We start from the raw sequence: 72,089 nt of genomic DNA, 5'->3' as shown, positions 1-72,089 counted from the left end.
TTAGAACGCCAACTTTTGATGAATGTAGGCGAAATCTGCACACTCAAACAGACAAAGTGTAGTAAAATAAAGACCTAAATGTGTATTTTGGGCTTTTTTTCAGCACAAGTCTGAAAGAATACATGTTATTGAAGACAAATAACCCAAAATCTCAAAATTGACCATTGAAAAAAAAACGATGTTTTTGCCTGCCGTGTCTCGCCTTAAAAACATCATCCTTCATTAAAAAAGCCACACCTCTCCCAAGCCTCCCATCTCCATTATTGTATAAAATTCCTCCTTCCCATCTCTTTTTGTATTCATTCATCACATTTTCTCTCCAGTTTGTTTCTTGTAGCACAATAATGTCTTCTCTTTCACATTTTTCTTTTATATTTTCACATTTCTTCAAGTTCAAAAGTCCTCTCGCATTAAAAGTCACACAACTTAAAACCATTAAAATGAAAATAAATAAATATCTAAAACCCATCATTCTCAGTCTTTCTCCTCCAGTTCCTTTAACGCCTCAAACCTGTTTAAACATTTCACTTGTCCTTTTTTCAGCACTTTTTTTCTTGCAGTTTCTATATTTGGCTTTACCTTTAACGATCTTCTTCGTACTTGTCCCCTCTCCAATTTTTCCTTCTCGTCTGCCTCCATCCTTATTTCTCCTTCGCTGTCAGTTTCTTGGTCTTGTTCTTTTCCTTTTTCTCCATGACTTGAAGATATGTCCATTGGTGTCAATTGCGTGTCCTCTTCTCTTATCTGTTCATCATCCTTTTCATTTTCTCCTTCTCCATCCTGTCTATTGCTTGTTCCGTCCTCTGCTATCTTTGGTTGCGATTCGTCCTCTTCTTGTCTTTCTTCACAATGTCCTTCTTCCTCGTTGTTCCCTTCATGCACCTGTCTGTCCACCTGTTTTTCCCTTCCTCCTACCTCTCCCTCCATCCAGCATTCACATTTATTTAAAATTTCTTGGCAATCCGGGCACCTGACAGCGTTGCAGTCTCGTGCAAAATGTCCCCTTTCCTCACACTTATAGCACTTAAATTCTGGGCAATCTTTCAGCAGATGTCCTGGGCTCATGCACAGCCTACAGGTCTTCACCTGGTGGCTGTGCATCACCCTGAAGTATTGCGGCCCTTCCGCTGTTTCCAGCTTTGTGCTATAAGGGAGTGACGCCACTTCTTTAGGGAACCTCACCTTTACAAATTGTGTACCATTTTCAATGTCAGTGCCCGGATAACACCTTCTTTTGATTTTAGACCCCCAACCTTCCAATTTCTCCAAAATTTCATTATCATCCATGTAGACAGGCAGGTGCATGAAGGAAACAACGTAATCTTTATTTTGCAGTTTCTTTACTTCACAGTCCACTCCCTTTATTGTCAATCCCTCGATTAAAACGTCGCACATTTCTTCCTGTTCCAGTGTCAGTTCATATTCTTTGCCTTGTCGGGGTCTTACAGCCAACACCTTTCCACTTCCATTTTTTTCTGAAATAGCTTTGATTATATCCTCCGCTCTCACTCCACTCACGTTCTCTGTATTCACGATCACTGTTGCCTCCTTTAAGTATTTTCTTTCACCAAATCTTTTCCTTGCTCCTTGATCCTTTCCATTTCCAGCTCTTTGTCGATACTCCAGTCCAAAATCGTTTGCCGTGCATGTTCCTCCTGCCAGTCCAGTGTCGTTTGCCATTCGTGTCTCTCCAGCCGAGTCGATACCAGATAATCCGTCCATTTGAAAAAAAAAGAAAAAGATCAACCACCCTCCAGACAGCGATATGCTGCTGTTTTCAAAAAAGAAAAATGCCAAAAAAAACAAACAAAAAACACTAACAAACAAACAATTGAAAAAACACAAAATGGAGGAGAGCCTTCCTCTCCCAACTACTGCCACGTCACTTCCTGTGAGCTCTCTAACGCCCTCAAAGTGGTATGGCTGTAAGCCTCTTTTTTTTTAATTTTTTGCATTCCTTGAAAACTCAAAATTATACTCGGGGCCCTGGCGGAATGGCCCCTCTATACATTTAAACTGCGCTGCCAGTGTCACAGAATTGCCCGTGCCGTCGCTGGCGTCCAGTGCAGCTTGTCCTCCACCACCTTGAATTCCTCTTCCGGGAGCAGAGGAATGCTGCATCCCAACTCAAAAATGACCTTATTGAGAGCCCTCAGATTCGCTTTCTGGTTGCCCGGTAGAGCATGATCAAAGTTGATCATGGGGACATAAACTTTTGCCCCTGGAAAAGTCGCCTGGGCCGCTTCGATCAACTTCCCCAAAATCTTCCCCAGAGATGTTGTGTTACTGTTCCCCCGATCGTTCAAGCCGAACGCAAGGACTACGTGCTTGGTCACTCCCGTCGTCTTGGTCCTGTGCTTCAGGATTGTATAGCTATCAACTATTGTGGCCCCCGGAAAGCTATGCACCTCCAAATCCCACGCCTCCGTTCTGGGCAGCCGACTAAGGTTTGACGCTCCTACAAACAGGATCGGATTCACTGGGGCTAACGACCACTTCTTGGCATTTTTCCTGCCCTCGTGGTTGATGTGGATGCTCCGTGGAGCCTCTACCCGCTCTGATCCTGGGGGTCTCCCTTCCTTCCCCACCTCTGCCCTCCGAGGAGCTAACAACCCTTCCTGGTCTTCTGACCCTTCCTCCGAAAAGAGCCACTCCAAGGCCCCTTCCTCTATCTCTATCACCTGAGGGCTCCCCTCCGATCTTTGCCCCTGCGGCTGAAATGGAGTCAGGGCTGGCAGGGTCACCCCTGCCTTGCTCGTGCTCGGGCCCAACCCTTTCTTGGCTCTCTGCACCTTTGGACCGACCTCTGCTGCAGGTACTGTTGGGGATGCTGCCCTCGGAGGTTGGTCCACCTCCATGGGGACCGAGGCCACTTCTTCCTGTTCCTGCTGTCCCTGATCTTGCAGGGGCTCGGGCCTGGCCTCGGCTTCGAGGTCCCTACTTGTCCCCTCCCCTGCCTCTTCCTCAGGCCTTCTCCGGGACATGAGGGCTTTTACCACTCTCCAAGCCCGCTGCACTGTCTCTTCCTTCATTCTTCTATACCTCCTCCGAGTCCATTTAACCGCCACCTGCCAGGCCTCCTTCCAATCCACACCCGGGCTGCCAACTACCTCTCTACTTGCCCTTCGTAGGGCCCCCTGGTAGTGCTCCTCCAGGATCGTCAGGCCGTTTTGCAGCCACTCGTTTGTGTTATCCTGGAGCCTACACTCCGTCCTCGCCGATTGAAAGGCCGGCTGAACCTTTTTGGCCTGGGCTACCAACTTAGTCAGCCTACCGGGCAGGGGCCTCCCGGCCCTCCTCTACCTCCACGGTGTAGTGGAACAGTTTGAGGAACGAATGGAGCGCTCGGACCGAGCTCCTGAACTCCGGATCCCCTGTCACCCTCCTCCCTTCATTCCCGATCTCTTGCCTCCTTCCTTCATTCCTCCTTCCTCCCGCATAAAATAAATAATGGCTGAAATGGCATACAGTAATGCGGATAGGGGACATCCCTGTCTCACTGACCTCCCTATCTCAAACTTATCTGTTAACACTCCATTTATCTTTACACAGCTTGTTGCCCTCCCATATAGTTTACTCACCCATCCCACCATTTTCACCCCAAATCCAAACTTCTCTAATACTCTAAATAGGTATTCGTGTTCTACCCTATCAAATGCTTTATTCCAATCTATCCCTATTACTATTCCTCCTTTCCTATCTCGTTTCATATACTCTATCACATCTCTTACTGTCGCTATCGTGTCCGCTATATCTCTGCCTGGTACGCTATAACTCTGTGTTGGTTGCACTATACTCCCAATCACTCTTTTCACTCTGTTAGCTAAAACCTTAGTCAATATCTTCTAATCAACATTTAGCAAACTGATTGGTCTGTAATTCCCTATATCTAACCTATTCCCTTTTTTATAAACTAAGGCAATCACTCCCTCTACCATCCTATTTTGCACTATCCCTGTTCTTTCTATCCCTCTGAACACTTCTACTAATATTGGTGCTACCTCTTCCTTGTATACTTTATACCACTCTATACCTATCCCATCACTTCCTGGACTTTTTCCGCTCCTTAACCCCCCTATTGCCTCTATCACTTCTGCCTCTTCTATCTCCCTATCAAACCAGTCTCCATCTTCCTTACTTAGAACATTCTCTGCGCTTTCTAGCACGTCGTCTATCCTTTTCTCATCTACTCCTCCCCTTTTATATAACTCTTCATAAAATCCCTGCACTCTCTCCAAAATCTCTACATAATCTTTTGTTGCCTTACCCTCTTTTGTATTTATTTCGTTAATATATGTTTAACTTTGTCTCCTTTTCTCTAGACCTAAGAAATACTCTGTACATTTTTCACCTTCTAATGCATATTTTGCTTTGCTCCTTAAAATCGCTTCTCTACATTTCTCCCTCTCATATTTCTCTAGTGCTGTTTTAACTTCTATATATTTTTCCATACTGTATCCTTCTTCATCTTCTGCCTTCTCTAACTCTTCTCTCAATCTTTCTCTCAACACCCTTTCTTCATTTATCTTTTTCCTTCTTTTCTTTTCTTTTACATGCCAAATGGAAATAAAATAAAATTAGAATAAAACTCCAATGAGAAAAACTATTTATTCAGGTTTTTTTTCCTATCCTACGATAGGCTTACATGTATGTATATGTGTGCATACATGACATGTTACAGGTTTTTGGCTAGAAACACAAGTCTGTCGACATGATCTGGCTTTAAGGAGGACCGCAAACAAGTAACAACATTCCCCCCGGCACTAAAAGCTCTCTCTGAAGCAGAACTTGTGGCAGGTATGCACAAGTATTTCTTTGCCACTTTTGAAAGCCTTGGGTAGACCTTTTCATTTTCCTTCCACCATTTTAGTGGGTCCCCCTCACTATCCAGTTTGCATGACTGTAAATAAGTCTGCAGCTCACAAGCTACACTTAGTTCCTGGTTGTTAGGTGGCAAGGCTTGTTCAGCAGTTTTAAAGTAGCTTCCTAACGTCATCTTTTTCTTTGGAGCACATCCAGCTTCAGCATCCTCCTCAGTGTTTTCTTCTGGTGGTTCTGGGGAAGGCATCTACACACATAAAAAGAGACAATAAAAACAAATTTAGGAGTCTCAAATCACTATATAGATCACAGTGCAGCACACTTTTATTACCGTCACTGCCTCAGTCTTCATCTCGGATTTCAGTCTGGCCTGTATTGATGTTTTGTTGTCTTCAGCGGTGTAACTCATCTTAAAACGTGGATCTACAGTCGATGCCATATCCAACAGAGCCTGGATTTGTGGGTCACTGTATTTTTCATTTAGGTACTCCAAGATTCTAGACTTTATTGCTCTTGACAGGTCAGTATCATCATCCTTAACTTTCAAGACTGACGAGTTGAAAAGATGAAGAACTGGCTTTACAAAGGACACACTGACGTACTTCTCACCAGACAGTGCATCTGTAAACTCAACTAGAGGCTTCAGGGATTTGTTGATAGCCTCTAGCACGTCCATGTCCTGCCATGTTGGGATAAGATGCCGGGACTTCTTGTCAGAGGACAGGACATGAGCAATGGCCTTCTGCTGCTCAATGACTCTCTCTATCATGGCCTGACGTGAGCCCCACCTAGTGGGACACTCTGTTTTCAGTGAGTGCTCAGGTAGCTTTAGCTCCTTTTGTGCTGCTAAAAACTCCCTTTTACGCTTCCAGCTGTAGGAAAAGGTGCTCACCAGCTTTTTACAGAGGCCCACAGCCTGGTCAATTCTTGGATCCTTCACAGCATTCTCTGCAGAAAAACAATTGTAAGAAAAACATTGTCAAGGCAAGGCATATGGAGTCAAAAAGTAAAAATGGTAAAAGGCCCAAATGTGTTCATTTAAAATATTTTTGTTGTTTAACTATAAGTACATTGACATTTTTTTTGTTTGTTTATTGCAAAACTTTTAAACAGAAATAAATATTTGGTATTTTAACACAATTATATCTGTTAATATTAATGCATTAACATGACCAAAGAACGAAAATACTAAATTATGAACACTGATCCAGATTCATTACTTATCATTAGCTCATGATACCTAATACATTTTATTGCTAACAAATATAACTTTATTTTAATGTGACATTTTTTTTTAAATGTTTACAAATTATGTACACCTACATCGGACTATTTATCAGGAACACTGCCTTTTTCTAAATTCTGCTCGGCGCACATACATTCACATGTAATATTGTAGGATCAGCCAAATATCGCTCGCTTTATTTTAAACTTTTAAATCTCTGTAACGTTAATTGGACTATTTGCCAGAATATGCTGAATATACTGTGTGATGCTAGGTGTCACTGTAATATCGGAAAAAGTACAAAGTGCGTCTTTAAAATGGGCGAAATAGTTTATTTATACTATATTAAGGGAAAATGTTAAAACAACTTACCAATAGCTAAATGAAGTCTATGGCCAAAGCAATGTAGTCTCGTCCAGTTATTCAGAGATGCTGCCCGGATCATATTAGCTGCGTTGTCCGTTATGATGCAGATGAGTTTTTCCTCAAGCAAACCCCATGCAGAAATCGCTTCTTTGAGGCCCGTTGCAATATGTTCTGCTGTATGGTCTTGTGGGAAAAACGAAGTTTGCAAAAGCTTGCTTTTCATTTCAAACTCGCTGTCAATAAAATTAACTGTCAAGCTCAGATACGGCTCCGTAGTTCTACTTGACCACAGGTCGGTTGTGGCAGCAAAATATTCAACACTGCGGATTTCTATTTCTATTTCCAGTCGGCGTTTCGCATACAGCCCAGGCAAAGCAACTTTAGAAAAATAGTTGCGTGAGGGTATGCTGTATCTTTTGTCAAGTGTGGCAATCATTTTTTTAAACCCTTCATTGCTTACAGTGTTTACTGGACACATATCCTTAGCTAAATGAAACGTGATCGCCTCTGTTATTTCCGTGTGTCTTTGCGAGCCAGGTGTATATTTGGTATTGCGTTGAGCAATGTCCCCGTTATTGTTGTCTGTGTTGTGGAAGGCTGGGGATTTTTTGTGGTTGCAGCTTTTTGTGACTTCAACCTTTGAAATTCTTGATATTGTACTTTATGGTGGCTTTTGAGGTGGCTGATGAGGTTTGTTGTGTTACCTTGCGACGTCTGTACGGAACAGGAGCACAGTTTGCATAGGACTCGTACCTGATCAACAACATAGATTTCACTGAACCCGAAATACTTCCAAACAATGGAGTATGAACCCTTTTTGGGAACTAACGAATGCACTTCTTCACCTTCATCTTGTTGCTCTGCCATTATGTTTGTTTCAGCTGAATGACTGTAAGCTTATCGCGTGACAGACACCAACTTCTGAAAGCCATGAGAGGAGAGCGCGCAATCTAAACACCGTCACGTGAGACATGTGACGCAGTTGATCATCCGTTCACTCTCAACCCATAAGAAAAACGAACGATTTGAGCGCGTTCCTACAATGTTTGTTTTGTGCTTGGTAGGCTATTTACATATTGATATCGCGACGATTATGGTTAATTAATCGTGGGAGACAGATATCGTTATCACGATTAAAATACGATTAATCGTGCAGCCCTAATACCTAATTATTTCTTCCTTTGCTAACACTAAATCTATTCTACTCTGTTTCACTATCCCTTCCCTTAACTGTTTCCTAGTGAAGGAATATTTTCATATCTCCACACATCTATCAATCCCTTGTCTCTTATTATCTCCATCAACATTCCCCTCGACTTCTCCCATCTGAATTTTACCCCCTTGCCAACATCTAATCTACTGCATTTTATGTTGAAGTCTCCCACTATAATACATTTTCCAACAACTAATCCTTTTAACTCTTCTAGAAATTCCCTCCTGTCCAATTCTACATTTGGAACATATATATTTATTAATCTAAAATCTACATCTCTATACCTAAATTCGAATATCAAAATCCTTCCCCTCTGATCTTTATATACTTCTTTTATATTTTCTATGCAAACTTTTTTAATTAAAATTGCCACACCTCTTGCATTCTTAGCTCCGTTATTATAATATATGTCCCCCCTCCACTCTTCTCTCATCTCCTTCACCTTATCCTCTTCCCAATTTGTTTCTTGTATAACAATAATATCGCTTCTAAATGTAAATAGTAACTCTTTCATTTTCATTTTATCTCTTAACCCATTTATATTTATTGATGTTAGAGTGGCCATGAGAGCAAACCAAAAAACATATATCATGAAATAAAACATTTAAACAAATATCCCATACCCGACCGTGGTTCTTTTATCTGTTCAGTCTGTTCTCTGTCCATTTCAGTCCTTCTCTTTTTCCTTCATCTCTCTTTATTCCGCCACTACTTTCTCTGAATTCTGGTGCAGTCTCTTTCTTTTCCTCTTCTACACTTCTTTCCTCTTCATTGTTTTCTCCTTTCTCCTCCTCCTCGCTCTCTCCCGACTGCTCCATCTCTTCCTCACCGCCATCCTCTTCACTGGAACTTTCAGCTTTATCTTGCCATTCCATTTTGTTTCTTTCTCCACCTCCCACAGCTCCGTCCGTCTCTTGCCTTTCCACATAATCAGTTGTCTTTTCGGCTTGTTCCTCTGTCAGAATATTGTTTCTTCTTTCACCTTCATCTTGTCCATCCATCTGCGCTCCCTCTATTCCCATCCATTCTTCACAATCTCTTGCATAGTGTCCACTCTTGCCACACTTAAATTCAGGGCACTCTCTGAATATGTGCCCTGGCTTGATGCAAAGTCTGCAGACACGCACTTGCCTATCATGGATGACCCGAAAGTATTCTGTGCCCCTCAGAGTTTCAAACTTCGTGGAGTATGGAAGTGAACATACCTGCTCTGTGAAGAGAACTTTTAGGAACCGCGTTCCATCCACTGTATCCGTTCCAGGCCATACCCGACGTTTTATTGGTGAGAGTGGTCTTACTCCCCACTCTTCTAGCTTAGAGAGAATCTTCTCATCCTCTAAGTATACTGGCAAGTTAATAAAGGACACCACCATATCATTATTTATAATATCTCTTGCATGCACCATCGCTCCTTGTTGTTAGGCTTCAGGGTGGATGAAGTAGGAGATGAACACGAAGGAGATTAATTCCAAGGTTTTAATTCTCAATATTCACAGATACAAACAAAAAGGGAGCGTGTGCTCAGATTACAGATAACCTAACATAAAACATTGACCGACAAGTGAAAACTGAAACACACAGGGCTTAAATACACAGGAACTAACAAGATAATTAACAGGGCACAGGTGAGTGAAATTACTAATTAGACAGACTGGGGAAAACCGGACTAAACCAAAATCAACAGAAGACAGGGGAAAACGATCACAGAAACACTGAAAACACAGAAACAGAACTCAAAACTACAACATTACTCCCCCCTCCCAGTAGGCGCGTCCTCGCGCCGTAGAAAGACAAAAGGGGTGGGAGGGTGGGCGCCCTGGAGGCTGACGGGGGAGACAAGGCAGGAAGCCTCCAGGGCGGAGCAGACTGTGGACGTGGACACGGCAGAGCAGACTGGGTGTGGCCACGGCGAAGCAGGCTGTGGGCGTGGCCATGGCGGAGACGACCCCTCGGGCGGCCATGGCGGTGCGGACCCCTCGGGCGGCCATGGCGGTGCGGACCCTTCGGGTGGCCATGGGGGAGAAGACCCTTCTGGTGGCCATGGCGGAGAAGACCCTTCGGGTGGCCATGGCGGTGAAGACCCTTCGGGTGGCCGTGGCCCCTCAAGTGACCAGGACGGAGGCCTGTAGCCCCCCCCCCCAAAAAAATACTTGGGGAAGGGCGATGAGGGCTTTGTGCTGGGCAGATCCAGCGATGAGGACTTTGTGCTGGGCAGATCCAGTGATGAAGAAGTCTCTGTGCTGGACGGGACTAGCGGTGAAGAAGGTTCTGTGCTGGACGGGACCAGCGGCGAAGAGGGCTCTGAGTAGAGCCCTGCATTTCAGCCCGAGCCCGACGGGCCCCGACTTTTTTACGCCCCTAGGGCCGGGCTTCGGGACAATTTTCACGTCATAGTTCACATGCGGGCCGGGCCTCGGGCCTTTTTTGAGTTATCCTTCTTTTTATATTTTTAGACATTAATAAAAAAAAATATGAGAAGTTGAAGTCGACGATAGAAAAACAAACATAGAAAGACATTTAATAACCTCATAACTTTCATAATCTTATAATTACACTGACATATGATTGACATGACAGTCGCACGCACGCACACGCACACACACACACACACACAGAAGGTTTCCCGTCAGCGGAACCAACGATTCACCTGTGCAAATAATGGAGAATATTAAGAGAAAAATCGCAAGTGATAGAAGAGAGGACTGGGTTAAAATCTTCCACTGTGGATGCTATTCTTTTTCTCCACGATGCTCTGTAAAAGACTGTTCTAACTTTTCGTTTGATTGGACTTTATTTTCGTTTAACTGTTGGAAATACTGATGTTTTTCGTTCGATTGGACTTTATTTTCGTTTAACTGTTGGAAACTACTGGAAAAAAGAATGGCCATGTTCTGTGGTGCATTTTTGAGGTAAGATAACCTGCAAGTTTGTTTTTGATTTATTTAATTTAATTTGTTTAGATTGACTATTGCTCATTTCGTTTGCGAGCGCTGTTGCGAGCAGCCTGAGCCTGCCTCAGTATTTCAAAAAAAATTTACTCACTGTGGTTTAATAAATAAACATTAAACTAACTGTCTGTGTGATATGCTTGAAGTGTTTTATATCTATGGATTTTATTGTAGCTAAGTAAAGTATTAGCGTTGATTTGAGAGGCTAAATTGATCAAACATGTTTTACTCGCTGTTGGCTCGGCTTGCTTGGCCGTCTTTTTTTTTTTTAAATGCTTCAAACATTTGTCTAAATTAGCTTAATGAAGAAATGAAATGAAAAGAAAAGAAACATAACTAACAAAACAGACATATTTTAATGGCAGTCTGCCGCTGTGAAAAAAAAAAAAAAAATACGGGCTCGGGTCGGACTCGGGCTGATAATTCTGATGAGCTGTCGGACACGGGTCGGGCTAGGGCCTGAGCGTCTCGGGCCAGGGCCGGGCTCGGGCCTAGATTTGAGGCCCGTGCAGGGCTCTAGCTCTGAGTTGGGCGGAACCAGCGGCGAAGAGGGCTCTGAGCTGGGCGGAACCAGCGGCGAAGAGGGCTCTGAGCTGGGCGGAACCAGCGGCGAAGAGGGCTCTGAGCTGGGCGGAACCAGTGGCGAAGAGGGCTCTGAGCTGGATGGGACCAGGGACCAGCGGCGAGAAGGGCTCTAAGCTGGATGGTACCAGCTGTGAAGAGGGCTTTGAGCTGGACGGAACCAGCTGTGAAGAGGGCTTTGAGCTGGACGGAACCAGCGGCGAAGAGGGCTCTGAGCTGGGCGGAACCAGCGGCGAAGAGTGCTCTGAGCTGGGCGGAACCAGCGGCGAAGAGGGCTCTGAGCTGGGCGGAACCAGCGGCGAAGAGTGCTCTGAGCTGGATGGGACCAGCGGCGAAGGGAGCTTCAAGCTCGGCGGGATAAAAGAAAACAAAATCTCTGCGGGCATGACGCTGTCAGTCTCTAGCTCTGCGGGCTCGGCTCGTGAGGTGTAGGCTCGGCTGGACTGGCGTGAAGTGCAAGCTCAGCTGGACTGGCGTGTTCAAAGGCTTTTCTGACTGACATGAAGGCGGGGTCGAACATCTTCAAAGCCAGATCCGCACTATTCGACACCAGCTTACGAGCTCTGGGGCAGAAGAACCCCGCAATCAATCTCCCCATCCTCTTTCTTCTTTTTGGGTCGGTCAATCTGTTAGGCTTCAGGGTGGATGAAGTAGGAGATGAACACGAAGGAGATTAATTCCAAGGTTTTAATTCTCAATATTCACAGATACAAACAAAAAGGGAGCGTGTGCTCAGATTACAGATAACCTAACATAAAACATTGACCGACAAGTGAAAACTGAAACACACAGGGCTTAAATACACAGGAACTAACAAGATAATTAACAGGGCACAGGTGAGTGAAATTACTAATTAGACAGACTGGGGAAAACCGGACTAAACCAAAATCAACAGAAGACAGGGGAAAACGATCACAGAAACACTGAAAACACAGAAACAGAACTCAAAACTACAACACTTGTATTCTCACTCCATCCATTAGTTTTCCTTTTGCCTCTTCGTCCTTCATTGTGAGTTCATAAATCCTTTCACCTCTCACTCTGCAGCCGATCACCTCTCCACACTTCTTCTTTACTCCTTTCAGTAACCATCATGGAAATTTTCTCAGTTCCCTCCACTTCCACCTCGACAGTCAGCTCCTTGCTGTATTTCTCTCTTAATCCTACTTGTGGTCCTCTGCTGGTTTCTTCTCTCTCTTTCTGTATGTCTCTTGTGACTTTACTTATCTCGTGTTGTTTTTGCATCTTTGTTTGTTTGTCTGCTCCCTTCCTTTTCTCCTCCTCTTCGTTCTTCCCATCGATGCTTTTTCTCATTATTTCTTGCTCTCTTTTCTTTACTGCAGCCATGTTGTCCATCGGTAGCATGGAACAAACAAACCAAGTTCAGAGTCCCCCAAACAGCCTAAGCTGTTGGGGGAGGTTATCCAGGCTAAATCTAACTTTAAAAAAAACTTGTTTTTCAAAAACAAACTTAAAACTTTTGATTTGACTAATTTTGTCTTTGGATTTAAGCAAGCACTGTTTAGCTACTTCTTTGCCGCCTCACTCTCTGGACTGTACCACCATGCAAGTGGTATGGCCGTAAGCGAAATCTGCTGCCAAGACTGGGCTTTTTGAAGAAACTCAGAGACTATTTCAGGCTTTTTGAACAAACTTTTAGTTTTTTTTTTTACCAAAAAAGCTTACAGCACCTGGTATTCCCAGGCGGTCTCCCATCCAAGTACTAACCAGGCCCGACTCTGCTTAGCTTCCGAGATCAGACGAGATCGGGCGTTCTTTTTTTAAATTTTTTTATTGAAATTCTTTAAACTACGGAGCCCCTGAAGGGGACCTGTGCAAAAAAAAAAATAATACAGACTTTTACGTGCGCACGAGAAACTTTTGCGTGCTCACACGTTACAATTTCCGGTTTGCGTTATAGCGTCATTAATACAAATGTGGAAATATGGATGATGTATGTATCATTTATGTATGCATTACATTGGCAACATGGGGGAAACAAAATATTAACATAAAAAAGTACAAAATATTAAAGGGATAGTTAACAAGAAAGTGAAAATATTCACACTTGTTCCAAACCAGAGGACCTTCTTCTGAGGAACACAAAAGATGTTACGCAGAATATTCAAATATTAGGCATTGGCAGCCTCAGTATCCATTTACAACCATTGTATGAAAAATATGAAAGCAAATGATGACAAAGAAAGCTGATGACTGTTCAATGAACATTCTGCAAAACATTTTTGTGTTCACAGAAGAAAGTCTGAAAAAGACAGAATGTTTTAAATTTATATAAAATATAAAAATATAAATTTTAGATAAAGGTTTGAATTTTTTTATTCAAACTGCAATAAGTAGTGTAATTGAATCAGTGTGTCTTTCGTTCAGTATAGTTTTTTGATTTAATATTTAAAGTAGAAAATTAGAAAAGAGTTCCTTTTTCGTTTTATAAACAATATTTCTAAAACGTTTTTCGTTCTGAGGTAGAAAATTCAATAAACAGCTTGAATTTTTCGATTTCAAGTCAAGTCAAGGCGCCTTCGTTTATATAGCACTTTTAACAATATGGTTGCAAAGCAGCTTTTGCATATAATAGAAAATTACTGTAACAGATTGTTTATAGGCTTTACAACAGCTCTTGGATAAAGTTCTACACGTCCGCATCATGTTGTTTTCTTTCTTTTTCAAAGGCATGACATTTTGTAGTCATTTTGAATGTACACAAATAAAGATATATATATATTACTGTTTCGAATGACAGAGTATGAAAGAATAAAGTATTTATTTCCCCAACTGAGGAACAAATCCAAGTGATGGCGCCGGCGAATCGCGCTATTAACAACACTTCTGGCATTAACTTGACATCACAGCCGGTTCATTATTAAATGATTATTAATTCCTGTTCAGTATTAAACTTTGGACCGAACGAAAGATGCGCGAACCAAACTTTGCAGTATAGTTTCAGTTTCGATTCAAATAAATTCGTTTAGGCTTGGCGTTTAAAATAGGCTAAAGGTTGTTTGTAATAAAGGGCACAATGGGCTATTTTTATAGACTACTATGTTTGTTTGTTTTTTAAATGTATTATTATAAGTGGTTACTTATTTTTCATTTCTTGTTGTTTTCTGATACCATTCATTTAAGGATTTGGCTATGGGAAAGTAAAATACGCATAGCCTATATGTTATTAATAGTGTTTATAATGTTAATGTTGTATTTTATTTACAATTTAGACTAGCCTAATAATATAATGCGTGTTTCCCTCTCAACATGACTGAGTGCGCCACGCACAAGCGCGCGTTCCTTGAGATATAAATTATAGCCCGATACATTTTAATAAAAAAGGCCTACATCATAAAACTCAGAAGTGTATGTATTTTAATATCTCTGTTATTTTTGCTAAAATAGACACTTCAAAACATATCAAACAACAACATAAATGATATATACATCATCCATATTTCCACATTTGTATTAATGACGCTATAACGCAAACCGATAGTTTCTCGTGCGCACGCGAAAGTCCTATTTTTTATTTTTTTGCAAAGGTCCCCTCAGCGCCTCCGTATTAAACAAATACAGAACAAAGTGTACAAATACAGACAATCTTCATTAAAAACAACTTGATCTTATAAACATTTGTTACAGATTTTTCCAACCAGATCTTAAGTTATTTGCCCCCTTTATATGGCTAGTTCCATTTTATATTTCTTAAATATATTTCCCACTTCAGTTGTGTACATTTTAAAAAACACTTCTTCTTTTCCCTCTAATCTCCAATAGTTATAGAGTGTTAAAGGGATAGTTCGCCCATTTAAGACATGAAGTTGTATGCAATCCTTACCAGCACTACAGTGCATACACACTGACCCTGACCCACTCTGTGGTCACCTCCCTGGTCAGAGTTCTGGCCGCTGGAAGTTTTCAAGAAAGTAGTCCCGGTTAGTTTCCGGGGCCTTAAAACTGTGCGTTTTTACGTGAAAAAATTATATGCGTTTCAAAGCTTGATTAATTTAAAAACAAAAAACAAACAAAAAACAAAAAACACTCCAGACAAAATTCATACCTCAGTTTTAATCGGCACTATTTTCTTTCCATTTCTATCAATCCGCGGTGCTGTCAACGTCAACAGTGCGCACGATCAGCTGTTGATAGCGCGACTCGCTGACAACATGTCTGACTACGAAACTTCTGATGATGAAACCAATTTTAGCACAATGTCAGACGGAACAGATGATGATGAAAGTAATTTTAGCACAACGCCAAAGGGATACCTTTATGAACCGGAGGATACCGATGCCGAACTTCAGCAGATGGAGATAGAACGGGAAGAGAGAGAGCAGGAGGACAGAGATGAAGTTGTCCAAGTTGATGCTGGGCCCACAGCTATAGCAAGAGCCAGGATGAACGACAAATGGTGGTGCACTTGTTCAAATTGTCAAGTTATGCCAACAGAGGTTGAAAGCTATTGCTGCCACGAATGGGAACTCATCATGCCACAGATGCAAAACTAATAAATTAATAATTTTATTACTGAGTTGACACCAAATGTAACTAACCTACATCAACCATTGAAATACTGTCTTTATAACCAAATGTATCTGCCAATTCATTTCACAATTGGTGCTCAGGGTTTGATGGATACTAGAGTTATTGCAATTACCTATAGGCTATGCATTTCATTCTTACCTCCAGTGTTTCTCCAGACAAATCTTCAGCAGTCATTTTGTTGATTCTGTATAAAGCTCTCCATGCTGTCGTCCAGATTTGAAAAATAACTACAAAGACAAGTACTGTTTTCTAGTTTTCATAAAATATGTACCAGCTTATATTGTGTTGTTTGTTTGCTCTTCTAGACAGTACAGGCTTGTTGCCTATCGCATGGTGACAGAATGGGCCCTAAAAGGAGAGAAGCTCGGCAAAGGCCACAGACGTGTTCTTCCCTCATGTGTGGTGGACCTCATAAGAACAAAATATCCATCACCAAATGGACAATATCAAGGGTTCAAGGAGTCAGAGGAAGCAGAGCTTTTGTTTTAGATGTGTCAAAGAAAAATGTTTTATTGAACAGTGTAATTTTCAAATAATACATTTTCACATATGTACATGTTGTATGAAAACAGAAATAAACCCTGTGAATGTTTAATTCCTGTCATCCCTGTTGATTATAAGTTATTTTCGGAAGCGGGATGTATGTTGTGCCACCAAATTATCTTTGTTTGGCTTTGGAGTGGGTGCAATGTTGGCCGGCAGGTTGATTGGAGGATGTATCTGGAACACCTTGTCTCCTAGTGTGACATTTTTGTCAAGCCGCCGTAAAATTACCTGCTGCACCAAGTCTTTCCGGAAGTCTTGTTTTGTTGGCTCATACAGTTTCCTTACAACCCACTGATTGGATTGCCTTGAATGGAAGACGTTGTATTTATCTTTTCCTGTAAATTAGAACAAGAAATGGATCACTAAAACAGTATTCCCAAATAAAGAAATTGGCCAACAGAACGGCCAAAACAGTGTAATGTGTGAAAGACATGATTATCCACTATAATGTTTCCTAGAAATAATGCCCGGTGGTTGGAAAGAGTAAAGTAATTCATTGGTTTTCTCTTGTGAACTCAAAACCTCTAAAGGTCTAACCCAGTGATAGCATGGCATGACAGGGTGGTTTATACAGTATTCCAATATATATAGATGATCAGTGTTTTGAAACTAGCAATACATGTATTATGACTTCAATATAGTCCGTTTGTACATATAGTCATTTCATTCAAGAGCAGAATGTTGTTGAATAGTAACTATCTGTGTTAGTACAGTTGTAATAGATGTTGCTGAATAGTAATATTTGGAATATAAATCTCAAGTGACATACAGTGGTCTGTTGATAATATTTAAATATGTGTGCTGTTACAAGTTGAAAGGGAGAGGGGGCTATTTGTGCTGTGGTGACAGTTGATACAGGTTGTTTGGTCAGAACAGTGATGGCCAAGATTTTGCCAAGAACTATATTTACAACTATCAAGGGAGAACAACGAACACTACACTTGATAAAGATAAGATAAGGTAAGATAAACCTTTATTGTCCCACAATGGGGAAATTCTCGGTGTTGCAGCAGCACAGTGGATAGTTATAAAAAAAAGAGTAAAGAATTATAACAATATAATATATACAATATAAACAATGAATAAACAATCAAACAATATTAAATTGAGTCCTTGGTGTGTGTGTGTGTGGTCTACAAGGGTAAATAAAGTTGTTTCTCATAAAGACGTGCAAGGGACACCCATGACTGCAAAGCCGTGGTTGATGCCAAAATGCAATGAACAGCACAAGAAAGATAAATGGACATGGTCATGTCAATGTAATGGTAGAATCTCTGATGGAATCTTTGAGTCTTGAAACCTGAGGAGGTGTTGATAGGCCAATGGCCCTGATTTTGCTAAAACTATGGAAAGTTACCAGTTGTGATCAGTGGTAATGGCCATGATGTGCTGTATCTGCCATACTCACCCAACTCAGTGTTGTCATGCTGACGGCCAACATTGTGGTTGTGATCCAAGACACTCAGTTGGATCCTGGCCTGCATGGTGACATATGAGTAGTGCCGTCTCTTCTCTGCATACTTGAGCATAGAGCTATGAAAAACCTCAAGCTCCCCTAACGAAGAAAAAGATTTTATAAGACATTTTCTACTTCACATATCCAAGACATGACATTTTATGTCTGCAAAATTATTTCTAATGCTATGAAAAAAAATATATTTGCCTTATTGGAACACTTGCTAATGCACATTTATTTTAGCAAAGGACAGATGCAACATCATATACGTATTTTCCTTCAAGTGGGGCCCTGATTCCCTGTCAAAAGTCAAATAGCCGCAATACACAGGTATGTAATGTAGGGACACACATGATCAACTAAGGACTACTCATAGGAGTAGTCAAACGTACCCGTGTGTTTGAACAGTGTCAACTGATTGAGGTCTTTCAAGAGGTATTTGTCAAGTACAACAGCCTTGAGAGCGTTGTAGGCGCTACAATCATTTGCCAGCCATTTTTTTCTCCTTTGCTGCTCCTCAGAAAGGTCTTCATGGTAGCACTGGTACTCCTGGCCATCATCTTCCCAGCGGTGGATGCCACACACATAATGCAAGATAGAGGTCCACCGGCGTCTCAATTCCTATTGTTTTTGTTTGTTAAAAAGAGACACTGTTTAGCAAATTACACAAGGCAATGAAAATCCGTTCATCCAATGATGAACACCGGCTATTAGATTACTATCACAATTGTTGGCAAGCGGCAGTTGTGATTTAAAAATCTAGAACAGATGTTGAGGTGAAAAACATCTAACAATTGCATTAGAAAGTAAAATGAGTCTTTTTAGAGTTGAATAATTTACTTCTGAATGCCTATATGACATCAGGTTGTAGAATAAACTAAACTCCACCTTCTCATCTCCACCACAAGAGCTGCACGACCACCAGAAGTGATTTCCCAGAGACTTGACCCATGGCTGCAAGTCCCGCTTTTCTTTTTTCTTTGCTGCTGCACTTGCCGCCTTCTTCACGTCTACATTTTTTGTATAAAAAAAAAAGGGGGGAAAGACCCTGATGATTAGTTTATGAGAAATTGATGGGGAGTCTACAACAGCTTCCTTTACTTGTAATTCTATATGCACAAGTTACCCAACTGCTTCCTTCAATTTATATATGCAAATCTTACCCAATAGTGTAGCTAGCGAATAAAACACATATGCTGCAACAACTAATAATACCTTTTGTAACATGCCATGGATCAAACTCATGCCTGAGGTTAGGGTAGAACTCTCTCTTCCGTATTGAAGGATGTCGGTCAGTGGTAACAACATCAACACTAACTCCAGAGTCCAGCAGACGATCCAGTCCCCTCCGGAAACCAACAGCCTCCATCGCGGGTGAACTTGAAGCCTCTGATACCTTTGTTGAAAATAGAGGCAGAAGAGAAAGACGTGCAGAAAAGGCACACAAAATCATAAAACGATGACACTATAAAAGAGGCAAAATTACTTACTCCATTTTAAAATAGAATTTATTTTACCTGGATTAGATCAGACATGATTATCTTTTTTGTTGAGTCATCCATAAAGCTGTAGGTAGTGTACTTAGCACTGTAGCCTGGAGAATCAGATCTGGAATATTAAAAAAGGGAAGTGCCTTGTAAGATGCTTGAAAATGATGTAATTGTAATAACATAAGTGCACAATCTCAGTCATACGATACCCAAAACATAAAATGTACCTTGCATCGCCTCCAATGTCTGTGTGTCCACCTGCACATGCAGTGTCCTGAAGCTCTGACAAAATTGACTCTTGCATGTCAGTGTACGCCTGATGAACCACAGGTATCAGATAAGTAGATTGGAGTGAATAGTATGACGTCTTCTTTGGCAGTTGTAAATTGATGAGATCAGCCCACTCTTGAATTTCTGTCTGTGTTGTTCCGGTAAAAATAATGGCTGCTGAAGATACCAGGTTATTCTCTGGCATTCCACGGATCTCAGGACAAGATCGCCACACTCCCTTATGTTGATTCAGGCATGTCCATTCCACCTTGATCATGGATCCATTACTCACTGTGGTCTTCTCATCAATGGCTACACCGCAAGTGTGACAAGTTGTAAAAAGTTCCATAAGGGCTGACTCGTTCACAATCCACTTTCTCTCTGACCAGTTGCCTTGCTGGTCTGCTGTCACACTCACATCTGAGGAAGATGATGTAGAGCCACTCAGTGGAAGAAATGTGCTGTCATCAGCTGCTTCTATGGAACTCAAACTTGTATCCAGTGTCTCAGATGCAACCGCAGAGCTTGGGCACATTGACTTTGAATGAAGAAAAACATAGAGAAGTCAAATTGAAGTGTTTGTGTTGATTTACTGAATGTTGGTTACAAACATGGCTGATAGGTGCATGCACCGTGTTTATTTTAAAGGGGGGGTGAAATGCTCATTTTCACTCAATCTCCTGTTAATCTTGAGTACCTATAGAGTAGTATTGCATCCTTCATATCTCCAAAAAGTCTTTAGTTTTATTATATTTATAAAAGAAAGACAGGCTGTACCGAGTCTTTCCGGAAAAAACTGAGCGTCTGGAGGCGGGCCGTGTGGGCGAAGCTAAAGCTGTGCTAACGCGCCGAGCTAGTAACAACACACAGAGACATTTGAAGCAGTTTTACTCACCGCCTGCGACCGCGAACCTTTATCATTGTGACTGCTCCATCTTTAAGCATTAGACGATCTGCAAATCCGTCGATCTGGGCTTTGTTTATAAAACAATCATCGTCGAAATGCAGGGAACAAACAGTCTTACACAGCTCCGTTGATGATGCTCTGAAAAAACAAACTCCATCCACTGGTCCCTTAACGCTGGGTTCTTTGGGAATCTGTGCAGGGTTTACTTGCCCTGGCAACCAAAAACCCACTTCTTTGGTGACATTGACTTCCCAAATTAAGCCGAGCAGAGCGCTTTGATGAGGTACTGCTTTCGCTCTCTTCTCTCTCTGGTCTATGGATGCACGCCCGCGGGTTTCCGGGAGAAGTGCCCTTAGGACCCATATAAGGAAATTCCGCCCCAGCTGACGTCACACACGCCCATACTCGAAAAAAACTTTCCGAAACTTGTGACAAACCGGAAGGACAATTTTTGGCACAGAAATACTCCTTCAAACGTACAATTTAATTTTTGAAACTTTGTCCATGTTTAGCATGGGAATCCAACTCTTTAACAGTGTAAAAAACTCATTATGCATGAAATAGCATTTCACCCCCCCTTTAAATAATGTGTTCTTTGTGGATGTGTACTTTGTCAGGATTATGACAAAATGTGTCAAAAAGATGGAAATGTGTGCTTACCTGCGACTCTTTCCAAGTGGGGGGTAGGGCTGTATAAGTGCCAGAGGTTGATGGCCTTGTTCTTCGAATTGCTTCAGCAGGGCTTGTGATAATCAAGGTCAAGTTTTTTTTTTTCTCAGAACACTTCCGAAGTGTTGACTGTGGGAGTCCAGAAAACACTTCATATTCGGGGTCACCACTGCTAGCCTCTGTCGGTGCTGTTTTCAGCCGTAGTGGGTGCAGACATGCATACCTTGGTAAACACAAGATCAAATCAAATGTTATTGATTGCAACACAAAACCTCAATTGTGTGTGTGTTCAATCAAATAGTTTTCTCAGCAAATTGTACCTATATCCCTATATACTGTTTTTATATTAGACCTCTTTTCACGTGATTTCCACTGGAGTCTAAACATCAGCTTGTTTACCGTACAGTTTAGACATGGGATCATAAAGTTAGTAAATAGAGCTTAACCGTGGTACTGGTACAGCAAAACTCTTTAAAGTCTGTTTTTTTCTTTTTCCTCCTTGGTTGGGGATGTAATCGTCTTCGCTGAAGTGAGCACTGCACACACGAAAATCCTTGATTCTGGATATTTTAGCTCCCGCAGAGTAGCCGACGGTGTTGGAGAATTTCATACATGAGTCTATGTTGGAGAATTATATCTGTCTCATACATGAGTCCAAATGCATGATACAAACATTGAAGAAACTAGGCCTAGGATAAGGGAGGCCTACAACTAAGGGAGAAAGAGAAAACAAAGTATGATGGGAAACACAGGACATGTCAAAAGTGCATGTGAGGATAAGAGTCGTGTGAGGACAAGACAGAAAACTGGGTAAAAGGTAAAATAAGACTAAAGAGTGGAAAAGTACCCAAAAAACCATATGCAAAGTCATCATCAGAAAAGCGCATGCGCCAGTATGGCCACCAATAGAAATTGGGCATTAATGCAGGTGTTTCTAATCGTGGTGAAGTGATAAGGAGGAGCAAAGAGAAAAAGATAACTATATGAATGCTAATTGGATACCAAAGTGGACAATAAATGACGTAAAATGAGGTATAAGACCCAAATGCAGACCATTGTAAGATCAGATGCTTAGCTACCATCTCACTTTATTGAACTGCTCAATAAAGTTATTTCTCCTGAGACCTGAAACTTCGACTCTGAAAGATTTCTTCTGAGACCTGAACCTGATTTTGAAGACTTGAACCAAAGATCAAGGATTGGCCACAACAACGGCAACCAGCCAAAGCTGTCTCATAGCTATATCCGAAACAGGAAAACGATGGAATCTGAACGGTGATCCCGGCACATTCTTGTGGTCACAACCTGGGAATTTACAAGTTCGCACCATTGTTAATTTTCTACTTTTTACGTCGTTGTCATTCGATTGTGTAAACACTATGGAACAGCTGATCGTGCGCACTGTTGACGTTGACAGCAGCGCGGATTGATAGAAATGGAAAGAAAATAGTGCCGATCAAAACTGAGGTATGAATTTTGTCTGGAGTGTTTTTTGTGATGTAAATTAATCAAGCTTTGAAACGCATATAATTTTTTCACGTAAAAACGCACAGTTTTGAGGCCGCGGAAACTAAATGGGACTACTTTCTTGAAAAACTTCCAGCGGCCAGAACTCTGACCAGGGAGGTGACCACAGAGTGGGTCAGTGTGTATGCACTGTAGTGCTGGTAAGGATTGCATACAACTTCATGACTTAAATGGCCGAACTATCCCTTTAACATATAGTCCTTCACCATATTTTTATACAGAATCCACACATCTATCGAAACATCTCTTATTTTAACTATATTTCTTCTTTTCCAAATAGCCTTTCTTGCAAGCATAAATAACAGATTCATAACCTCTATGTTTTTACACTTCTCCCCCATTCCTAACATCAAAATTATTTGCCAATCTTCCTCTTCTGTTTGATCCCTTAGCTCATTCATCATATTCTTTAACATTTTTGAAAAATCTCTTAATTTCCCACACAGTAAAAACAAGTGCAGCAAACCTTCATCTTGTTTTTTACACACCTTACACAATGCATTTTGTTCTTTTTTCATTAAACACGGTCTCATTTCTTTATAAACAACATTATGCCTAATAAAATAATCCAAGCTTTCCAATTCCGTGCTAACTAAAATATTTTGATTAAATTACTTTCACATTAAATTACTTTCTAACTCAAACCATTAAAATTCCTCAACCACATATCATTTGAATTCGGCTTTTTAAAAACCTCTCCCATAAAAATATTATAAAACATTTTCACATTTCCCAATTTTAACTCCATTCTTTTATTTTGATTTATAAAAAAAAAACATTTCAATTCTCCCTTCTTTCTTCCCCCCCTACTCTGTATTTCATTCAGCCACTCATTTGGTATTGCATTTTTCATCTCTTAATATTGCTTCTTTACATTACTTATATCATACTCTTCCTTTGCCTCTTCTAACTCATCAATGATCACTTGCATCGGTAAAAAACCATCCCTTATTTCATACATTATATAACATTATAACATAACATTTCCTTCCCATTATTCACAATATTTTTATTAAAAAACAATGGTTGGTTTAAAATCTCTTCCCTCCCCTCTGGTTTAAAATCCACCTTAGAGAGGAAAAAACCCCAAGCTTTTAAAACTTCCTTATAAAAATCTGGTACTCTTTTAAACATCCACTCCTTCATTTTCATCCATAAAACACTGTCCCCTAATTTCACCTCCCCACATTTGTTCAAAAAGTATTTCATTGTTTCTTTCCATTCCCCTTTTTCCTCTTCATCTATATATTTTTTCACCACTTTAATCCTCATACTTTTCTTCTTTAATTCTACATCAGCTAATCCCATCCCTCCTTTATCTATCTGTCCAATCAAAGTATTATATGCAACTCTTGGGGTTTTTTTCTCCCAAAAAAATTCTAACACACATCTTTTCAATCTCATTTCCACCCATCTTGGTATTGCACTAACAGTTCAAATATACCACATTTTAGATAACATTAATGCATTTACCACTAAAATTTTCCCTTTCAGACCTAAAGTCCTTCCCCTCCAAAAAATTAATCTCCTCTCCATTTCTCCCACCATCATTTCAAACATTCTTTCTCTTACCCCTTTCTCATCTTTTCCTAAAGTCACACCCAATATTTTTGTTTCTTTTACTTCCTCAAAACTTACAACCCCAACCAAAATTGGTACCTTTCCAAACCTCATGTCCTGTCTTTTCTTCATTCACTCTTGCACCTGTTCCTTTACCATATCTCTCTACTTTTCTCATTACTTCCTTCACACTTTCTAAATGTTTTAAAATCAGCGTTGTGTCGTCTGCATATTGAAATATCTTTTTCTCTTCTTTACCTTCTTTTATTCTAATACCTTGTATACATGCATCTTTTTTAATCATTAATCCTATGGGTTCTGCTACTAAACTGTACAGCTGCGCTGAAAGTGGACATCCTTGTCTAATAGACCTGGTTATTCTAAAAGGTTCAGTTAAAAAGCCATTACATTTTACTCTTGTCATTACGTTGTTATATAAAATTTTTATCCAATCTTTAAAAATTTCCCCGAAACCAAAACGTTCTAAAATTGAAAATAAAAAATCATGTTCTACCCTATTGAATGCCTTTTCAAAATCTAAATTAACAACATATCCATCCTCCTGCGTTTCATTTAAATAACTTATTATATATCTTATACCACTTTTTATATCTGCAATATCTCTCCCTCTTACACCATACGCTTGGTTAGTCATTATAATTGTTGGTAAAACATTTTTAAGTCTGTTTGCAAGAACTTTAGCTAGTATTTTCAAATCTGTATTTAACATTGTTATTGGCCTAAAATTACTTAAATTATTTTTACTTCCTTTCAAATTACTTAAATTATTTTTACTTCCTTTCCTTTTATAAATCAATTTCATCAATCCCATACTCATCCTCTGGTCCATTTCCTTTTTCTTATAAATCTCCTGATATACTTCTTCTAAAATTCCACTTATTCTCTCTTTAAAAACTTTATAGAATTCATTTACTATCCCATCCGTCCCTGGGCTTTTCTTTCCTTTTAAACTATTTATAGCTTCCATAATTTTCTCTTTGCTAATTTCTTTATCACATTCTTCCTTATCCTCTTTACTTACTTTAGCTGTAACACACTCTAATAATAGATTTTTCTCTTTTTCATCTATTCCTTCTGTTCCAAAAAGTTCTCCATAATACTCTTTTACTTCTTTTAAAATCCCCTTTATATCTTTCACTATTCCTCCTTTTTTATTTTGTAATTCTTTTATTAGCTCTGCCTTTTCTGTTTTCTTCTAAACAAAAGAAAAAATTTGTACATTTTTCTCCTTCAATTGTGTTTTGCCTTACTTCTTAATATTGCTCCTTTACACTTTTCTTCCTCAAATTTCCTTAGCTCTTCCTCCCACAGTATTATCTGTTTGATCTGTGCATCACTTTTATTTGTCTCTTCTCTTAGATTTTTCCTTATTTCTACCTCTTTTGCTTTTTTAACTCTCTGTACCAGTTTACTATAATTCATAGAATATTTTTTTTTATTTCATATTTTACATTTTGCCACCACAATCGTTTATCTTCAAAGTACATTCCATCCTCTTTCTCTTCTTCCAATATTCCTTCAATTCCTAATCTGTAACTTTCATTTGCCAGTATTTCCGAATTTAAAATCCACACACAAAAACAGGCCCTTTTTTTTAACCTACTAAAATCAATTTTCCAAAAAAGCATCTTATGATCACTCAAGCTGATATCCTTATAACAAATGTCCTCCAGAAAACATTCCATGTCCCTTACACACAAAATAAAATCTATTCTTGTCTGACACATACAATTCCCTACTAATTGTGTTCTGGAAAAGTCCCTTTTCCTTTAATTTTTCCCTCTCCAGACATCAATCAAATTTCTCTCCTCCATTATTTCTTTTAACGCTTTCCTTCCCACATCTGTTTTAAAAACCATCCCATCCGCCATGTCAATCTTACTAAAAACTGTATTAAAATCCCCAACTAAAATTACATTTTTCCATTTCTTTGTTAAAGGTGCATTGCGCAAGTCTCTGAGTTTTTGCAGAACTATGCCCCCTCTGGCGACAAGCGAAACTCCAATCAGAGGTGTGCACGCTCATGGACCACACGCACGCTTGCACGGGCACGAGCTGTTCATAACCAAAGGAGCATCAGCCGCACAAATCTTTTGTTTACAGTCATAATGTCTTCAGAGGTAATAAAGTTATAAATCTGCAAGTCATTTTAAATATGTGAAAGGAAAGGCATTTGAGTAAATTACACACTTATGTGTGAGGGGAAAACGGGGGTAGTAGAAAACTTTGGTTTTTGTTTCCATCTATCTCCATGTTGAACTGTTTTATGTGTTTTCTACTGTATCCACTTATATTGTTCATGAACGTGTTTCCATAATAATACAATCATAAGTTATTACTTTGTTGACCAACTGTGTATGGTATGATTATTATTTTGAGCTTTTACAAAGTAATAACAAAGTACACTCAAATGTCTCAAGGTAATATTCATAGATTATTACATCATTTGTTGTCATAGATTTGCCGTATCAGACATTAGAGACTGGGCTATATCTTACCGTTTTATCAAGAAAAGAGCCAACTGAGGATCCCGTTTGAGCCCTAGAGCAGACCGGAGATTCCAACGAACAGTATTTATATCGTTTTTACCTTTTGTGCACAGCCACGTCCAAGTGATCTGAGGGCGCGGGCGCTTCCTAGTGTGTGCAGACCGGAGATCTCTCCTTTTGTTGAAAGCCTTCCCGATGTTGACTCTCGTCTTATTCTGACGCCTGTGGCACTAGACAAAAGTTTTCTTTTCTTTGTCTTACGTGGAGTATTTGTGTTGGGGTTTGGAATGAACTACAAGCCGGTCTCTTTGAATCCATCTTTTACTTTTGTCGAAAGTCGACTAAAGTTTTGTCGCTCGAGTTGTCTTCGCTGATACAGAGAATGGCGGCGTCGCGGCGAATACACAAACCTGCCAGACATTACCAGGTGAGCGTGAACGCGCATGACGTCACGCCCAGTCTCAAATTCCGTCCTCTTATTTATTTTACTGTACAGGATTACAGAGGCAATCACAGTGATCAGAGAAGGGCTCATTCAGCCCATCAGCCAATTGTTAAAGCATGTATGGGTTAGAAAAACGGGTATTTTTAACATGAAATGTTGCGCAATGCACCTTTAAGATCCTAATTCCCCTTGAACCCCTAAAACCCCTTGCATTTAAACTCACCAAACTTAAAACCATACCAATAAAAATTAAAAAATTAAAACCATTCATCGTCAGTCTCTCTCAAGTTCTTGTTCTCGTACCATTCCCAACTTCATTTTATCCATTTCAGTAACTTTTTTCTTTCTTGTAACGTTAAGATTTGGCTTTACCTTCATTGACATTCTTCTTGTTGTTATTCCACTTTTGTCTCTTTCTTTCCTTGCATTCTGCTGTTCCTTGTCCAGTTTCTCCATCTCGTTGCTCTCCTCATTATCACTTATTTCCTTTTCCTCCGTTAATTCCTGTCCCTCTCTCTCAGTTGTGTCCTCCTCGATTCTCTCCTCTTCTCCATCCTGCTGACTTTGGTGTTTCAGCTGCTGATATTTCACACTTTCTATTAACTCCTGCTGTACGTTTTCCATCTGTTTGACTGTCTCTGTGGTTTCTGTTGTCTCGTCACACACCTGCCCATCCATCTGTTGCCGCTCCTCTGTTTCCTCCTCGTCACCTTCCATCCAGCATTCACATTTGTTGAGAGGCTTACCGCATTCTGGACATTCAATTGCCGTACAGTCTCTTGCAAAATGTCCTTGTTCATCGCACTTGAAACATTTGAACTCAGGACAGTTCTTGAGGATGTGCTCTGGACTTATACACAGTCGGCAAGTCTTGACCTGCCTACTGTGTATTATCCTAAAGTACTGCAAGCCCTCCGCTGTCTCAAACTTAGAACTGTACGGCAGCGACGCCACCTCCTTTGGGAACTTGACTTTCAAAAATCTTGTTCCATCTTCTATCTCCGTCCCTGGGTAAAACCTCATTCTTATCTCCGTTGTGGGGGTAACTCCCCATCCTTCCAGCTTTGCGATTATGGCTTCATCTTCAAGATACACAGGCAGATGCATGAACAAGACTACATACACCCTGTCCTGTAGTTTTTTAACGTCACATGATTGTCCTTTAATTTGCAAACCATTTAGCAGCTCATCACAAACTTCCTCCGTTTCAAATGTCACTTCATATTGCTTATTAGTCTTTGGTCTTACCGCCAGGATTTTCTCCACTCCTATTTTTTCTTTGATTGCTCTTATTATGTCCTCTGCTCCTCCATTTTGTACTTTACTGATGTCAATCATTGCTGTTGCTTCTTTGGAATAAGTTCTTTGTTTCTTATGTTCTTTTGCCGTCATCTCATCTCGTCGTGTTAATCCTTTTCCGTTGTCTTTTGCCTTTACTTGTTCCACCTCCGTTGCCATTTCAGAGCCAGTTGGTCTGTCCATTACACTCATTCCAAAGCAAAATCAAAATAACAAACCACTCCCCAGGCAGCACAAAGCTGCTGGTTCGTGGTTTAAAACAAAATAAACGTGATTAAAAAAAGTATCCTTCACTTCAAACTTCAAACAAAACAAACTTTATAAAACAAACAAACACTGCAGAGAGAGAGCTTCAGTTCTCTCTGCCACTCCAATTGCTTCCTGGATCATACCACTACAATGAACAGACGTTCTCAAAGTGGTATGGCCGTAAGCGAAAAGGTTAAAAGGTTAGAACATTAGTGAAGAAACTAAAAAGCTTACAGCACCTGGTATTCCCAGGCGGTCTCCCATCCAAGTACTAACCAGGCCCGACTCTGCTTAGCTTCCGAGATCAGACGAGATCGGGCGTTCTCAAAGTGGTATGGCCGTAAGCGAAATCTGCTGCCAAAAACGGGCTTTTTGAAGAAATTCATAGATTTTTTGAGACTTGCTGAAGAAACTCTGCTGCCAAGACTGGGCTTTTTGAAGAAACTCAGAGACTATTTCAGGCTTTTTGAACAAACTTTTAGACTTTTTTTTTGTTTTTTTGAACCAAAAAAGCTTACAGCACTGGTATTCCCAGACGGTCTCCCATCCAAGTACTAACCAGGCCCGACTCTGCTTAGCTTCCGAGATCAGCCGAGATCGGGCGTTCTCAAAGTGGTATGGCCGTAAGCGAAATCTGCTGCCAAAAACGGGCTATTTAAAAGGTTAGAACATTAGTGAAGTAAACTAAAAAGCTTACAGCACCTGGTATTCCCAGGCGGTCTCCCATCCAAGTACTAACCAGGCCCGACTCTGCTTAGCTTCCGAGATCAGACGAGATCGGGCGTTCTTTTTTTCTTTTTTTTAATTAAAAAATAATTTAAAACTAACAGTAAAATACATTATTTACATTGATTCTTCATTTACACCATCACCATATTAACATTCTTTCCTACACAAACTTGAATGACAATTTACAATTTTACAGTTTCATTTGCAGTCCATTTTCAGTCCTCATTATGTACGGATTATTTTTAAGAAAAATCTTCTCAAAAATGGGATTCTTTCTTTCTTCACGGCAGTAAACTTCCAATGCCTTTATATACAGTGAGGAAAATAAGTATTTGAACACCCTGCTATTTTGCAAGTTCTCCCACTTGGAAATCATGGAGGGGTCTGAAATTGTCATCGTAGGTGCATGTCCACTGTGAGAGACATAATCTAAAAAAAAAATATCCAGAAATCACAATATATGATTTTTTAACTATTTATTTGTATGATACAGCTGCAAATAAGTATTTGAACACCTGTCTATCAGCTAGAATTCTGACCCTCAAAGACCTGTTAGTCTGCCTTTAAAATGTCCACCTCCACTCCATTTATTATCCTAAATTAGATGCACCTGTTTGAGGTCGTTAGCTGCATAAAGACACCTGTCCACCCCATACAATCAGTAAGAATCCAACTACTAACATGGCCAAGACCAAAGAGCTGTCCAAAGACACTAGAGACAAAATTGTACACCTCCACAAGGCTGGAAAGGGCTACGGGGAAATTGCCAAGCAGCTTGGTGAAAAAAGGTCCACTGTTGGAGCAATCATTAGAAAATGGAAGAAGCTAAACATGACTGTCAATCTCCCTCGGACTGGGGCTCCATGCAAGATCTCACCTCGTGGGGTCTCAATGATCCTAAGAAAGGTGAGAAATCAGCCCAGAACTACACGGGAGGAGCTGGTCAATGACCTGAAAAGAGCTGGGACCACCGTTTCCAAGGTTACTGTTGGTAAGACACTAAGACGTCATGGTTTGAAATCATGCATGGCACGGAAGGTTCCCCTGCTTAAACCAGCACATGTCAAGGCCGTCTTAAATTTGCCAATGACCATTTGGATGATCCAGAGGAGTCATGGGAGAAAGTCATGTGGTCAGATGAGACCAAAATAGAACTTTTTGGTCATAATTCCACTAAACGTGTTTGGAGGAAGAAGAATGATGAGTACCATCCCAAGAACACCATCCCTACTGTGAAGCATGGGGGTGGTAGCATCATGCTTTGGGGGTGTTTTTCTGCACATGGGACAGGGCGACTGCACTGTATTAAGGAGAGGATGACCGGGGCCATGTATTGCGAGATTTTGGGGAATAACCTCCTTCCCTCAGTTAGAGCATTGAAGATGGGTCGAGGCTGGGTCTTCCAACATGACAATGACCCGAAGCACACAGCCAGGATAACCAAGGAGTGGCTCTGTAAGAAGCATATCAAGGTTCTGGCGTGGCCTAGCCAGTCTCCAGACCTAAACCCAATAGAGAATCTTTGGAGGGAGCTCAAACTCCGTGTTTCTCAGCGACAGCCCAGAAACCTGACTGATCTAGTAAAGATCTGTGTGGAGGAGTGGGCCAAAATCCCTCCTGCAGTGTGTGCAAACCTGGTGAAAAACTACAGGAAACGTTTGACCTCTGTAATTGCAAACAAAGGCTACTGTACCAAATATTAACATTGATTTTCTCAGGTGTTCAAATACTTATTTGCAGCTGTATCATACAAATAAATAGTTCAAAAATCATACATTGTGATTTCTGGATTTTTTTTTTTAGATTATGTCTCTCACAGTGGACATGCACCTACGATGACAATTTCAGACCCCTCCATGATTTCTAAGTGGGAGAACTTGCGAAATAGCTGGGTGTTCAAATACTTATTTTCCTCACTGTACATATGCAGTCTTTTTGTGAAATAAGTCCATAATTCCACTTTTCCCTTTTTTTCTCCAGCCATGTTTCTCCTTACCCAAATAGCATATCTTGCAACAGTTAAAAACACATTAACAATATTTTGATTTTCACATTTTTCATTAATACCAAATAAAAACACACAATTACATTCTTGTTCATCATCTATTTCACCACTTTTATCTCCCATAAAACCTTGTATTACCTTTTTCAATTTTCCTTTAAAAGTTTGTATTTCCTCACATAATAAAAACATATGTACAATTCCTTCGTGTCTTACATTACATACTTTGCATAATGAATCTTCTGTTAATCCCATTTTGTGCAGTTTCACCCTTGTAAAAATTATATTATGTCTTATCTTAAAATCCAAATTTTCCATTTTCACATCCACATACCATTTACATAGGTTTTCACATAGCCTCTTTTCATCCAAATCAATAAAAACATTTTTCCAAAACTGAATAGCTGCTGGTTCTTTAAAAACCTTATTACTAAAATAAACATAAAAGTCTTTGACAGATTTGAAACTAAAATTTTCCATTTCTTTAGGTCCTTTTACAAAAACTTGCATTTTGTTACCTTATTTCTCTCTCTCATTCTTTTCTATTTTCTTTAACCATTCTGTTGGTATGGCTTCTTTCACCTGTTCATACTGTAGCTCTAAAGTTTTGACATTAAAATCCTCCATGATTCCTTCCAATCCATCAATAATTGCTTGTATTGGTAAAAATCCTTCTTTCACTTCATATAAGACATCTCCTACTATTTTAAAACCAGCCTCAATCCAATGTTTAAAGAATAAATCTTTCCCTTTGTATAAAATGTTTTCATTTAAAAACAGTGGTTGATTTAAAAAAAATCATCCTTCTTTACTGGTTTAAAACATACATTAGGTAAAAAATCTTTCCATGCCTCCAACACTTCTTTATAAAACTCTGGGATTCCCTTTAACATTTCTTGTTTCAATTTCATACACAATATATTATTCCCAATTCCCAAATTCCCACACTTGTTTAAATAAAATCTCATAGTTTTCTTCCATTCAGCCGTATTCTCTTCATTTAAAAACTTTTTCACTATTTTAATGCTAAAACTCTTTTTCTTTAGCTCAGGGTCTTGCAACCCTAATCCACCATCTCCCACTGCTCCTATTATTGTGTTGTAAGCTATTTTTGGTGGTTTAGAATCCCAAATAAAATTTAAACCTGCATTTTTAATCCTTCTAGCAATTGTCACGCCCGGCTTTGCCGTGCTGGGTGTGCTCACTTCACCATGAACAGAATATGTTTGGGCTGTCACTCTCCCCCCAGTCTGAAGGGGGAGCTGTCTGTTTTCGGTCCATCTGACAGTAGCTGATGGGCGGGACTATTTAAAAGCATCTCCTGCCAGTTGTTCTGGCTCTCTCTGCTCTGGGCTGCGCATCTCGGCTCTGCTCTGGCCTCCTGGCTGGCAGCAGCACCATCCTACTCCTTTTTGCCTTTTTTGCATTACACATAGTCAACACTTTACTGATCTGCACTACACTTTTGATTAGCTTTCTCTGGCTTCTCATTTACTGACTTGATACATTTATTGATTCAAATTATGATTTCATTGTATAATTTAATGCTTTAATAAATTATTTTTGATTTAACTTAACAAACGGTGTGGTCTCCCCTATGTCATTGCTACTGTGAGCCAGGTAGTCGTGACATATGGGGGATTTTGGATCCCGAATTGTAAGTAGACTACTATAATTCGCAATATGTGTAGGCTTAGTTGCGTGGGTAGTGCTACGTCATTGGTTCACATTTTGTGAATGAAACGTACTGGTGATCAGCTGATGGTAGTAATCTAATCAGCTGGCACGCGTTGTGTTTGTTTGTTGGGGAGTTCCGCATCGAGTGTTCAGTTAATGAATTGAATGTTACTTTAGTATTTTGATTGCTAAAATTAGTTTTTTGGTTGTGGAAAAAATTGGGAGTATTTGCGCAGATTAGAGCAATTTAACCAACCATATTTTGTTTGCTTAGTTTGAGTAACGAAGTGTGTTTGTAGGTCTACTTATGTTGCAGGATGGCATTTTACGGAGCCTGTTTTATCCCCAATTAGTGCGCTTCGGCGTTGTGGGTTTAGGTTGCTGGTCACTGAAGTCCGAACGAGGGCACCGCCGTGGAGCACCGGCTGAATTGACTTTTGTCGGGACAGTACGATTCCATCGGTATTGGTGAGTAAATTAGCCTTGTTCTTGGACTTAGTGTGAAGATAGATCAGAATAGTAGGGGGGTAAATGTTTAGGGGGAAACTCCGTTGTTGTCCTGTAACATGAGTTGCATTCCGCTTTGCCCGATTTAATTTGTGTGGTTGGAATTGTTTAATAACCCGAAAGACGTTGAGATATAGGCTTAGTTTTTGTTTGTTTGGCTAGATGTAGTGCTATTGGGTGTTTTTTTATAGATTATAGTTTGGTTTGATTGTTGATTGGTGACTTGTAATTTAAGTTGTAATAATGGGTACACTTGAGGCATTTTTGGCTGTTCTTTCAGTGGCCTTGCTTGCAGCGTTGAATGTTAAACAATTGCATAGTGTGGCCAAGCACTATAAAATTGATTTAACATTGCCGAGGGGAGCTAAGAAGCATGAGCTGCTTGACTTCATTCGTGCGTGTTTGGTTGATAAGAACGTGTTACCTGACGAGAAATTGCCGAAGCAATGTAGTCAGGGAGCGTCGGGTTCAGATAGTGAGCTCACTTCAGATAGTGAGCCCACTCCGAGTTTGATTGTAGGCCCACAGCTAAAATCCAGTGTATTAACATTTGAACAGCAAGTCGAATTGTTAAAACTGCAACATGATTTGCAAGTGAAACAAAAGACGTTGGAATTGGAACAAGAATTAGCAAGAAAAAAATTAGATGACGAATTAGCTCAAAGAAGGCTTGATAACGAATTGGATTGTAAAAGGTTAGAAGCTGTACAGAAAGATAAAGATTGTGAGTTGGAATGGGAAAGGCTTAAAAATTTAGAGCAGGAACGTGAGATTGAGCGTACTAGGCTGCAATTAGTAGCTGAAGGCAAACTTGGCAAATCGCAGCAGTCTGGCCTGGCCGGTATGATCAAGTTCCTGCCTAAGTTTAATGAGCATGATCCAGATGTGTTTTTTTCGTTATTTGAGAATATTGCTACTGAGCAAAATTGGAGTGATGAGGATAAAATTGTGTTGTTACAAACTTCGTTAATTGGCCGTGCACAGAAGGCATTTGTGGCTTTACCGTCTTCTGAAAAGAAGGTCTATCGATGTGTCAAGGCAGCTGTGTTAAAGTGTTATGAGTTAATCCCCGAGGCTTATAGACAGCGTTTTCGATCATGGAAAAAATCAGATAAGCAAACTTACTCTGAGTGGGCTAGGGAATTAACCAGCTTCTTTCAACAGTGGCTTACAGCTGAAGAGGTTGATTCTTTTGATGAGTTGTGTGATCTTATGATATTAGAACAACTTAAGAACACTTTGCCTGATTGAATAGCCACTTACATTAGCGAACATCATGTGAAAACAGCAGCAGATGCCGCTGTTCTTGCTGATAATTTTTCTCTCATACACAAGACTCCAGCTCGTGATTTTAGTCCGATTTTAGTCCAATTACAAAGAACGTAGCTATAGTCGTGTTAATACGCAAAGTGTTAATACGGACACATCTGTGTTTTCCAATTCAATTGTACGTGGTAAACCATCGGATTTCGATCTTAAAACAGACTGTAACTACTGTTTTGGGAAAAATCATTGGAAAAAAAATTGCCCGGTTTTATTTGAGCGTAATAGGGCGAAGGTTGATGGAGGAAAGGTTGGCCTCTGCGCCTCATCTGTTCCTGCTGTGCGCTCAGGGAGTAAAGCTAAGAAAATTCTAGTTTTTCCTGATCAGGTCTCACCACCTCCCGTGGTTAAGACTGGAGCTTCTTTATTGGGTGAGTCAGATAGGTGTCAAAAAGATTTTCCAGAGGTTTTTACGGCATGCGCTGTGACGCGCGCTATGGCGCATAAGCAGGATGCAAACTCGTCTGATGTATCCAAGCACACTTCTGCTCAGGTATTTATTCCACAGTTACCAGTACCTTTGTCTCGATTTGACATTACTGAGGCTCAAAAGAGTGATCAGAGCTTACAGAAATATTTTGACTTGACTGGAGATGACAATTTAGATCGCTGTTATTTTGTGAAGGATGGCTTGTTGCTAAGAAGGTGGTCACCTACTGCGGGAACTGATGTGAGAGATCAGATTTTGCAGGTGGTGATGCCTGAAAAGTTTCGTGAAATGGCACTAAAAACAGCTCATGGGGAGACAGCGGGTCATTTTGGGGTAAAGAAAACATACAATCAATTGTTAAAACATTGCTACTGGCCACGGATAAAGAGGGACGTTGCACGGTTTGTTCAAACTTGTCATGTCTGTCAGGTGGCAGGGAAGCAAAATGCTGTCGTTAAGCTCGCGCCTTTACAGCCCATTCCGTCTGTTGGTAAGCCTTTTGAGCATTTGGTCATTGATTGTGTGGGCCCCTTACCCCAGTCAAAATCAGGCTGCGTTTATTTGTTTACCATCATGTGCCAGGCGACCCGCTATCCTGCTGCGTATGCTTTGAGGACCATTACTACAAGGTCTGTGGTGAAATTATTGTCGCAGTTTATTTCAATATTTGGTCTTCCCAGAGTCATTCAAAGTGATCGGGGTTCAAATTTTACGTCAAAAACATTCGCAGCAGCTTTGAAACGGCTGCGTATCCAGCACAACTTGAGTAGCGCGTACCATGTGCAAAGTCAAGGGGTTTTGGAGCGGTTCCACGCCACTCTTAAGTCTCTATTGCGTGCATACTGCATAGAGATGAAGCGGGAGTGGGAGGATGGTCTACCATGGCTATTGTTGGCGGCTAGAGCGGTTGTGCAAGAAAGCACAGGTTTCAGTCCCAATGAGTTGGTATTTGGTCACAAGGTTCGTACCCCATTGTCTGTGTTGTCAAGTGATCTGGATTCATCTGAACCACCCAAGAGTTTGTCCAGTTATGTGTATGGTTTTCGCCGCAGGTTACTTTAAGCATGTAAAATGGCAACTGAAAATTTGACTGATGCCCAAAGAAAAATGAAGCGAAATTATGACCGTAAAGCAGAAGCTCGTGTCTTTAGCCCAGGGGATCAGGTGGTGGCATTGTTGCCTATACCTGGTTCTCCTTTTGGTGCAAAGTATTCAGAGCCTTACAGTGTGGTTCGTCAAGTGTCAGAGACCAATTATGTGGTTGCTACACCTGATTGTAGGTGGGCAACACAGTTATGTCATATCAATTTACTTAAGCCATATTATGCATCATCACAGTCGCCTAGTTGTAAGGGTGAATCGGCTGTCTTGGTTGTGGCAAGCACGTCTGTAGCTTCTCCAGAGTTAGAGGATGATGTGCAGGGCCCTGACGATTCCATGTTGCATGCTCGTCTCAATAATTCAGAGACGTTGGCCAAATTGGAGGGAGTTTTAGATCATTTGGATTTGCAACAGCAAGCAGAATTGAAAGCTTTAATCTTTGAATTTCCTTGTCTGTTTTCAGATACTCCAACTTGCACAACTTTAATCGAACATGACATAGAAGTCGGTGATGCAAAGCCAATCCGTCAGAGGTTTTACCGCACTGGTCCTGATAAGCGGAAAAGTCTGGAAGATAGTGTCCAATATCTTCTGGAAAATGGTCTTGCCGTACAGTTGTACTCTAGCTGGGCTTCGCCCTGTTTGTTAGTCAAAAAACCTGATCATACGTACAGATTTTGCACTGATTACAGAAAAGTAAATAGGGGGGGATTAGGTGAGCTGGGGGGTGAGTTTGGTCATTTCCAGTGGTGGCTGTTGTATTGAGGGTGTGGGTTAAGGGTGATGAGAGTTTGGCTTAGTCTAACATTAGTCTTTCAGGGTAACTGGTTAAAAAGGGTAATGGATTTAGTCATTTATTGTTTTTTTGGGTTTATAATTGGGTTTGTTTCTGTTCTTAGTATTGATTAGGGGGAATGGTGTAACAAGTAGAATGTAGTTTTACAGAGTCCCATATGGGTCTCTGTTTTGTGGGGGGAGTGATGTCACGCCCGGCTTTGCCGTGCTGGGTGTGCTCACTTCACCATGAACAGAATATGTTTGGGCCGTCACTCTCCCCCCAGTCTGAAGGGGGAGCTGTCTGTTTTCGGTCCATCTGACAGTAGCTGATGGGCGGGACTGTTTAAAAGCATCTCCTGCCAGTTGTTCTGGCTCTCTCTGCTCTGGGCTGCGCATCTCGGCTCTGCTCTGGCCTCCTGGCTGGCAGCAGCACCATCCTACTCCTTTACTGATCTGCACTACACTTTTGATCAGCTTTCTCTGGCTTCTCATTTACTGACTTGATGATTTCATTGTATAATTTAATGCTTTAATAAATTATTTTTGATTTAACTTAACAAACGGTGTGGTCTCCCCTATGTCATTGCTACTGTGAGCCAGGTAGTCATGACACAATCCATGTGGGCATTGGCACCACCCCTAAAACATACCACATCTTTGCCAGTACTAATGCATTAAAAGCCAATACCTTCCCTTTTAATGTTAGTGCTCTTAATTTCCAATAATTTAAAATCCTTTCCATTTTCCCAACCACCTCTTCCCACATCAAATCTCTCCCTACTTTTTCATTCTTCCCAATCCAAACCCCTTAAATTTTCAAATTGTCTTCTTTAAAAGAATAAAAACTTTGTACTTTCTCTCCTACCTCTCCTACACTCATAAAAATTAACTCATATTAACTTTAGCTCCAGATCCCTTACAATACCTTTCAATTATATTCATTGATTTTCTTACATCATCCACATCTCTTACTATTAAAGTCGTATCATCTTCATATTGATAAACTTTCTGTAATTCTTCCATTCCTTCTATTTCTATTCCCTTAATTCCCTTTTCCTCTTTTAAAGCCAACCCCAATGCTAAGCTATACAACAACGTGGATAGTAGACATCCTTGTCTTATCGATCGTGTTAATTTAAAAGTGTCCATCACAAATCCATTACATTTAATCTGACTTCTTACATCTTTGTATAAAATCTTTATCCATTTGATAAAATTTTCCCCAAATCCATACTGTTTCAAGACCCCAAATAAAAATTGATGCTCAACTCTATCAAACGCCTTCTCCAGATACAAGCTAATCACATACCCTCTTTTCTTTTCTGCTATCATAAAACTAACCACATCTCTTATACTACTAATAGTATCCGTTATATCTCTTCCCCTTATTGCATATGCTTGGTTTGTCTGAATTATGTTTGGTAAAATCAATTTTAATCTATTAGCTAAAAATTTTGCCAAAATTTTAAAATCACTATTCAACATAGTTATTGGCCTATAGTTTCTTAGATCTTTAATGTCTCCTCTTTTTTTATAAATTAATTTAATCAACCCTATCCCCATAAAATTACTCATTTCATCTCTTTTAAAAATGTCCTCATAAACTTCTTTTAAAATCGGTATCAATACTTTGCTAAAAACCTTATAAAATTCATTTGGTATCCCATCTCTTCCTGGACTCTTCCCATTACTCAATTGCGTAATTGCCTCTTCTATTTCCTCTTTTCCAATTTCTTTCTCAGCTAACTTTTTGTCATCATCATCAACTCTTGCTTTAATTCGTTCTTCAAAAAAATGTTTATGTTCTAGATCTAGTCGCTCACTTCTAAATAATTCTTCGTAAAAATCTTTTATTTCCTTTAATATATCTTGTGTTTCTGTCACTTTTTCTCCATCCTTACTACTTAACTCTTTTATCATCCCTGATCTTTGCCTATTTTTCTCCATGTTAAAAAATAATTTTGTACACTTTTCCCCTTCCACTATATACTTTGCTCTACTACTTACCATTGCTCCTTTACATTTCCTTTCCTCTATTTCTTTTATTTTTTTCCTCCAAATGTATAATTCTTTGTGAATCTTTTCCATCCTTACTTTGCTCTTCTTTTAGTTCCCTTCTTATTCTATATTCTTCCCCTTTTTAGGCTTTTTGTATCAACCTACTATGCTCCTTAGTGCATTTACTTATTTCATATTTCATATTATCCCACCATATCCTTTTATCTTTATTGTATAATTGATCTTCCATCTCTCTTTTCATCAATTCTTCTAATTTCATACAAAATCCTTCTGTTTTTAAAATCTCAGTATTTAGCATCCATAAACCCTGGTCCCCTTTTTATTCCACTCATATCAATTTCAGCCCATAAAATCTTATGGTCACTTAAAAAAGTTTCTTTATAATATATATCGTCTATAAATTCAACTAAATCCCTTTTACTTAAAATCAAATAAATTCTACTTCTACACATGAAATCCATCACCAGCTGTTGTCTTGAAAATTCTCTTATCCCTTCATTTCTTTCTCGCCATACTTCCACCAAATCATTATCTTCCATCATACCTTTTAAAGCAGGGCTCAGTAGTTTCGGGATTTCTTCGCTGTATTCTCGCTTTTTGCTCGCAGGTTTCTCTCTAGAGCTCCCCCACAGCTTCGGAATAGGTATTTGACAACACTGTTGTAAAACTCGGTGGCGATTCTCAGACACCAGAGGCTAGTAGATCAACGACATCAAAGCAGACGGGACATTCTTTAAAATGTTTTCTTCATTCGGGTTCGAACAGCGTGAGGGAGCGCAATAATGACAGCAATGACGGCTGTCAATGACGGTGAAAATGACGGCTCAAAGTTGCAAGTGCGGATTTTCCGCTCACGGGCACCAGGGGGGTGCGAAACGACCACCATTCAACCCGAAATAAGTAATATAACCATTCCAATGACTCCGAAGCTGTTCAGTTAAGGTAAAAAAACAACAATTCCTTTAATTTTCCTAAAAAATAAAACTTTTTCTTTTTCAATTACTGGTGCGTGTACATTAAATATAGTCAGACATTCCTCTCCTTCTATTTTCACCGCTATACATTTCCCCTCCTTATCATCATACACTACTTTTATTTTTTCTCCCACTCCTCTTTTGATTAAAATGCTACCCCTCTTCCTCTTCTCCCATCACCATTATTATAAAAAATATCTCCACTCCATTTCTTTTTTAAACTCTCCATTCTCTTCTCTCCAATTCGTTTCCTGTAATAATATTACATTTGCTTTTTTACATGTTTCCTTCAACCTTTCAAATTTTTCATTTTTCACTACACCTCTAACATTCAATACTGCTATTTTTAGCAGCATTAAATGCATTAAAGTCCATAATGTCCACTTCATTTATTTTCTTCTTCTTCCAAATCCACCAGAACCCCAAAGCTATTTTCATCACAATCTTTTCTTTTGGTCCCCTTTTCTTTACATTTTTCTCTTGTTATATGTCTTTTTTGTGCAAATTCTACACTTGGGGTTACCTTTAGTGGTCTTCTTCTGGTCGTCGTCACCTTTTCCCACTCTGTTCTCCCCATCTCCTCCTTTTCCATTTCTGTTTTGTCCACCTCCACCATCTCCTGTTGTCGTTGTATTCCAGCCTGTGAGTCCATTTGCCTCTGCGAATCCTCATTGTCCTGTTCATCTTCAGTTCTTATCTCTTCTCCCATTCCTTTCTTCTTTGCCTTCTGCTTCTTTTCCCTTTCACATGTATCTCCATCCTCCTCTATTTCACTGTTTCCTTTCCTGTTCTCCACTTCCATTTGCTCAGTTCTTTTATATGTTGATTCCTCTTCTGTTGTGCTGACTTCCATCCTTTCTGCTTCTTTCATCTTTTCTGGCCTCGTTTCCTCTCGTTGCTCTTCCCTTTGGGTTTCCACAGTCTCATCCTGCATCTGTCCCCCCACCTCTCGTTGCTCCTCTTCTTCCTCTCCTTCACCTCCCATCCAGCATTCGCATTTGTCTAGGATTTCTTGACAATCTGGGCACTTCACTACCTTGCAGTCTCTTGCAAAGTGCCCTTGTTCACATTTGTAGCACTGAAACTCAGGGCAGTCCCTCATTACATGTTCCGGATTCATACACAATCGACAGGTTTTAACCTGACGATTATGTATGATCCGAAAATGTTGAGTTCCCTCTGCAGTTTCAAACCTGGTGCTTCACCCGTACAAACCGTGTACCGTCTTCAATTTCCGTACCTGGATAGTATCTTCTTATTCTGGAAGTGGGGGTTACTCCCCAACCTTTCAGTTTGTCCAGAATATCTCCGTCCTCAAGGTAGGCTGGCAGATGCATAAATGAGACTGCGTACTCCCTCTCCTGTAGCTTTTTCACCTCACATTTCACTCCTTTAATTTCCAGTCCATCCACAAGTTCATCACAGGTTTCTTCATTTGTCAGAGTCACTTCATACAGTCCGTTTTGTTTAGCTCTTACCACTAACATCTTCCAAACTCCTACTTTCTCTGCTATCACTTTTATTAAATCCTCTGCCTTTCCATCGCTGACATCTCCCATGTCCACTGTTACGGTTGCCTCTTTTGCATAAATCCTCTTGTTCTCCATCTTGTTTTCTCCCATCTGTTCTCGTCGTCTTTGTCCTTTTCCTTGGTCGTTATTTTTTCCATTGTCCGCCGCCATTTCCATGTCTTTGCCAGTTAATCCATCCGTTTTACTCATTTTGTCGAAAACAATGAACACAAAACACTCCCCAGACAGCACAAGGCTGCTGGCAAGTGGTTTAAAACAAAAAAAAACAACACTATACGAATATAAACTTTTTAACAAACTTTTAAACAAACAAAAAGAAAAAACTCAGAGAGCCTTTCGGTTTGCAATACACACCACTTCCTGGTTAGCTCAACAGCGCCCTCAAAGTGGTATGGCCGTAAGCGAAATCTGCTGCCGAAAACGGGCTATTTAAAAGGTTAGAACATTAGTGAAGTAAACTAAAAAGCTTACAGCACCTGGTATTCCCAGGCGGTCTCCCATCCAAGTACTAACCAGGCCCGACTCTGCTTAGCTTCCGAGATCAGACGAGATTTGGCGTTCTTTTTTTTATTTATTTTTTTATTTTTTATTATCAAAAGTATCAAAAATATAATTTTACAACATAATCTCAATCAAATCAAAACAGACACAACATTGAATTACATCCACAAAAACAAAAAACAAAAAAAATTACACAATATACACAAAATATACCATAACCATACATTCCACCTTCAACATTTTTCTTTCCTTTTAGAATTTTACGCTTAACCCTTTTTTATCATCCACCCTTATCAGCCTACATCCATTAATAAACGCCTTTTCAAAAGCGTCTTTGCTCAGATATTTCCACATTAAATAAACATTCTTTCTCACCACAGATTTGAACATCACAGCAACATCCACTTTTTTCTTTTCAAAGTATGCCAAATTCCTCCTTGCCCATATTGCATACCTTGCATGACTTAAAATAAAGTTACACAGGTTAACTCCCACATCTTTACAGTTTGTACTTTCACCAAATAAAAACAATTTTTTCCACTCTTTCCCTGTTACATCTTTTCCCCAATTTCCCTTGATCAAATTTTTCAATTTTTCATGAAATACATCCAGCTCTTTGCATTCAAAAAATATGTGCATTAGTGTTTCAGGATCAGTCTTACAAACATCACATTCTCTGTTCACATTTCTATTAATTTGATGAATCACCACCTTTGTGTATATCCTATTATGTCTCAGTTTAAAATCTAAATTCTCACAATCCAGCCCATTATACTTCACACTTAGGTTCTTCCATATTGCCTTCACATTAAGATCTGGAAACACTTTTGGCCATACACTTTCTGATGCAGGCAATTTGATTTCCTTGTCCACCAACATCTTGTATATCTCTTTCATGGTTACCACAGCCAAATGTTTTCTCTCATCATTTTTCACAATATACATGTCTGGAATTCCCCAATTTCCAACTTTCATCACCTCTTTCTCTATCCTTTCTACCCAACTCCTGGGAAGACTTGCTTTGATGTTTTCACATACACAGTCAACTTTTGATTTTTCAATATCCTCATCCCATCCCACAACACAATCATAAATAGCCCTATTTGGTAGAAAACCCCTTACATATTCATATACTATATCCTTGACTTGTCTTATTCCCGCTTTCATATACAGTCTGTTATAAAACATTTTCCCTTTCATCCTTATCTTGGGATTCAAAAATATCGGCTGGTTGTGTATTTGATTAATATTTTCGCACTCATATCCTATATTAACCAAAAACTCAGCCCATGCACTAAAAACTTCTTGGTAAAATAGTGGTATCTTTTCAACCATTGGCTTCTTTAATGCTAAAAACACCCCTTCCTCTCCACATCCACCACTTTTGTCTAAAAAATCTCTCAAGAATCCCTTCCATCCACAATCTACTTTATCATACAAATACTTCTTTATCATTTTCACTCTTATTGATTTTCTTTTTACATCTATATCAATCAGCTTCAAACCTCCCGCCGTATAATCCGCTATTAATGTTTTTGTTGATATTTTTACCCCTTTTCCTCCCCACAAAAAATTATTCACCACCTCCTTCATCTCATTCAGTACCCAGTCTGGTAAATCAACTGCGCCAATCACATAATTACATTTGGAAATTACTAAAGAATTTGCAACTACTACCTTACCTCTCAATCTTAAAACTGTAGCACTTGTTTCATTTTATTTAAAATTCCAGTCCACGTAGCATCCCTAGCTTCCTTTGCATTAACACCTATATTCACACCTAAAATTCTCATATGATAATTTGTAACTTTAAAAGGAATATCACACCTACCTATATCTACTCCTCCAATACTCATTATTTCTGATTTGTCAATGTTTATTTTTGCCCCTGATGCTTTCCCATAAGTTTCCATGTGTTTCATTATTTTATTTATACTCTCAATATCTCTAACTGTAAATGTTGTGTCGTCTGCATACTGGTGTATTAAACTCATCCTTCCATGTGGAATTGGAATTCCTCTTATCTCCTTATCTTTTTTTATTAATGTTGCCAGAGGTTCAGCTGTTATTGAATACAGCAAAGCAGATAAGGGGCATCCCTGCCTTACTGACCTTTCCAAAGGAAAGGGATCTGTTAAAACACCATTTACCTTTACACAACTTTTTGCATTATTATATAAAAGACTTATCCACCTTTAAATCCTCTCCCCAAATCCAAATCTTATCATCGTTTGTTCAATAAAACTGTGTTCTACCCTATCAAACGCTTTGTTTAAATCTATACATAAAACTATCCCCCCTTCCCCATCCTTATCCAAACTATCTACTACATCTCTTATTGTACAAATTGTCTGTGATGTCCCTTCCCGGTATACTGTATGCTTGATTTTGTGATATTATATTCCCCACTACTTCTTTTTATTTTATTGGTTAAAACCTTTGTTAAAATCTTTGTAACGAGGTATGTTGTTATGGGAAGAAGGAGGCGGGAACCGGCGAACATTTAAAGACTTTTAATAATAAAAATAAAACAAATACAAAATGAAAGTAAAAGCCAGCAGCCCCTCAAGGACGACTGCTGGCCACACAAAACAGAAACAACACATCAAATAAAACTCAGGCCTGTTCCTCTCTCCCTCTTCACTGTCGTCGCTCCTCCTTTATGCTTCCGCTCCTCCGTGAGAGATGCAAGACCGGTGCGTCGCGCACGTGTCGCTCATTATCAATCACGCCACCAGCCTCGCGCCGTCCTCTCACGGCCCTCGACCTCGTCGTGCTTGCCACATACCCCCATCGCCCCTCGCAGGCCGGGGTGCACCCACGAGACTGCGCTTACTCCCCCACTCCCCCTCCCCGGGGGGACCGATCACGGCGGCTGCTGTACCTGGGCTGGGGGTATGGATAGACGAGGTGAGGGGGAAAAAAAGGAAACGGAAGCACGAGGAGCGACAGAGACGAGAGAGGGGAGAGAGAGAAAAAAAAATCTTGCTCCGGTTCCCGGACACGCTGCCGCTTGGTCCTCAACCAGCTGAGTCACTCGCGGTGCCATGCGATGGTACTGGACATCCGTTGGGGACGGCTCGACGCTCCTCCGCCTTCTGGCGGACGGCGATGGCTCCTCCGGTTGAGGGCAGCCGGCAGCGAGTCTCCTGTTCCCTGCTCCGCCCCCATCATGGCCGACGGCAACAGGCTCCGGGCCACGATGAACGTGACTCCTCCGCTCCCTCTCGGACGGCAGCCACCCCTCCTCGACCCAGGAGCACGGCAGCGAGCTCGAGCTCCGTCCCACCAGATCTACCATCGCCTCGGGCAGCTTTTTCCTTTCCCCAGGTGCTTGTACTCGCCTCTCCTTCTGCGATCTCCTCTTCTTCGCTCTCCACCACCTCGTACAGATCTGACGATATCTCCCCGGTGTTCCCGTCTTCTGCTGCTACCAGCGTTTCACACACACATAGTCCTGGCCGCATTCCACACGATGCAATTCTCCTCTTTGCACTCTCTTGCATAGTGTCCTTGTTTGTCACATCTAAAACATTTGAAGCTCGGGCAGTCTCTCACAACATGCCCAGGTTGTATACACAGGCGACAAACCTTCACTTGACGATCATGTATCACCCTGAAAAGTGCTCCGTCCCACCAAGCGTTTCAAATTTCGTCGAGTAGGGCAATGATTTTACAATGTTGTTGAATTTAACTTTTAAAAACCTTGTCCCGTCAGCAATGTCCGTTCCCGGCCACATTCTCCTTTTTATTTTCGACGCCGCTGTTACTCCCCAGTCCTTCAGTTTGTTCAGGATTTCTTCATCTTGAATATACATGGGCAGTCCTAGGAAAGAAATGACCATGCAATCCACTTCCTTCACCATCACACGACTATACCTGAATTTTCTCTTTTGCTTTCCCGTCCTCCATTGTTAGTTCACATTCTTTTGGAGTTTTGTATCTGCATCCAATCACTCCTCCGCATTCTTCTTTCACTCTCTTCAATAATTCCATCATTGTGATTCTGTCCTCCCCTTCCATCTCCACCAACACCGTCAGCTCTTTACCGTAGCTGCGTTCGTCACCTCTCACTTCCCGCATGTTTCGACCTCTTCCCGTCTCTTGTTGTCCAGCCATTTCTCCTTCTTTGCTGCTCGAGGTATCTATCCCCAAACAGCAAGCGCTGTTTGAGGATTAAATAACCCCAAAACGCAAACACTCCTTTGTCAAAATTCTTTCAAACAAAATAAAAAAGATATATTCTATAACTGTCCCAGCTGCTTAGAACTGATAAGTTACAAACAAATAAAAGGGGGGATCATATTTGTAAAATACCCAGGGAAGGATATAATGTATTTCAAGAAATCAAACAAAGAATAATGGAAAAACACAGCCAAAAGATCAAACTCATTTCAAACATATATTGAGGCATAGAAAATATTTACATAAGCACATGCTAAACAATCACCAGCCAAGCAATTTGTCCAAATAGCAACCGTAGGTGATCAGAAGAGAATACTGAATCATAAGAGTTAATGATAGATAAGCAGGATGTCAAAAGTCAATTTCCTCAGGATGAGACCAGACTTGTCTGTAGAGTTTAAGTGGTGGTCACATAGATGTCCTTCCTTGGCTAATGGCATTTCTGCCTCCAAAGGGAATCAATGAAATAGGTCCTCTGGTAAGCAATCCAGTAGTAACATAATAGCACAAAAATCCTCTACAAGAAAAAGAAATACAACAAATCACCTCCTCATCCATAAACAAACAATCTATTTTAAAAGAAACAGGTCTCCAACTAAATCAAAGAAAACAAAACAAAACATGATATAACCTCATTTACATTTGGGCAGCAAACAAACAGTTTCCCAAATCAGGATTCTTCAAAGACAGCGGCCAACAGCATGTGGCAAATCACATTGGGCATAATTCTCCTTCTGCTACTTCCCCTTTTAACTCTACACATGGAGTGCTACTAATGACCCCTAGTGGCTAGGATGAACATAGCCCCCAGACAAAAAATAGACTGCCTTGTAACAGGCTGTGACTGTTACAATTCCTTCACTCCAAACAAACACTTTCTTCATCCTTGCTTCTCTTGCTGTACCACTTCCTGTAACCGTATATGGGCCTATTTGGTAAGAACCCCTTTACATATTCATATGCCATATCTTTTACTTTTCTTACACCCGCTCTCATAAACAGCCTATTATAAAGCATTTTCCCTCCTAACCTTATTTTTGGATTCAAGAATATTGGCTGATGATGCACCTGATTTATATTCTCACATTCATATCCCACATTTACTACAAACTCAGCCCATGCACTAAATACTTCCTGGTAGAATAATGGGATGTTTTCAATCATTGGCTTTTTTAAGGCCATAAACAATCCTTCACCACATCCACCACCTTTATTTAAATAATTTCTCATATAACCCTTCCATCCATGTTCTACTTTATCATATAAATATTTTTTTATTGTTTTCACTCTTATTGCTTTTCTTTTAACTTTTCTTAGTCAGTCAGTTTCAAACCTCCCTCGTTATAGTCTGCTATTAATGTTTTTGCTGATATTTTAACTCCTTTCCCTCCCCACAAAAAAATGTTCACAGCCTCTTTCATTCCATTCAACACCCAATTTGGTAAGTCTAATACTGCCATCACATAGTTGCATTTGGTAAGCAATAATGAATTGACTTCTACTACCTTGCCTCTTAATCTTAATTCCCTTAGTCTCCAGAATTGTAAAACTTGTTTTATTTTATTTAATATTCCTGTCCATGTGGCATCTCTAGCTTATTTTAAATTTTCTCCTATGTTCACACCTAGAATCTTCATATAATCTTTCGTTAGTTTAAAGGGAGTGTCCTGTCCTTCTATATCCACACCTCCTATACTCATTATCTCTGATTTATCTACATTTATTTTTGCGCCTGACGCTTTTCCATATGCTTCCATGTGTTTCCCTATTCTATTTATACTCTCTATGTCTTTGACTGTAAATGTGGTGTCATCTGCATACTGATGAATTATGCTTATTCCCCCATATGGTATTTTAACTCCTCTTATCTCTTTATCTCCTTTAATCAGTGTTCCCAAAGGTTCTGCTGTTATTGAGTATAGCAATGCCGACAGCGGACATCCTTGCCTAACTGACCTCTCCAAAGTGAAGGGGTCAGTTAAAACCCCGTTAATCTTCACACAACTCTTTGCATTATCATATACTAGCTTTATCCACCTTAAAATCCTCTCCCCAAATCCAAATCTTCTCATTACTTGCTCCATAAAGCTGTGCTCTACCCTATCAAACGCCTTGTTTAAATCCATAGATAAAATCAAACCCCCTTCCCCATCCTTTCCCATGCTTTCTACTACATCTCTTATTGTACAGATTGTGTCTGTGATATCTCTTCCCATTATGCTGTATGCTTGATTTGGTGATATTATTCTCCCTACTACCTTCTTTATTCTATTGGCTAATACTTTTGTTAAGATTTTATAGTCTGTGTTTAACAGTCTATATTTTTCCAACTTTAGTGGACTTCCTTTATTTTTGTACAAGATGGTAATAACTCCTAAACCCATTGATTCTGGCATTTCTCCTCTCTCTTCCATACTCCTATAAAGCTTCCACAATATTGGTGCTAGAATGTCAACAAAAGTCTTATAAAACTCATGTGTTAGCCGTCTGCTCCTGGACTTTTATTCGTTTTTGTTTGTTTTATTGCTTCTTTTATTTCTTCAATGCTTATATCTCTTTCACACATATTCTTATCATCTTCGTTTAACCTAGCACTCACAGTATTTAAAACTTCATCTACACACTCCTGTTTTACAGCTTCTTTCTTAAATAATTTCCTATAAAACGATTCTACTACTCTTATTATCTCCACATAATCAGTTACTTTTACACCTTTTTAATTTTCCAGCTCAATAATATGATTTTTTCTCTGCTTTTTTTTCTCTAAGTTCAGAAAGAACTTTGTACTCCTTTCTCCCTTCAACGCATACTGTGCCCTACTCCTTACTATTGCACCCTTACTTTTTTCTTTTTCATACTCCTCCATTTCTGCTTTTATCTGCAAGAAACATTCTTTTGCATGCTCAGGATCACTATCTATTTTCTCTGCTTCCTTCAATGCATTTTCCATTTCATCTACTTTACTCCTCATGAAATCCCTTTGTTTTGAATATCTAATGCTTCTTTTCTTGATTTTTCCTTTCATTATTTCCCACCATTCACACACATTTTCATTGAACATTGGATTTTCCATTTCATAACTTATACATTTTCTGATATTTTCTTTGTATGCCTTTTCCTTTAGCAGAGATGCATTCAAACACCACACTCCCCCACCTCTCTCTTCCATATTTACACCAACCTTTTCTGTCATAGCAGCATGGTCACTTATTCCTATAAACTTATATTTCACATTTTTAATGTATCTTAACATTTCCCTTTTAATTAAACATAAATCTATTCGGCTTTGTTTCAAACTTCCCATGACCATTTGCCTTCTAGAAAACTCCCTTTTGTAAGGATTCTCCTCTCTCCAAGCATCAACCATATCTTCGCTTTGCATCCATTCATTTAAATATTTCCTAGACACATCAGACTTAAAGTTCGCACTGCTTGACGCATCTAGTCTTGTGCACCACACATTGAAGTCTCCGACCACTATACATTTTCCTTTACATAACGGCTTCATTTCTTTGAAGACTTCTTTTCTTTCAGTTTCTACATTAGGTGCATACATATTTATTAACCTAAACAGTTCATTGTAAAACATAAATTCTATTACTACCAATCTTCCTTTACCATCTTTATATATTTGCTTTACATTATGCACTCTATCTCTCTTTATCAAAATCGCCACGCCACAAGATTTGTGATTTTCCATGGTTAACAAAAATATCATCTTCCCACAACTTTTTTATATTGCCCATTATATCTTCTGACCAATGTGTCTCTTGTAAACAGATTATGTCTGCTTTAAGCATTCCCTTCACATTCTCAAACTTATTTACTTCTCTTAGTCTATTGCTGTTCAAGCAGGCAATGTTCATAATGCCACACATAACATAAATTACAGTTTTAAGGAAACTCAAACTCATTTCAGTAAATCCAATCTCTTACTTTTTTGCAGTTTGCTCCTCCATCTCTTTCTTCTTTCTTTTCTTCTGTATACTCTTTCCCTCACTTGTGTCCATTTCTTCCCCCACATTTGACTCTGGACTCTCAGGCACCTTCTTCTCTCCTCCCCCTCCTTCTCCTTCATACTTTTCTCCTTCCTGAGTTTTGCAACTTGACTTTCACCATCACCTTTCGATGTCTCTCCATTTCCATCTTCATTCTCCCGTTCCTTCAATATTTTTGCTTTTCTGGCTCTTAGACTTATCCCTTCACTAGGTTCCCTTTTCTCACCTTTCTTTTTTTCTCCTCTCTCTCTCTGCCGCAGTCCTGAGACCACCTCCTCTTGGCCGTGCTCTCTTTCAGCAGCTTTCTGTTCTGCTGTTCCTTCTTTTTCACTCCAGGTGTCCCTTCTCATCTCTTCTCCAACAGCTGCATCTTCCTCCTCCTCATTCTCCTCCTCCCCAACCACTTCGTAAAGGTCCGATGACTTTCCTTCGCTGTCCTCTTCTCTCATCTCCTCCGGCGCTTCACATACACACAGTCCGTGCCTCATCTCAGTCTTTGCAGTTCCCCTCCTTACACTAGCATAGTGTCCTTGCTTGTTACACTTGAAGCACTTGAAGCTTGGGCAGTCTCTCACTATGTGCCCCGGTTGAATGCACAAGCGGCACACCTTCACCTGTCTATCGTGTATGACTCGGAAGTGCTCCGTTCCTCCCATCGTCTCAAATTTGGTAGAATATGGCAATGATTTTATCGTATCTGTGAACTTGACCTTTAAAAATCTTGTTCCATCAGCAATGTCAGTCCCCAGCCACATTCTCCTCTTTATTCTTGAGACCGCCGTCACTCCCCATTCTGTCAGCTTTCTATTTATTTCCTCATCCTGGATGTACGTAGGCAGACCCAGGAATGATACTACCATCTCAGTGCTGTTTATTTCTTTCACCATAATTCTACTCTCTTTTATCTTTAATCCATCCAATATTTTCTCCTTTCCTTTCTCCTCCTCCATTGTTATTTCATATTCCCTCGGCATTTTGTACCTGCATCCGATCACCACTCCACATTCCTCTTACTTTCTTCAACAGCTCCATCATGGTGATTCTGTCCTCTCCCTCTATCTCCACCAGCACTGTTAGCCGCTTCTCATAATTCCTTCTTCTTTGTTCATCTTCGCCGCCATTCTCTCTCACATTCCGCTTGTCCAATCCTCTTCCCTTTTCCATGTTGTAGGTTTGCATTTATCCCCAAACAGCAAAAAGCCGTTTGGGGAGTAAATAACTTCACAGATAAGCACTCCTTATTTGTTAATAAAGGATGTTTTAGTAGAAAACTCAGCTTTGCCAAACAAACACTCTCCACCTGTTCTTTCCACTGGCTTCACCATTTCCTGCTACCACAAGGGGCGTTCTCAAAGTGGTATGGCCGTAACCCTCTCTAAGGCTTTTTGAAGAAATTCATAGATTTTTTGAGACTTTCTGAAGAAACTCTGCTTGGTAAGCCTGGTTTGTCTCAATTATTTTTGGTAAAACATTCTTCAATCTACTTGATAAAATTTTTGCTAAAATCTTCAAATCTGCATTCAACATTGTAATCCGCCTATAATTCTTCAAACTCTTTTTATCACCTTTTCTTTTATAAATCAACTTCATTAGTCCCATACTCATTCTTTGATCCAGCTCCTTTTTCTTGAATATTTCATCATACACTTATTTTAAGATCTTACTTATTTCCTTCTTAAAAATCTTATAAAATTCATTCACTATTCCATCTATTCCCGGACTTTTTTTACTTTATAGACTTTCTATCGCTTGTATTATCTCTTCTTCCTTTATTTCCTCATCACAGTCTTTTTTGTCTTCTTCTACTCTCGCTTTGATATGTTGCAGCAAGTAATTTTTGTTTTCCTCTTCTATGCCTTCCTCTCTAAACAAGTCTTCATAAAAAATCCTTACTTCATTTAAGAGTAACTCTGTTCCTATTATGCATTCTTCATCTTTGTTTTTCAGTTCTTTTATTGTATCTGCCCTTCCCCTTCTTCTTTCTAGGTCAAAAAAAATAGTACATTTTTCCCCTTCTATTGTGTATCTAGCTTTGCTCCTTAGTATTGCCCCTTGACATTTTTCCTCTTCCATTTTCTTAAGCTTCTCTTCTAACTCTACTATTTTTTGAATATCCATTACCTTTTCCTTTGTTTCTTTTCTTAAACTTTCTCTAATTCCCTGTTCTTTGGCATTTTTGGCTTTTCTCATACCTTTACTAAATTCAATTGAATACTTCTTTATTTCATACTTTACATTTTCCCACCATATTCGTTTGTCCTCCCCATACATACCATCCTTCTTTTCCTGTTCCATTAAATCATATATTCCCAATTTGTAATTCTCATCTTTTAAAATTTCAGAATTTAAAATCCACACCCCTGGTCCCTTATCCTCCTTGTTAAACTCTATTTTCCACCTTATCATCTTGTGGTCACTAAAACCAGTGTCACTATAAACAATATCATCTATAAAATAATCTATATCCCTTGTACTTAAAATAAAATCAATTCTCGTTTGATTCAAAAAGTTACCAACCAAGCTCCTCCTAGTAAATTCTCTTTTGTGTTCATGTCTCTCCCTCCACACATCAGTCATGTTTCTTTCTTTCATTAAAGATACCAGCTCTTTTCTTCCCATGTCTGTTCTAAAAACCATTCCTTCCGCCATATCTTTTACTAAACATAGTGTTAAAATCTCCTACTATTATTACTGACTTCCATTTATCTATTATTCCTCTAATGTTTTCAAAAAACTCCCTTTTTTCTTTCTCTTCTGTTGGCGCATGAACATTCATTAAAATAAACTCTTTTCCCCCATGACTTATTTCAACAGCATTACATTTTCCTTTTCCATCATTATATATTTCTTTCACTTTGCAGTCAACATCATTTCTTATTAAAATCTCCACTCCACTTCCTAACTTTACATCTCCATTACCATAAAACATTTCACCATTCCACATCTTTTTAACATTGTCAATTACCTCCTTTTTCCAGTTCGTTTCCTGAAGTACAATAATGTCTTCTTTCTTGCATAGTTCTAGAGTATTTTTCAGTTTGTTCATATTCATTAACCCTCTTGCATTCCAGCATACAAAATTTAAAACCATACTGTAAAAAAATAAATACTTAAAAACAGTCATTCTTGATTATCTTCTCCGTCTTCCCCTCTCAACACCTCAAATTTATTCTCTGAATGCTTAGGTCTTTTCCTTTTTGCCATTTCCAAATTAGGTATTACCTTCTGTTGTTTTCTCCGTGGCAATATTCCCAGTCCTCTGTCCTTTTGGTTCTTTATTCCTTCCTCTCCTGCCAGTTCTACTACAATCAGTTCTTCTCCCCTTGATAGTGTTTCTTCCGCTGATTCCTCTTCCTCCATTCTTTCCTCCTGATCTTCTACTTCCTGTTGCTCCTCTCTTTCTTGTTCTTTACTAGTCCCATGTCCCTCTCCTCCAGTTATCTCGTACTGTTCTTCCTCTTCGTTTGTTTCTTGGGTTTCTTTAGTGTCGTTATGCATCCGCCTGTTCATTTGTTGCTCCTCCTGTTCCTCGTTGTTCTGCATCCAGCATTCACATTTGTTTAGCGTTTTAAAACAGTCTGGACACTTCACTGCATTGCATTCCCGTGCAAAATGACCATGCTCCTCACATTTGCGACACTTAAAAGTCTGGACAGTCTTTTAGGATATGCTCCGGGCTCATACACAACCGGCAGGTTTTAACCTGCTTATTGTGTATCACCCGAAAATGCTGAGTTCTTTCTGCTGTCTCAAACCGCGTACTATATGGGAGTGACGCCACCTCTCTTGGGAATTTAGCTTTGATGAACCTTGTTCCATCTTCAATATCCGTGCCTGGATAACATCTCCTCTTCACAGTTGAGACAGGGATAACTCCCCATCCCTCCAGTTTTGTTATGATTTCGTTGTCGTTCAGATAAACGGGTATATGCATAAATGACACCACATACTCCGTCTTCCAACTTCTTCACTTCACATATTTGTCCATTAATATCCAGTCCATTTAACAGTTCATCACAACATTCCTCAGATTCCATTGTTACCTCGTATTGTTTCTGTTGTTTCGGGCGCACCGCCAAAATTCCCTTCACACCGATTTTCTTCGTTATTGCTTTAATGATACTCTCTGCATTGCCATCTCTTGTTTCACTCACATCAATAGTTATTGTTGCCTCTTTCCTGTATAGTCTCTTCGTGCTGCTTATGATCCTTTCTCGTTGTCCTAATTCAGTCCTTTGTTCTTTTGCCATCTCTGTTTCTGCCGCCATTTCCTTGTTGCTGCCGTGTAGTCCGTCCGAATCACTCATACTTACGAAAAAACAACAAACACAAACCACTTCCCAGACCACACGGCTGTTGGTTAGTGGTTTAAAACAAAAAAATGTACTAAAACAAAACAAAACTTATTTTTGCACTCACACTAAATAAATAAAACAAAGATAAGAGAATTTCTCTTTCCAAACTGCAGTCACACACTTTTTGGTTTGCTCTATAGCGCCCTCAAAGTGGTATGGCCGTAAGCGAAATCTGCTGCCGAAAACGGGCTATTTAAAAGGTTAGAACATTAGTGAAGTAAACTAAAAAGCTTACAGGACCTGGTATTCCCAGGCGGTCTCCCATCCAAGTACTAACCAGGCCCGACTCTGCTTAGCTTCCGAGATCAGACGAGATCGGGCGTTCTTTTTTTTTTAATTATTATTATTATTTTATTATTTTTTTTTATTTTTTTTATTATTATTTCTTAAAAAAACATTTAAAACATACAGTAAAATAATATATATTTTTTACATTAAATCATCATTTAAACCATCACCACATTAACAATCTTTCCTACACAAACTTGAATGACAATTTACAATTTTACAGTTTTAAAGTCCAGCTTCATTATACACAATTAAAAAGTCCTCTTTCTTAGGCAAAACTATTTTGTATTTTTGTAAAGTGTACAGCACATCAGTGGTAAAAATCTTATCAAATTTATCCAGCTCTTTCTCCATTTCAAAATATTTAAACAAGGTTTGCCCATAGTTTTCCACCAGTCCTTTAAACACCATCCATACATCTGCTACATAATTTTTATTTTTTGCCACATTCCTCCTTTTCCATATTGCATTTTTCACTAAAACCATCAATAAATTAATCACCTTTTTGTTTGTATTATTTTCATTCATACCAAACATTAAGATTGTGTTCCAATTGAAAACATCTTCATTTCCTCTTAAATCTTTCACCAGTTCTTTTGTTTTGTCAAAAAATTCCTTCAGTTTTTCACAATATAAAAACAGGTGTAAAATCCCCTCATCCTCTTGAAAACAAACTTTGCATACAGCATCTTGTTCCATTCCAAATTTGCACAATCTCATTCCGGTAAAAATAACATTATGTCTTATAAAATAATCCAAAACTTCCAGTTCAGTATCTAAAAAAGCCCATCTTAAATTTTTCCATATATCCTTCTCTTGAATGTCATCAAAATGTCTTAACCAGAGTTCATTGGCTTTTGGCTTTTTAAAAACAGACAAAGTAAAATACTGATAAAACGTTTTCACTTTACATGATTTAAAACACACCTCTTTGTCGTTCAATTTTAAAAACACTTCCATTTTATTCTCCCCGCTCCCACCACCTTGAATCTTTTCCAACCAATCTTCTGGAATCTTACTTTTAACCTCTTCATATTGTGTTCTTAAAACATTCACATTGTACTCCTCTTTTGCTTCTTCCATTGCATCTATGATTACTTGTACAGGTAAAAACCCCTCTTTGAATTCATATAAAATGTCTCTTACTTTTAAAATGCCCACATCTACCCACTTCTTAAAATAGAGTTCCTTTCCTTGTGTCCCTATCTTCTTGTTTAAAAATAAAGGTTGATTTAAAATTCTTTCCCTTCCAACAGGTTTAAAATCCACCTTTGCTAAAAAAGACCCCCAAGCACTTAAAACTTCCTTGTAAAATTCCGGTATTCCTTGTATCATCCAATTCTTCAATTTCATCCATAAAATATTGTCTCCTATTTGTAAATTTCCACACTTATTCAAATAAAACTCCATAGTTCCCTTCCAATCTTCTTTATTTTCGTCGTCTAAATATTTCTTAACCACCTTTACCCGCATACTCTTCATTTTTTGTTCTAGATCTACTAGTCCCATCCCTCCCTCCTCTGCCGGTCCAATCAAAGTGTTGTAAGCAATTCTTGGGGGTTTTTTCCCCCATAAAAACTCTAAAATAAATGTTTTCATTCTTTGTCTCACCCACAGCGGCATTGACGCTACATGTAAAACGTACCACATTTTTGATAACATTAAAACATTTACTATTAAAATCTTTCCTTTTAGATTTAAAAACCTGTTTCTCCAAAAAACCAACCTTCTTTCCATCCCATCCACTATTTCCTCCCACATAGTATCCTGAACTTTCTTTTCATTTTTCCCTAAAAGCACACCTAAAATCTTAATTTCCTGCACTTCTGTAAAACTCAAACACCCTGCTAAAACCGGTACCCTCCCAAATCTCATGTATCCAGTTTTCTCTTCATTTATCTTTGCTCCTGACCCTTGACAATACCAATTAACCTTCTCCATTACATTTTTAACACTCTGCAAATTTTCAACTATTATTGTAGTGTCATCAGCGTACTGATAAATCTTATTTAGCTCCTTTCCTCTATTAATCTCAATTCCTTTTATTTCTTTACAGTTTTTAACTATCAGTCCTAAAGGCTCTGCAACTAATGTATATAATTGCGCTGATAACGGGCATCCTTGTCTTATAGATCTAGTTAAACTAAAAGCCTCTGTTAAAAAACCATTACACTTTACTTTTGTTAATGCATCTTTGTATAAAATTAACCATTTTATAAAATTCTCCCCAAAACCAAACTGCTCTAAAATCGAAAATAAAAACCCATGTTCCACTCTATCGAAAGCTTTTTCAAAGTCCAAACTAATCACGTAACCATTTTTGTTTTCTCCACTGACATAACTTACCACTTCTCTTATGCTGCTTGTTATATCAGCTATGTCTCTTCCAATTACTCCATACGCCTGATTTGTCTCTATTATACTTGGTAAAACATTTTTCAATCTGTTCGCTAAAACCTTTGCTAAAATCTTCAAGTCGGCATTTAACATGGTTATTGGTCTAAAATTATTTAAAAGCGTCCTATCACCCTTTCTTTTATATATTATTTTCATCAAACCCATACTCATTTTTTGATTAAAAGCCTCTTTCTTAAAAACCTCCTCATATACTTCTTGTAAAATCAAACTTATTTTATCCTTAAAAACTTTATAAAACTCATTCCCTATCCCATCTATGCCTGGACTTTTCTTAAGGCGGGCATACACTGTGCGATGTCTGTTTGATTTCAGCAAGGAACCTACTCACACTGAACGAGTAGATCGCATGCGATGTAAAGCCAAAGCTCAGGATTTATGTGCTCACACTGTACGGTCCGAACGTCGAGCTGCGACTTCACTGCTCACACTATGCGTGTGAAATATGCGCAAATCAGCGCGATAAATCCTCGTGCCGGCTTGCGCCTATGGACGATATCATGTAGCCTATCCAGAGATACTGTCAAAACAAGCATCAGCTCAATATCAAGAAGATTTAGCGTTTCCAATTTATATATTAAATTATTAGTAGGCTAGTATTACTGTATTATTATTATTATTAGGGAAGGCTATAGTCTACTTTTATTATTAAAGTGATAGGCTATTTAAATTGCCACGCAACAATTTCATAGCGCATCACCGCATAACCAACGCGCTGTGAGGATAATAAAATATTACATAGAAGCTTACTTCTCATCATTAAAAATTGTCTAAAACATTCAGGTCAATTACAATGAATTATATACATATAATTAATTATTAACAGTCTATAATATGTCCGAACACTGCAATAATTCATCAATGAAAATTAAAAACATCTTTATTTCAAAAACATTTTTAAACAAAAAAAAGGTAAAGTGTACATCTCAGGTGGCTTGGAAGAAGTGGGTAATGGTTAATCCATTTTGCAACACGAACTGGAGGTAAGCAACAGTAATTTGTAGCTTTGAACTACAGAACTTAAAGATCTTCCTTTTTTCGGTTTTTTTTTTTTTTTTTTGCTGCAGAACTGTTTTCGCGCAGGCGCAGTGATGGAAAAAACACTGAGTTTAGGGCAATCGGTTCGTAGTTCTGCTTCAACTGTGTGATATAGTCACGAGGAGCGACCAAAATTTCTAACATGCCAGAAATTCATCCGACCATCCGATTGCCGGTCGTGAGAGGTTTATCGCCTCTCGTTTCCCCCTGTACACTGCACGAACACTGCACGACAAACGACGTACGACAAAGCTGAAAATCGGCCCGACCCGAAAAAGAGTCGCACGAGTCAGAATTCGGCTCAAAATCGGACGAAAATCGCACAGTGTATGCCCGCCTTTACTTTTCAAATTATTTATTGCTTGTGTTATTTCTTCCTGCTGTATTTCTTTATCGCATTCCATTTTGTCTGTCCCTTCCACTCTTTTTGTTATTTGTTGTAATAATACGTTTCTCATTTTTCCATCCGTATCTTTAGTTTTAAATAATTCTTCATAATAGCTTCTTACTACTTCCAAAATTCCCTTTGTTTCCTTAATTAACTCCCCATTTTTATTTTTCAACTCTTTTATCATTTCCGATTTTGCTTTTCTCCTTTCTAGGTTAAAGAAGAACCTGGTGCATTTTTCTCCTTCTACTGTATATTTTGCTCTACTTCTTAACATTGCTCCATTACATTTACTTTCTTCAAATTTCTTCAATTTCTCCTCCATTACTATAACATTTTGTACATTTACCTCTTATTTAATTCTTCCTTTAGTTTATCTCTTATCTCTTTTTCTTTAATCCTTTTCACTTTCTGAATCAACTTACTATACTTTATTGAGTATTTTTTTATTTCATATTTTACGTTCTCCCACCACAATCTCTTGTCTTCCCAATACATTCCATTTTCTTTTTCTTCTATTATCTTTTCAATCCCTTGTTTGTAACTTTCGTTTTTTAAAAGCTCTGTTTAAAATCCAAACCCCAGGTCCCTTAATTTCATCATTAAAATTGATCCTCATTAAAACCATTTTATGATCACTCAAAGAAGTTTCTTTATAAGATAAATCCTCTATAAAATAGTCTAGGTTTCTTGTACATAAAACGTGGTCTATTCTTGTTTGACATAAAAAATTCCCGACTAGCTGTTTTCTAGAAAATTCTCTTTTCTTTTCATTCCTCTCTCCATACATCTATTATTTTTCCCCTCCATCAACCCTTTTAATTCTTTTCTCCCTGTGTCTGACTTAAAAACCATTCCATCCCCCATATCTCTTTTACTAAAAACCGTATTAAAATCACCCGCCAATATTATTTTCTCCCATCCTTCTATCAAGTCTCTTAAAACATTAAAAAAACTTTTCTTTTCTTGTTCTTCATTAGGAGCATACACGTTCACTAAAATAAATTTGTCTTCTTCCATCTCAATTTCTACCATCATACATTTTCCTTTTCTATCATTATACATTTGTTTTGTCTTGATGCCTATGTCTTTTCTTATTAAAACCGCAACTCCTCCTCCCAATTTTCCCTCTCCATTATTAAAAAGTAATTCCCCTTCCCATCTTTTTTTAAAATCCTCCAACATTCTCTTTCCAGTTTGTCTCTTGCAATAAAATCACATCTTTGTTTTTGCACAGTTCCTTCAACTTTTCAAATTTAAAACAATTCATTAATCCTGTAGCATTAAAAGTCACAATTTTCAGCACCATAAAATAAAAGATAAAAAACCTTAAAATCCCCATTTTATCAGTCCATGCCCTCCCCTTCCTTTACAATTTCTCCACAGTCCTGTTTCTCCTCATATTTTGGTTTAAAAACTCTTTTTTTTTGCTTTGTCCAAATTTGGTGTTACCTTATTTGTTGTTCTTCTTTTATTTGTCATTCCTGTAGTACCGCCGTCGCCAATGTTTTCACTGCCTTTGTCCGTTCTCTCTTCTTCGCTGACTTGTTCTTGCTCCTCTGCCTTTTCCAGTTCAGTTTGTAAAGTCTGTTACTTCCACCAGTGTCCCTGTTTCCTCTCTGTCTTTCGTTAATCCATTCATTTCAATTATGTCTTCAACGTCCGTGCTTACAAATATCCTCTCTTTGTGTTCCTTCCATGTCCTCGTGCTGCTCCTCTTCGCTGTCTGCCTCATGCATCTGCCCGCTCACCTGCTCTTCCTCCTGTTGTTGGTCTCCGAACCAGCACTCGCACCTGTCCAGCACGAGCTTGCAGTCTGGGCACCTCACCACTTTACAGTCCCTCGCGAAGTGGCCCTTTTCCCCGCACTTAAAACATTTGAATTCCGGACAGTCCTTCATCACGTGTTCAGGGCTCATACACAACCTACAGGTTCTCACCTGCTGGCTATGTATCACCCTAAAATACTGAGGACCCTCTTCCGTCTCAATTTTCGTGCTATAGGGCAGAGAAGCCACTTCTTTCGGGAACCGTACTCTCATGTATCTCGTTCCGTCCTCTATGTGGGTGCCTGTGTAGACTCTCCGCTTGATCTGGGAGATGGGAGTTACCCCCCATCCCTCCAGCTTTTGTAGAATCTCGTCGTCCTCCAGGTACGCGGGCAGATGCATGAAAGAGACCACAAATTCTTTATTATTCAACTTTTTAACTTCACACATCTTTCCTTTTATCATCAGTCCGTCAGCCAGTTTCTCAATATCTTCCTCTTTCTCAAAAGTAATTTCATATTCTTTCATAATTTTTGGTCTTACCGCTAGTATACTCGTCACTTCCATCTTATCCGTCAATGCTTTTATAATATCCTCCGCTCTCCCGTCCTGTACCTCCGTCAAATCAATCGCAACCGTTGCTTCTTGTTGTGTAGGTCCTTTTGCGTCTCTTTTCAGGGTAATCCTTTTCTCGTTGTCTTTTGTCCAGTCCATTTTCTGTTCGCCACCATGTTTCTCGTGCCAAGTCCTTATCCGTCACCGTCACCATTTTACCCAAAAAACAAAAAACTGAAGCAATCCCTCCCAACCAGCAAAGCTGTTGGGAGGACAAATAACAAAGATAATACCAAAAAAATATAAACAAAACACTTATTTTAGTACAAAACAACGCAAACAAAACAAAAGTTTGGGTGAACCTTTTCCACACCACTATAGCCAACTCACTTCCTGTAGCTCGCTAGCTCCCTCAAGCGTTCTCAAAGTGGTATGGCCGTAAGCGAAATCTGCTGCCGAAAACGGGCTATTTAAAAGGTTAGAACATTAGTGAAGTAAACTAAAAAGCTTACAGCACCTGGTATTCCCAGGCGGTCTCCCATCCAAGTACTAACCAGGCCCGACTCTGCTTAGCTTCCGAGATCAGACGAGATTTTTTTTTTTTTTTTTTTTTTAAAATCTTTATTTCAATTTAAAAACATTATTTTACATTTAAAACAAAAACAATAACAAAAACAAGAAACAATACAACAGAGTCAATAAAAACATCTTTAAACATTTTCAGGTAATAAAACTCCAAAACCATTACTTGTTTTAACAATATATGCATTATTTCTTATTATGCATTCTTCAAATATTTCTATTTTCTCATTCATGTTAAAATAATCATATAAAGCTTTCAATTCATCGCTCAAGATCTGCTTATAAAATACACTTATTGGAAGTTCTATTTTCTTTTGTTTCATTAGATTTCTTCTCCATATTGCAAATCTTGCAACTGTTAGCATTAAATTAAGAGCAAACTTATTTTTTGCTTTGCCATTAAAACCAAATAAAAACATTGTTTCCCATTCTTCTTCAATTATTCTTTTATCAAACAAAAAATCACCTATCTTTTTTAACATTTTCATAAAACCAGGGTTCGAAATGACTTAGGACTCTTGGGGGGTCCCCTAAAATTTAATTATTAAATTATTAAAAATTCTGAAGACTACCTTGCTACACTATATAGCCTACTGTAGGCAAAATTATATGGACCAACGTTGAAGGTGGGATAATGGTCTTGGGATGTTTTTCATGGTTTGGGCTAGGCCCAGTATTGTAGTGGTGTCTGGAGAAGTGGCTATAATCTAACAGGTAAACCTCTAACTCTGGAGCAACAAAGTTACAAGTTCTTTTTCCTCTTTTTCTCTCCATGATGCAGGATTCTAAGAAAAATAATATTAGCTTCCTAGATAGCTTACCAAGCTCTCATGTATATACTCATTCATGCTCAAATCACATTCACTTTAATCAACTCACAGACTTGAATTAAGTCCTGGATATCTTTCGTAATCACTGACTGGACAAGTAGGTTGTTATGCTAGCTTTGAATAACTAGTCTAGCTGCTAGGTCTGCTATGGAAGCTTGTTTCCGCCACAGAATAAAACATTTTAAAAGATAATTGCGACTTTTTATCTCAGACTTGCGAGATATAAAGTGAGAATTGCGAGATATAAAGTCAGAATTGCGTGAAATAAAGTCGCAATTGCGTGTTATAAAGTCAGAATTGCGTGAAATAGTCGCAATTGTGTCTTATAAAGTCAGAATTCTGACTTTTTTTCTCGCAATTGCGACTTTAGGCTATATCATGCAATTCTGACTTTATAACACATAATTGTGAGTTTATATCTCGCTATTCTGACATCTTTTCTCAGAATTGTGAGATATAAACTAACAATTGTGATATATAAAGTCCAATTCTAAGGGGAAAAAAAGACGGACTTTTTTTTTTTTAACCTCAGAATAGTTTATATCTCACAATTCTGACTTTATAACACGCAATTGCGACTTTATATCATGCAATTCTGACTTTATATCTCCCAGTTGCGTATTATAGTCAGAATTGCGAGATATAAACATGCAATTCTGGGAAAAAAAATGTCAGAATCTCGCAATTACGAGTTTATATCTCATAATTCTGGCTTTATAACACGCAATTGCGACTTTATATCATGCAATTTTGACTTAATACACAATTGCGACTTTATATCAAGCAATTCTGAGATAAAAAGTCAGAATTGTGAGATGTAGGCCTAAACTCGCAATTGTGAGAAAAAGTTTTATTTTTCACTCTGTGGCAGAAACAAGCTTCCATAGTCTGCTGTTAGCTGGCAGATCATTTGGCTTCATACACATACAGGTAGCAAGAAATGTTGACAAACGTACTCTTCTAATCATTACACAGGGTATCTAGTTAATGCAACTTTTGATATACTCAAACTCCTGATATTTTACTAGAAGCAATTATGGAGATATAAACATAATCGAAGCACTTACAGGATTTTCATTCAGGATTTCACTCTGTGAAATTTCGATTTGCCGCGTTCAGCTACAGTGCGTGTCTGCGGGAGCACCACAACAACAATCTGTGACGCTGTATAGGAACTCACTCGGCTATAGCTGCCCTGATTGCTGCCTCGCGCTAGGAAATAAATAAATTACTGTCATAAATATAAAACGTCACTAAAGACCTATAATTTTCACAATCATTTTTAATGTTAAAATATATTTGTCGGGGACCCCCCAAAATCCAAAAATAAATTCTTATGGGGGGTCCCTAATGACTTATGGAGGGTCCGGGACCCCCCCAGACCCCCCTCATTTCGAACCCTGCATAAAACCATTTAACTTTTTACAATTTACAAACAAATGCAACACACCTTCCTTTTTTTCCATGCATACTTTACATTTTTCATCTTGGATCAGTCCAATTTTACACAATATCATGTCTGACTTTATACAATTGTGTCTTAATAAATAATCAAAATTTTCTAATATAGGACTCTTAAAATTCATTCTCACATTTTTCCATATGTTTGATGCATCAAAATTATCAAATAGCTTTTCCCAGTAGTCAATTGCTTTTGGTCTTACAAATACAGATTTACATATACAACCATAAAACATTTTTAAAATACAATCATTAAAAGAACTTTTTTCATCATTTATTTTTAAAAATACTTCCGGTTGTTCATTCACTTTTTCTTTTTCTTCAATACTTTTAATCCATGCTACTGGTATGGCTTCTTTTATTTTCAAATATTGCTCCTTAATCAATTGCTTATTTTCTATATCTTCATTTTCCTCTAATGTATCTATGATAGCCTGTAAAGGTAAAAATCCTGGTTTTACCTCATATAAAATGTCTTTAACTTGTTTTAATCCTGCATAAAACCAATTCTTATAAAAAAAGGTGTTTCTGTTTATTTTGATATGTTGATTTTAAAAAAGCGGTTGCTCCAATAGTTGTTCTCTCCCTTTAAACTCAATGTATACATTTTCTTTAAAACCTTTCCATGCTCTTAAAACTTCTTTATAAAATTCTGGTATTCCCTCTATCATATTGTCCTTAAATTGCATCCATATAAAATCATCCCCCATTTTTCCACACTTATTTATATAAAAACTCATTATTTTTTTCCATATTAAATCATCCTTTTTTAAAAACTTTTTTACAGTCTTTATTCTCAAACTTTGCTTTCTTATCATTGGATCTATCAGTCCCAAACCTCCCTTTTCTACATCCCCAATTATTGTATTATAAGCTATTTTAGCTGGCTTACCATATCATAAAAATGTTAAAATGAATGTTTTTAATCTTTTATACACCCACGTTGGCAGACTAACCACATTTAAAATATACCACATCTTAGATAAAAATAGAGAGTTTAAAACCAGTACTTTCCCTTTTATAAATAATTGTCTTTGTTTCCAAAAGTTTAATCTTTTTTCCATTTTTCCTATAGTCTCCTCCCAAACCAGGTCTCCTCTTGTTCTAATTTCATCTCTTCCAAGTATTATTCCTAAAATCTTTAGTTCATTCTGTTCTTTAAAGTTCCATTGTCCTCCTAGAGCATCTACCTTCCCCATTCTCATGTATTCAGTCTTATCATTATTGACTTTAGCCCCTGTTCCACCACAATACTTCCCCAATATTAACATTGCCTTTTCAATACTCTTAAAATCTTTTAAAAACAAGGTGGTATCATCTGCATATTGAAATATTTTCTGCTGCACTTTCTCATTTTCCAATACTATTCCTTTTATCTGTGTTTCTTTGTTTATTGCAAGCCCTAATGGTTCAGCAACTAGAGTGTACAGTAGTGCTGATAATGGACATCCCTGCCTTATTGACCTTGATATCTTAATAAAATCTGTTAAAAACCCATTTACTTTAATACAACTTAAAATATCATTATATAAGCATTTCATCCATGCAATAAAATTTTCCCCAAAACCAAATTTTTCCAGTATATCAAATAAATATTTATGCTCTACTCTATCAAATGCCTTTTCCAGATCTATACTTATCAAATATCCTTCTTCCCCTTTTTCTTTCATATACCACATTAAGTCTCTAATACTTGTTACTATATCCGATATATCTCGATTTAAAACACCGTATGCTTGGTTTGTTTTTATAATGTTTGGAATCACTTTTTTCAGTCTATTTGCAAGAATCTTGGCCAGTATCTTGTAATCAGTGTTTAACATGCTCAATGGTCTATAATTTTTAAGCTCCTCTCTTTCCCCTTTATTTTTATATAATCTTAATCATTCCTTTCTTCATACTTTCACTTAATTTTTTCTGTTTAAAAATATCAATAAATAAATCATGCAAAATTGGCGTTAAAACATTCTTAAAAACCTTATAAAATTCAGATGGTAAACCATCCAGGCCTGGACTTTTCCCATTACTCAACTGATCTATAGCTTCATCTATTTCTTCTTCTTTTATTTCTTTATCACACATTTTCTTATCATCTTCCTTAACTTTTATTTCAATTTGATTCAATAAAAACTCTTCATCTTCCTCATTTATAACTTCTTTTTTAAATAAAATATCATAAAAATTCTTCACTTCATTTAAAATACCTTCTTTTTCTTTCACAACCTTTCCGTTTTTTGAAATACATTTTATCATTTCTGCTTGTTTTCTTGTTTTTTCCAAATCATAAAAAAATGTTGTACTCCTTTCTCCTTCTACTGTATTTTTTGCTTTACTACTTATTTTAGCTCCCATACATTTTGCCTCCTATTTTTTTCAGTTTCTCTTCTAATATCACTATTTTATTTGCATCCATCCTTCCTTCTGACACTTTTTTCATTTCTTCTTCCCATTCCTTATTTAATAATCTTTCTTTACTTTTCTTTATTCTTTGCATTTTCTTTGAATATTCAATAGATAACTTTTTAATATCTATTTTTAAATTATCCCACCACACACTTCTTGCTTCTTCATATAGGACATTATTAATGCTATTTATTATGCAATTTTCTACATCCATTTTATAAATGTCATTTTTTAAAAGTTCCGTATTAAAAACCCACACCCCTGGTCCTCTCTCAACACCACTATAATCAATAATTACATTTAAAAAATCATGATCACTTCCACTAAAGATTTTGTAAAATACTTTTGTAATAAAACTCCCTAACTGTCTGTTGCATAATACCAAATCAATTCTACTTTGTTTTAAAACATTGTTAACCATTTGTCTTCTTGAATATTCTCTTTTTACTCTGTTTCTCTCCCTCCATAAATCTATAAATCTGTTTTTCCATAACTTTCTTTAATTCTTTTCTCCCAACATCTGCTCTATATACCATATAATCCTCCACATCAATTATTTCTAAAACAGTATTAAAATCACCAATTAGAATCACATTGTTATAATTCTCTATTAAAACATCCATTTCTTTTAAAAAAGTAGCTCGTTCTATATCTTCATTCGGTGCATGAATATTACATATTGTTATTTCTTCTTCTTTACCACCAATGTCCTTCCTATATTATCCGTGAATATAACTGTTGCTTTTTGTGTTGTACCCCTTCTTATTAAAATTGCTACTCCTTTTTTCTTATTAGGATCATTATTGTAAAAAAAGTCTCCATCCCATATTTTCTTCAAACCATAAATTTTTTCATCATTCCATCCTGTCTCTTGTATACATATTATGTCATTTTTCTTTGTCAAGTGATTAATATTTTCAAATTTAGTCATAGTTGACAATCCCCTTGAATTAATTGAAACTATACTCAATTGACTCATATAAAAAATAAATGTAACATAAAAACAAACAAAAAACCACATCACTTTTGTTCAGTCTCTCTCCCCTCTTCCTCTTAAACCAGTCATTTCAGCTTTTTTTTTCTTCTTTTTTTCTTTAGATTCTCTTCTTATTCTTTGTTTTTCCATCACCTTCTCAATATTAATTTTTGCTGGTGTTTTCAATCTACTTCCCCCACTCAAAATGTTTTTCTTCACACTTTCTTTCCCATCAAAAGTTTTTTCTTTTGCGTCTCTTACCTCCTCTTGGTTTGTACTGTCCTTTACTCCATCGTCATCTTCTTCTTTGTTTTCCATCTCTTTATTCCACCCATCTTCAATTTCACTCAATGTTGCACCTTCCGTCTCTTTAATTTGTCCATCATTAACAGCAGTTTGTTGTATCTCAGTCTCTGCCGTATGCACTTCCATTTCCTTATCTCCGTTGTCCTCTCTCCTCATGCAGTCCTCCTTTTCTTGTTGACATAAATCCTCCGAAATTCCATTCACCTCCTCGATGTCATCTTTCCTTCCACAACTGCTTGTCTCCTCCATTTGCTCCTGCACCTCTGTCTCCATTTCTGTATTTTCCTCCTCTTCAGATTCACACATGCACCTCATCCATGTCTTTTCACAGCTTTGGCACCGCGGGGCTTGACAGTCCCGCGCAAAATGCCCCTGTTCCAGACAATCTCTACAGGTGTATTTAGGACAGTCTTTTTTTTCATGATCTGTGCTTGCACATATTCTGCATGTCTTAAGTTGGTCATCATGAATTACTCTGAAGTATTTCGGTCCTTCCTCCGTGTCAAACTTCACATTGTATGGCAAAGTCACAATGTCCTGTGGGAATTTTACTCTTAAAAACCTCGTTCCATCAGCAACAGTTGTTCCCGGATGATATCTTCTTCTTAATGGAAAAATTGGACTTACTCCCCAGTCCACCAACTTCTGAATAATTTCATCATCTTTAATATAGTTGGGCAAAAGCAAAAAAGATTCTTTCAATTTCACATAATTTTTTGATCTTACAAAATTGTCCATCAATCAGTAGTCCATCCTTTAGCTTGTCACAGTCCGTCTGATTTTCCATTGTTAGTTAATAGTCAAAATTACTTTTTTTCCTCAGTCCAAACAGTTTTCCAACTCCAGTCTTCTCTTCCACAGTCTTTATTATCATCATCACGGTTATTTTCTCTGGATCATTAACAGTCATCGTTAGCGTTGCCTCTTTTTTGTAGTCTCTCTGATATTTCGATCGGCTTTTTATCTCTTTCATTGTCTCATTTCTTTGATCTTCTGCTCGTCTTCCATCCATATTGTATCTTAATTGTTTACCTTGACTTTTTTGTAGCTCTTCTGTTCCTCTATTTCTTGCATCTATTCCATTCTTTATTCCCCTCTTGGCAACCATTGCCCATGTTTCGTTGTCATCTTTGTCTTTTCCATTGTCCTTTTCTTGATTCCTTTCAGTATAATCATTATCCTCAATCTCTTGGTCTAATATCCGTTCCTGTTCCATAGCCGTAGTATCAGTCATTTTGAAAAGATAAAACCTCAGACAGTAAAAACTGTCTGAGGTTTAAACAAAACAAAAAATAAATAAAAATATAAACTTTAAGCACGTATCAAATTAAATCACAATAAAGAAACACAAAAATATAGGAGAGCCTTTCTCTCCCAAACTGCCACCTCACACTTTTTGGATCGTACCAACTTCGGGGGTTCTCAAAGTGGTATGGCCGTAAGCGAAATCTGCTGCCGAAAACGGGCTATTTAAAAGGTTAGAACATTAGTGAAGTAAACTAAAAAGCTTACAGCACCTGGTATTCCCAGGCGGTCTCCCATCCAAGTACTAACCAGGCCCGACTCTGCTTAGCTTCCGAGATCAGACGAGATCGGGCGTTCTTTTTTCTTTTTTTTTTTTATTATCAAAAAGTACAAAAATAATATTTACATAACTCATATTACATTCTTTACATCTTTCAATTCCATAACATTTTAAATCAATTTAGCATATACAGCATGTTCTTTAAATTTAAACCACCTTACATCCCTCAAACGAAAACAAACGTAAATAAATATAAACCAAACTTAACTTTTCAAAAATTTAAACTTAACCCCTCTTTTGTACATATAAATCCACTTTCTTCTCCAAACGCACTTTCAAAGTCATCTTTGCTTAGGTATTTCCACATTAAATACACATTCTTTCTTACAATACTCTTGAACATTTCCACCACATTTACTTTCTTTTTCTCATAATATGCTGTTCCTTCTCACCCATATTGCGTACCTAGCACTGCTCAAAATTAAATTCCAGAAGTTCACCTTCCTATCCTTATAATTTGTACATTCACCAAACAAAAACAGTTTTTTCCACTCATTCCCTTCAACCTCTTTTCCCATTCCATCTTTTATCAATTTTTTCATTTTTCCATGGAACTCCTCCAGTTCCTTGCACTCAAAAAAAAATATGTATTAATGTTTCTGGCTCAGTCCCACATACATCACATTCCCTACTCACATTTCTATTCATCTGATGGATTACCACCTTTGTGTAAATCCTGTTGTGTCTTAACTTAAAATCCAAATTTTCACAGTCCAGTCCATTATATTTCACACTTAAGTTTTTCCATATTGTTTTCACATTTAAGTCAGGAAAAATTCTTGGCCATACTGCCTCTGATGCAGGCGCCTTGATCTCTTTTCTGACCATCATTTTATATACAGTTTTCACATTTATCTCCCACAAAAACTTCTTCCTCTCATTTTCCACAATATACATTTCAGGTATTCCCCACTCTCCCACTTTGACAGTTTCCCTTTCAATCCTTTCTACCCACTTTTCAGGCAGGCTTTTTTTAATGTTTTCACATTCACCATCCACTTTTGCTTTCCCAATTTCATCATCCCACCCCACCACACAATCATATACTGCCCTATTCGGTAAAAACCCTTTCACATACTCATATGCCAAATCCTTTACTTTTCTCACCCCTGCTCTCATAAATAATTTGTTATATAACATATTCCCTCCCCTCCTTATTCTCGGGTTTAGGAAAATTGGCTGATTGTGAATTTGATTTATATTTTCACATTCATACTTTACATTGGTTAGAAACTCACCCCATGCAGAAAACACTTCTTGATAAAATAAAGGCAACTTTTCAAACATTGTTTTTTTTAACACCATGAACAGTCCTTCTTCTCCACACCCTCCTCCATCATTTAAATATTTTCTCATATACCCCTTCCATCCATACTCTATTTTACCACATAAATACTTTTTTATTGTCTTTACTCTTATTGCCTTCCTTTTCACATCCAAATCTACCAATTTCAAACCTCCCTCACTGTAATCTGCTATTAGTGTTTTTGCTGATATTTTTACACCTTTTCCACCCCACACAAAGATATTCACAGCCTCTTTTATTCCATTTAGTACCCAGTCTGGTAAATCGATTGCTCCTATTACATAATTGCATTTTGTTAACATTAGTGAATTAACCACCACCACCTTTCCTCTTAATCTTAATTCCCTTTGTTTCCAGAACTGTAACACTTGCTTGATTTTATTTAGCACTCCCGACCATGTTGCATCTCTTGCCTCTTTTGCATTCTCACCTATATTTACCCCTAATATTTTTATAAAATCTTTCGTTATTTTAAAAGGAATAGGCTATCTGACCCTTCCAACCTTACTCCTCCTATACTCATTATTTCTGATTTTTCCACATTTATTTTGGCACCTGACGCTTTCCCATATTTATCCATCTGTTTTCTGATTTTGTTTATACTGTCTGTATTCCTAACTGTGAAAGTTGTGCCATCTGCATATTGGTGTATTATGCTCAATCCCCCATTTGGTATTTGTATACCTTTTATTTCTTTATCTTTTTTAATAAGTGTCGCTAGAGGCTCCGCTGTTATTGAGTACAATATTGCCGATAACGGGCATCCTTGCCTCACTGACCTCTCTAGCTGGAAAGGTTCTGTTAAAACCCCATTGACTTTTACACAACTTCTCGCGTTTGCATATATTAACTTTATCCATTTCAGCATTCTCTCTCCAAACCCAAATCTCTCCATTGTCTGCTCTATGAAGCTGTGCTCCACCCTGTCAAAAGCCTTATTTAAATCAATAGATAAAAGCAATCCTCCTTTCCCATCTTTCCCCATCCCCTCTACTACGTCCCTTATAGTGCAAATTGTATCTGAAATGTCTCTACCCTTTATACTGTATGCTTGACTTGGTGATATGATTGAACCTACTACCTCTTTTATCCTGTTAGCCATTACTTTTGTCAGTATTTTGTAATCAGTATTTAAAAGACTCAGTGGTCTGTAATTCTCTAATTTTAGTGGACTTCCTTTGTTTTTATATAATATTGTGATTACTCCCAATCCCATTGACTCTGGCATTTCCCCTCTCTCTTCCATATTTCTATAAACCCTCCATAATATTGGTGCTACAGTCTCTTCAAAGGTCTTATAAAATTCATGCGTTAAGCCGTCTGAGCCCGGACTTTTATTCTTCTTAGTCTGTTTTATTGCTTCTTTTATCTCTACAATACTTATGTCACCTTCACATATATTTTTCTCACTTTCACTTAACCTCGCACTCACAGAACTCAAAA

The 72,089-nt window shown here is 38.4% G+C and overlaps 1 protein-coding gene across 1 annotated transcript; it reads right to left on the bottom strand.

The window, feature by feature from the left end:
* Window positions 1-16,275: 16,275 nt before the first annotated feature.
* Window positions 16,276-51,212, bottom strand: LOC311085503 (uncharacterized protein). Its single transcript, XM_084118004.1, has 9 exons — window positions 50,328-51,212; window positions 21,036-21,267; window positions 19,426-20,006; window positions 19,226-19,316; window positions 18,924-19,104; window positions 18,597-18,718; window positions 18,101-18,329; window positions 17,661-17,807; window positions 16,276-16,587 (listed from the first exon to the last, which is right to left on the bottom strand). The coding sequence occupies exons 1-9, from the start codon at window positions 50,399-50,401 to the stop codon at window positions 16,328-16,330; spliced, it is 1,917 nt and encodes a 638-aa protein (XP_083974130.1). The 5' UTR covers window positions 50,402-51,212; the 3' UTR covers window positions 16,276-16,327.
* Window positions 51,213-72,089: the final 20,877 nt, after the last annotated feature.

Source organism: Abramis brama (assembly GCF_963993115.1).
Source record: "Abramis brama genome assembly, chromosome: 6".
Classification (NCBI taxonomy): Eukaryota; Metazoa; Chordata; class Actinopteri; order Cypriniformes; family Leuciscidae; genus Abramis; species Abramis brama.
Note: the sequence above shows the minus strand (reverse complement) of the source record. Positions and strands in the feature narration are given on the sequence as shown.

Coding starts and splice junctions, on each gene's coding strand:
- LOC311085503 (XM_084118004.1), bottom strand. CDS start 50,401: ATGGACACAAGTGAGGGAAAGAGTATACAGAAGAAAAGAAAGAAGAAA. Junction 21,268..50,327: donor GAGGAGCAAACTGCAAAAAA/GTAAGAGATTGG, acceptor GTGTTTACCAAG/GTATGCATGTCTGCACCCAC. Junction 18,330..18,596: donor CTTGTGGTGGAGATGAGAAG/GTGGAGTTTAGT, acceptor CAAAAACAATAG/GAATTGAGACGCCGGTGGAC.